At 44.9% G+C, this 72,089-nt stretch overlaps 1 protein-coding gene across 1 annotated transcript; it reads right to left on the reverse strand.

Annotated features, from left to right (window-relative positions):
- Positions 1-3,363: 3,363 nt before the first annotated feature.
- LKAAEAR1 (LKAAEAR motif containing 1) lies at positions 3,364-30,908 on the reverse strand. The gene is made up of 4 exons (XM_075278629.1): positions 30,867-30,908; positions 22,690-23,038; positions 8,725-8,847; positions 3,364-3,437 (listed from the first exon to the last, which is right to left on the reverse strand). The coding sequence occupies exons 2-4, from the start codon at positions 22,996-22,998 to the stop codon at positions 3,375-3,377; spliced, it is 495 nt and encodes a 164-aa protein (XP_075134730.1). The 5' UTR covers positions 22,999-23,038; positions 30,867-30,908; the 3' UTR covers positions 3,364-3,374.
- Between the last annotated feature and the right edge of the window lie 41,181 nt (positions 30,909-72,089).

The following is a 72,089-nucleotide window of genomic DNA, read 5'->3' on the forward strand; positions in this document are numbered from 1 at the left end:
GAGACTAGTTTTGCATCCTATGCTCTCAACATGCCACTGCAGCCCTCATACATATGATAATGTCATGAATGAAAGCAGAAAATCAACAGTAAATATAGTTCTGTTAAAGGGGTTGTATAGTAAAGTAGTCCTGTATCCAATCCAGTCATAGACTCCATCTGCTAGGAGTTTGTATGTTTTTCCCTAGTTTGTGTGAGTGTCCTACAGGTACTCTGGTTTCCTCCCATACGCCATAAACATATCTGTAAAGCGTTGTGTAATATGTTGGTGTTATATAAGTAAAGCTATGTTCATATTTGCATTGTAGTCCATTGCAATTGGCAGATGAAAAAGCCATACCTGCACAGCTTTTCCATCTGCCGCTTTCAGTTTAAAAACAACGGACAACCAATGGACCCCATTATAGTCAATGGGGGTCCCACAGGATCTGTAAGTAACCACTATTTTAGTGGCCCACCTGTTAATAAACAGTCAATGCTACTGTGAGCCAAGCATAAATAATTGTGCCCAGCTCTATCAAAGTGAAAGGACCTGAACTACAAGTGTGGCGCTGTTCCTAGAAGACAGTGGCCAATTTTTTATTCTATAGACGCCGTTTGACCTCTCCTTTTCATGCACTGTATATACCATGGAGCTGTGGGGTCATTCTCATGATCCATTGGACGTTTACGGTGCTGGGATACCATAGGCTCAGAAACTGGACCCACATGTACATGTACATTACACATATATTATGCTAGTGACAGGATTAGAGATAGGCGCCATGATTCCTCTGCACCCAACTGACTGGCCTGTGATGTACTTGCAAGGTGCTGAAGAGCTGCTGTCACAGTCATAGGCCTGTCAATGGCCCCTAAATCTGCCATCCTAATACTCCTAAGGCCTGGTTCACATCTGTGTTCGGAATTTCGTTCGGGGAGTCTGTTTGGGGACCCCTGAACAGAATACCAAACACATTAAAAAGCGGTGAGCAGTGAAAGCACACGGACCCGATAAATTATAATGGGGTCCGTGTGTTTTCTGTGCGGTGTCCGCACGAATCTTAAGGAGAAGAAAGTAGTTCTTGAAGTACTTTTGTCTCCGTATGACTCGTGTGGACATCACCCAGAAAGCACACAGACCCCAACATAATCTACGGGGTCCGTGTGTTTTCATTGGAGGTCTCCATGTGGACACCCTGAACAGAATACTGAACGCAGATGTAAACCAGGCCTCACAGAATGCTAGAGTATTGTAATGCATTACACCAGCAGTCAAGTTGCCTAGTAGAACGAATTAAAATACTTTATTATGAAAAAGTACACATGCTTGACACTGTCCATATTGACAGGAAATGTATCTACCGTATATACTCGAGTATAAGCCGACCCGAATATAAGCCGACCCCCCTAATTTTACCACAAAAAACTGGGAAAACTTATTGACTCGAGTATAAGCCGAGGGGGGGAAATGCAGCAGCTACTGGAAAATTTTAAAAATTAAAATGGTCGGAGTTTTTGGGTGCAGTAGTTGCTGGGGAAGAGGAAGGGGTGTTTTGGTTGTCTGTCTGCCCCTTCCCTGAGCTTGAGGATTGTTTTTATTTCCCCCACTTGGAATTCAGTCTGGCTGAATATAGGGTTTCTGCAGTGCTCCTATTAACCCCTACCCGACGGAACAGGAGCACTGCAGATGCCCTATATTCAGTAGACCAGGCACTTTCAGACACAGGGATATGGATATGTGCTTCACAGTCATTTTCTACTTTTGTATGTATTCTAGGGAAAGGAGTGATTTAGAACTTTTATTTTTTTAGAAACTTTTTTTTTTTTTTTTTTTGCACTATTTTATGTGAGATTCTATACATTGATATTGTGGCTGGTCATAGATCCCCCTCACCCTCCTTAAAAAAAAAAAAAAAAAAAAAAAAAATTTTTTTTTTTTTTTTGCTGACTCAAGTATAAGCCGAGGAAGGCTTTTTCAGCATAAAAACTGGGCTGAAAAATTCGGCTTATACTCGAGTATATACGGTAAATGTGCAGTTGAGATTAAATGAAAAGCTTTTACGAATTCACTAAGACCCCCCTTTCTAGATGCTTTAAACAGGTGTTTATTGAGGCATAAAATGTGTCTTAAACATATAATACATGTGAATATTGAATATGCCCCTATGTATTGCATTATGGACTTGAGCCTTCACTTTCTATTTACATTCAAACATATTTTGCTTGAAATTAAATAATTTAAAACCATTTCTGCGATTCCTAATTTTATGCCATGCAGATGATGAATATTTCAGTAGAGAGAGTTAAATAAGAACCTGCAAGACACTAAGCACCTCTTATATCTAGGCTAGAAATATATACAATTAGCCAGGTTAAAATCTGCACAACCTCAGGTCATTAATGGTCGTGTGATGTCTTTTATTTTAGTGTACGTGTCATGGCAGCATTAGATTCAATGCTAGTGAAAGGAGCTATTCACGTGAAATGAAATGAAAATATAGGCCATGTCCTGCTATGTCTGTTTTCACGGATCCCTCCATATACTCAATGTATTGGGGATCTGTAAAAATGTGCGCCCCTTGGGTGCAAGCCATATTTATTAGATATGTGTTCCCACTCAATGGAATGGTTGTGTGCATGTGTGAACCAATCAATGTTCCCTTCACCTTTAAAAACTGATGGAGGTCTGTACTGGGCTATCTCCATCACACAGCGAACTCAGGGACCCCTGCTCTAATAAAATATATATATATATATATATATATATATATATATATATATATATATATATACTATATGTATCCAGTGGATTGGAGAGAAACATTTTCATGCGATTTTATTAGCTGGACATACAGAACAGAAATGTAAGATATCCTCATATGTTTGTTCTCAGTTGGTCACAATATTTTATTTAGATGGCTGATCTTTGTCCAGCCGATGACCAGTTTAGATCATATGTCTATGATGAGCCATGTGATACAACTATGCATGATAATATATATTTTCTGTACGTTATTGATAACTGAGTTTGTGGTCTGATATAGGAAAGAGGTACTGCAATTGTCTTTGTGAAAAATGTCTCTACACATAACCCTTTGAAGAAAATGAAGTCCAGGCATTGAAGGAGGGAGCTTACAAATGGGTTGTCATTACATAGTGAAGCAGTAGGTGGCGCTGAAGCCCAAAGTTACACAATGCATATACTTGATAACAGTATATGTGAAAACACCTTGTTCTTACCACTGTTCCTTATCTGGCAGGGCAACAACTATTCACAAATGATCAGCCACACTAGGATCGGCAGTACACGCAGACTTTATAGGGAGCTGCATGAGTCTATGTATACAGTATGTATAGCTAGGTTACAGACTACAGGAGCTCCGGCCGAGTCTCTCAGGAAATTCGGTTAGTCATTAGTCCTCGATCATCCTCCATGAGCTTCTCTACTCGTTCTCTCTGCAAAAGAACAGGACAAAACTCAATGGCTATCCCATATATGTGTAGTATTATCATCTCACCTGACCACCCCTCTACAGGACCTGCACACATTCTAATTGACCACTCACTCCTTACAATATTGTTATGGTCTGGGGATCTCTGACCATGGACTGGCCCCTGACTGATAATGTCTCAGCCAAGTGGAAAAACACAAAAGAAAAACAACAGTAATGAGTAGTTTGGAATATCTAGTGTGTGATACTCCTAATCCCTGCCTTGCACACTAGAAGTAGCCGTGGGCCCGACTAACTAACCTGAGTGGGTGCGAACACAGCCGGAGAAATAACTCACCTACAAGAGAAACCGGAAACCTGACTAGTTTCACATTTATGAAGGAGAGGTAAGATACAGAAAATGCCCCAAAGGGGTTCGACTGGACTGACGGTGAATGTGAGGGAACACAAAGTATAGAAGAGAAAATAAACGTGAAACACAGAAATAGTGACACTCAGGGGCGGATCCAGGGCCGGGCGAGCCGGGCAATGGTCCCGGTCAGCATGTCCCGATTTCAACTCATCGGCGTCCGTAGGACGCCGATGAGCTGAATACATAGGCATTTAAAGCAGGAGCTGTCACTGCTCAGCTCCTGCTTTAATGCTGAGCTCCGGCATTTGTAGCCGCGATGTGATGACGTCACATCGCGCCTACAATATGTGTATGAGGGAGAGAGCTGCGGGGGATCGAGGAAAGGTGAGTGTGTGTGTGTGTGTGTGTGTGTGTATGTGTGAGAATGGCATGACACTGGGGCAGATGGAGGGGAGAGAACAGTATGACACTGGGGCAGATGGAGGGGGGAGAATGGCATGACACTGGGGCAGATGGAGGGGAGGAGAACAGCATGACACTGGGGCAGATGGAGGGGGGGGAGAACAGCATGACACTGGGGCAGATGGAGGGGGAGAACGGCATGACACTGGGGCAGATGGAGAGGGGGAAAACAGCATGACACTGGGGCAGATGAAGGGGGGAGAACGGCATGACACTGGGGCAGATGGAGGGGAGGAGAACAGCATGACACTGGGGCAGATGGAGGGGGGGAGAACAGCATGACACTGGGGCAGATGGAGGGGGAGAACGGCATGACACTGGGGCAGATGGAGAGGGGGAAAACAGCATGACACTGGGGCAGATGAAGGGGGGAGAACGGCATGACACTGGGGCAGATGAAGGGGGAGAGAATGGCATGACACTGGGGCAGATGGAGGGGGGAGAACGGCATGACACTGGGGCAGATGGAGGGGGGAGAACAGCTTGACACTGGGGCAGATGAAGGGGGAGAATGGCATGACACTGGGGCAGACGAAGGGGGGAGAACGGCATGACACTGAGGCAGATGAAGGGGGGAGAATGGCATGACACTGGGGCAGATGAAGGGGGGAGAACGGCATGACACTGGGGCGGATGAAGGGGGGAGAACGGCATGACACTGGGGCAGATGAAGGGGGGAGAACGGCATGACACTGGGGCAGATGGAGGGGGGAGAACGACATGACACTGGGGCAGATGAAGGGGGGGAACGGCATGACACTGGGGCAAATGAAGGGGGGAACGGCATGACACTGAGGCAGATGAAGGGGGGAGAATGGCATGACACTGGGGCAGATGGAGGGGGGAGAACAGCATGACACTGGGGCAGATGAAGGGAGGGAGAACAGCATGACACTGGGGCAAATGAAGGGGGAGAGAACGGCATGACATTGGGGCAAATGAAGGGGGGGAGAACGGCATGACACTGAGGCAGATGAAGGGGGGGATGGCATGACACTGGGGCAGATGAAGGTGGGGAGAATGGCATGACACTGGGGCAGATGAAGGTGGGGAGAATGGCATGACATTGGGGCAGATGAAGGGGGGGAGAATGGCATGACACTGGGGCAGAGACGGGGGGACATGAAACTGTGGGAAGATAAAGGGGGAGAATGGCATGAAACTGGGGGCAGAGATAGAGGGGGGGGCATGAAATTAGGGGTAGATCAAGGGTGTATATGAAAATGGGGGAGAGATGGAGGGGGACATATAATTTACGGGTGACTGTAGGAGGATTATACTGTGTGGAATCACATGAAAAATGAATCAGAATGGGCGGAGTCAACATAAAAGTGGGCGGGGCCTAATTTGCTGCGGCCCTCTTTCTAGTCTTCAACAGTTGGGAAGTACAGGTTAGAAGTGCGAGACCCCCCAGTAAGTAGGGCCCCACCAAAGTCAATTGCCCAGGGCCCCGCAAACCCTGGATCCGCCACTGGTGACACTATGCAAAGGGATAGGAAAAACAGAACTTAGTGTCACACACCAAAAACCCTACAAAATGTCCAAACATCCAAGCAGAAAAAAGGCTAGGGTTCACTGCACCCGGAACAACTATGCTTGGATCAATATGCTCAATACTTAGCAATATCCCAGATAGTATGAATAGGCAGCAAGGAAGGCTGAATGGGTCAGGATTCAGACGCAGATAATTAAGCAGTTTTAGACAGACAGACCATGTCTGGAATGCAGGAAACTGAAGTTTAAGGCCGAGTTCACACAGGGTTTTTTGGTCCAGAACCTGAGGCGGAGGTTGCCTCAGGTTCTGGCCCAAAATACAGGTAGCTGCAACTGGATGCCCGGCATCCAGTCGTGCACTCCGCTCCGGATTAGGCCCAAATGAATGGGCATAGTCGGGAGGAGGGAGTGTCTTCAGGCGGATTCGTGAGGCGACTCTGCCTGAAGAATGAGCATGTCTGTTCTTTTTTCCGGGAGTTGGAACAAATGGCTCCAAGAAAAAAGAACTGACCGACTCCCATTGATTGCGAATATGGCCTCAAAATCCTGACCAAAATACCCCGTGTGAACTCAGCCTAAGACCGGCAACTGACAGCATGCAAAGGGGAGTTTAAATAACCAGAAGCAGGAGTATTCAGAAGGCCAATTGGATATCAGAACTCTGAACCACCGACAACCTGAATAGAGTCCTAGCACAGCAGAAAAACTTAACCCCTTCAGAGGCCAAGATACACTAGTGCAGGGGTGCTCACACTTTTTCAGCATGTGAGCTACTTTATAAACTGACCAAGGGATAAGATCTACTACCCACTTCTTGTGGGCGGGGCCGGGGCGGGCCAGGGCGTGTCTGTGGGTGGGGTAGGTCATGTCTGTGGGCGGGGACGGGCATGTGGGCAGGGTCGGGCGGAGCGTGAGAGCAGGAGACAGCGGCGTTCAGGGATCCCCGATGTCTGCTTGTTCACAGCACAGGCTGAGAGTTATCTCTGGATACTGGCAGGCTGGGGCTGCGGCAGCCCTGCCTGCCAGTGTCTGGAGATGACTCTCAGCCTGCGCTGTGAACAAGCTGCACCCCGGCTCCCTACATCCCTATGAGCGGGGAGCCCGTCATCCCCCGGAGCTGCTGCTGCCAGGCCTGCAAGTGTCCGGAGTGCTTGTTCACAGCGCAGGCTGAGAGTCATCTCCAGACACTTGCAGGCGGGGCCTGCAGACACCGGGGATCCCTGGTTGCATCCCGCGATCGACCCACACGTCCTTCGCGATCGACCGGTAGATCGCGATCGACGTATTGGACACCCCTGCACTAGTGCAATGATCAGCGGCGCATCTCATTGCACGAACCATGCAAGAGTGAAACCACAAAGACTGCATGCCCAGTGTGCACATTCCCCTGCCACGCATCAGACAATTCATGTGCAGAATGCCGTTCAGGCACTCCATTCCTGAACCTAACAGGCTGAGATAACGAAGACCGGGTCATAACAAATATAGTCTTCTCACTTCTTAAAATACAGGAATCTCATCTAACCTTCTTAAAGTGATATTCTGGGACTTACATACTGAAGACGTATCTCTTTGGGATAGGTCATTAAAACGTGATCAGTGGAGGTCTGACACCCAAAACCCCCATTTGAAGAGGAAGCAGTACATATGAGAACCACAGGCTCTGCCCTCTCCTGGTGCCTTCACATTAGTCATTTACATGGTTTGAACTTCATCTACATCCTTAGGGTATACAGCCTTCGACTGATGATGTTTGCGACAGGGAAGCAAAATGAGCGCTGAGCCACATACATCATTACAGTCGAAACCTGCAGGTCTGTGGGAGCAGGGTTAGGTGAGTATTTTTTGTAACATTGGTGGTTGAAGGGTCAGGGGAAATTAAATTATGGGGGGGAGGAAGGCCCACTTTCAAAAAGTTAGCACAGGACCACCTAATGGATTAAAATGGCCGTGAGTACAGCTGCAGTTCAGTCATACTGAAGTGAATGGGACTGAAGTACAATACCAAACACAGCCACTATAACATATACAGCTCTTACCTTCCACCTAACCTTAATGTACAGACCTCTCACATTGTCCTAATATACAGGGCACTTAGAGTCCCATGTTTGTCAGAGTACTCACCTTCTCATATACACAGATAGCAGCAGTTGTATGCAGACCTTACAAAGCTCATTCAATAAGAAATTGTGGAATAATTATATCTAATATAATCTTTAGTTCCTGATGTTATCAGCAGCACAAGCTAGAGAATCACAATGATAGGATCTGCTCATAGTGGAATGGCGCATCATGTGGCATATTTACAATGGCGGATTATATCAGAAATGAATAAAGCTTGGACTCCCTTATAACTATGCTAAGTTGAATTCAAGCTACTAACGCTAACATACAGAGCCATCCACAACCTGTCCCCTCCATATATCTCTGACCTAATCTCCCACTACTGGCCTACACGTAACCTCAGATCCTCCAACGACCTCCTACTCCGCTCTCATCCACTCCTCACACAACCGTCTCCAAGATTTCTCCCGTGCATCCCCCATACTCTGAAACTCCTTACCAAGACACATAAGACTGACCCCCACAATCACAGGATTCAAGAAGGCCCTGAAGACTCACCTATTCGGGAAGGCCTACAACCTCCAATAACACCATCACCGCACTGCCTTCTATACAGTCTCCCCCTCTCCTTCTGTCTCTATCCCCCTTCCCTCATAGATTGTAAGCCCTCGCGGGCAGGGCCCTCTACCCCATTGTGCCACCTGTATATTTTGTGCATTGTATGTAAACCCTCAAATGTAAAGCACCATGGAATTAATGGTGCTATATAAATAAACAATAATAATAAAAATAATAATAATAGTTAGCTTAGCTACATTTTATCAGAACGGGAGAGAGATAAGCGTCCGCTGTTTATCACTAGGATACAGTCACAATTATATATGGCTAGCCTAAAGGAGTTTAAAAGCCAGAGGCCTACCTCTAGTCGCCGTAAGGAGTCACGGGACTTGTCTTCATGTGGCTGGGGCGGCAGCAAAACTTCCAGTCGAATGGCATCACGGGCAGTTGGTTGGCAAGAGATCAGATAGTTTAATTCCTGAGCCTGTAAAAATATGTTACATTGTTAATAAGGGCAAAACAAAGTTGGAATTCATTTTGTGTCGCTGTAACACCCCAAATTGGGCTGTTACTAGAGAGTACTTGATGTGAATGAAGTAGTTTATTGAAGAGGCTCAAATGGTTTTTCTCTCTCAGGACATTCTGGAGCAAGAATTTGTTTTAGTTTCAGCAGAATTAAGCTCTCTACTGTCAGGTGGGCGTTTCTTGACTGTCTGCTCCAGTCTAGGCCCACCCACCTGACAATGGAACCTAGTTAGCATACCGGGTAGAGAAAAAATTCCAACTGCGCTGAAATCAGAAGAAAGGTAACTATTGAAGATAGGACTGGGGTTGGTGGACATGATGAAAAGTCCTACTTAAAGCTTGGAGTGATGTGCTCAAGACCTCTCTCTGTAGCCTCTGTTTCAATAATCCTCTCTATTTTAGCCATTTTTCTATCCCACTGTTTCAATCTTCATGAGCAAACAGCATTTGGTGCCAAGTACACTACTTTTATTTCTTCACTGTTCAATCACTAGATCATCAGATGTCAGGTTCCCAATGGCTCTCCAGTTACAACAGGGTCCGCACAGGAATAAAACCCTGTGAGTAACCAACCCCCTGTAATGTAACACTAAGGACCAGACTTCCCTTTTGTTATCCTGACACAAACTGAATACTATAAGGTAACAAGCAAACCAGCCATGATAAAAGAGCCACCACCAATCTGACCAACAGTTACAATGTACAAAAATGAATGAACAAATACAGAGATACAGTAGAACATTCAGAAAGTGAAGAGGAATTTTCGCCACAGTCTAGCCATGATGGAATGCCGATGCAGTGCACCATCATTCTGTCGCGGCATCCCGCTTCTGATTAGGCCCGGACGATTGGAGGGAGTCTCGAGCTGTGGACCCTGCAGCTGAATCAGCCATGGAATCTGCGGCGAGATCGAGCAGGACGCTTCTTTTTTCTGTGCCCTGCTGCGATCTCTGCCTCCCATTGAAAATAATGGGAGACGGATTTCAGGAGGAATCTGCTCCGGATTTAGGGGCGAAATCCGCCCCCAAATCTGTGGCAAATTCCTCCATGTGAACAGACCCTAAATGTTTTATGTAAATAAAGCATAGGTAGGATAGAAGATAAATCATTTTCATGGCATAACCCCTGGCTTACACACAAATACAGCCTCCTGTATACAATTTTGTGCCTTTAATCAGCTAGACACAAAGGAAATTCAATATACATATGTAATAGGGACTTTGTTACTTGCCCCCAATTCTATCATACTGACCTTATGAGCTGAAAGCATATCATACCTCTATAGCCATTGTTCAGAATCACCACCCTATTACTCTGACCCTTTGGGCAATCTTCCAGATCTATTACTGGGCTACACACAGCTTCTGACACATTCTTGACCCCGTCTCAGTAAGAAGTATTTCTGGTGCATGTGATATGGGATGGATGAGGATAAAACAGGAAGGCTGGCCTTCTTAATTTGGGTATCTAAAAATAACTGCAGCGGGGATCTCGGGAGGAAATTTAGAAGACATTCCAGATGTTTTAGGAGACACGGTTCAAACAATGTCACCCTGTATTACTACAGGATGTTGTAGGCATTAACTATTAGCTGACAGTAAACCTTGTGATGGGAAGGCATAACATTTTTACTTAAGAAACTTTACTCCGGACACGATCTTCTACTTCTTTGAAGAGACTGTTATTATAGGGATGGAGATGAGGGGATGAAATGTTTACTGCTGCTGCAGAACTTCTTAAAAGACCAGTCTATCTGATTCTCAAAAGTAATTTGCCACCCCTTGCCTGTTGACTACATTAGTTTTGTCATAAAGTAGTGTGGTAAAGTGTACGGTAAGGTGGTGGATGGAGTGTATATCTCGCCTGGTTTCCTCAGCCAGGCGAGATAAAGGAAAGCCAGAGCAATCATGTTCTAGCAGAGCATAGTCTGCTAGAGCAGGCATGTCAAACTCAGGGTACCCCGAGGGCCACATGAGTAACAAGAGGTTGTTGCGAGGGCCGCACACAGCAGCTAATGTCACACACGTATTTTAACAGCAGTCATGAAAACAAGATATGAAGTAGTAATATGTAACAGCAACTAATATATTTAACAAAAATACAGCAATTAAAAACTAAACATTTATTTGCTAACATTTTTTTCAATCTTTTTTAGTGTTTTGTCCTGAGGCTTGACACCTCTTTGTGCTAACAATTGTTGGTATATCAGGCTGAAATGACAACGCAGTGCCTACTTTGATCAAAGATGATAAGTGGTGATCAGTCAGCCTTGTTCTCTGAGAAGATTTTGTTAGTTTCATAAAAGAAAATTATCTGTTTACATATACACCCTTCATCTGCCCCCAGTTTCATGTCCCTCCTCCATCTCTGCCCCCAGTTTCATGTCCCCTCCATCTCTGCCCCAGATTCATTTCCCTCCCATCTCTGCCACCCAGATTCATGTCCCCCCTCCATCTCTGCCCCCAGATTCATGTCCCCTCCATGTCTGCCCCAGATTCATGTCCCCCCATCTCTGCCCCCAGATTCATGTCCCTCCATCTCTGCCCCCAGATTCATGTCCCCCCATCTCTGCCCCCAGATTCATGTCCCCTCCATCTCTGCCCCCAGATTCATGTCCCCTCCATCTCTGCCCCCAGATTCATGTCCCTCCATCTCTGCCCCAGATTCATGCCCCTCCATCTTTGCCCCCAGATTCATGTCCCCTCCATCTCTGCCCCCAGATTCATGTTCCTCCATCTCTGCCCCCAGATTCATGTCCCTCCATCTCTGCCCCCAGATTCATGTCCCCTCCATCTCTGCCCCCAGATTCATGTCCCCTCCATCTCTGCCCCCAGATTCATGTCCCCTCCATCTCTGCCCCCAGATTCATGTCCCCTCCATCTCTGCCCCCAGATTCATGTCCTCTCCATCTCTGCCCCATTGTCATGCCGTCCCCTCCTTCATCTGCCCCTAGTTTCACGTTCCACCTCTATGTGTACACACATTAAACTTACCTTCTCTGACGACTCCGAGTCCTCGCTCCCCCGCCGCACTCTCTCTCTCGCGCGCGGTAACAGTTGTAGACGCGATGTGACGTCATCACGTCACATCACGTCAACACAGCGAGTAGCAGCGTGAGTTTTGCACATCTGCGGCCCGCACAAAAGTCTCAAACTTTGTCTCTAAACTTTAGAGACAAAGTTTGAGACTTTTGTGCGTGCTACAGATATGCCTGCAAAGGGCCGCATGCGGCCCGCGGGCCACATGTTTGACATGCCTGTGCTAGAGCTCTTGTTCCATATTATGGGCTGGCTTTTCTGGACTGGAGGGCAGGTTGGTAGTGGGAGCCTTCCAGTCCACACCCTTACTCCACCACGGGTTTTGCCCTGAGTCCGGAGCATTCACAGGTGAGGTTTCCTTGGGGCTATTTACTGGGGAAGGAAGCTCAGTTATGGGCCTGATACAGACACACGGAGTGTGTGAGGAAAACACTCCTGAGACCAACAGGTATAGTGTGGACTTTGACCTGCTAATGTGGGGACTCAACCTGCTCTAGGTCAGAGAGGTAACCTGTTGTATAGGTAGAGCCGGACAAGGCTTAGGTTTTTGCTGTTTTGTTACTTTGCTGGCACAGTGTTTTATGCCGAAATCCCAAATAAAACACTCTGGACTTGTTTATCCTACTACCTGTCTGCATGGTGTCATTGCTGTTCCCAACCGTGTGAGCTGAACCCCCTACAGTAGTTAAAAACAAAAATGATGTTGTTCATATAGGAAGGGTACATATAGCACACAGCTATATACTATTGATCCAGGCATGAAGCTGAGGGGTTTCAAAAAGTATAGAATCACCGTTGTAAAGCTCAGTGGCCTGTATGGTTATATCATGATATTTATTTGGCTTCGTCACATAGCACCATCATATTCCACAGCACTTTCACAGATATATTACTGTCCCAAGTAGGGAATTCAGATTGTGAGCCCTATCAGTATGTTTTTGGAGTGTGGAAGGAAACTGGAGTGTCAGAGGAAACCCATACAAACACGGAGAGCATACAAACTCCTTGCAGATGCTGTGCTTGACTAGATTTGAACCCAGGACTCCAGCGCTGCAAGGCTGCAGTGCTATCCACTGATTCCAGTAAGAAAGAGAAAATTGCAGTAAACAAAACAGTACATTATATGGATACAAGTATTGGGACAGGTACACATTGGAGCTACAGGAGTTTTTAGACATTCAAAATCCATAGGCATTAATATGGAGTTGGTCTTCCCTTTCAAGTAAGACAGATTGTTGAGGAGACTTCCTATGGGATTATGGAGTTTGTCTCTAAGAATTTTTCCCCTTTAACTGGAAGAGTAATGGTGAGGCCAGACACTGATATTGGATGAGAAGGCCTTACTTACAATCTCTGTTCTAGTTCATCCAAAAGGTGTTAAGTGAGGTTGAGGTGAGGGCTCTGTGTGGGTTAACCATGTACTTCCACAACAAACCTACCCAACCATGCCTTTATGGTGCTTGCTTTGTGCATTGGTTCCCACCACATGATGTACTGTTACTTCAAAAGCGGAAACCTATTTCTGCTGTAAGCCGATGGCTGTTCAGGTAATGGAAGGGGTGGACATCTCGCCCAGACTACTCAGGTGGGTGAGATGAGAAAACTCCAGGAATGTTTGTTCTCAGCAGACAACTTTTGTCTGCTGAACATTTTGGTAAATGCTCAGTACTGGGCTGGATTTTTAGGAATGACAGGTAGGATTGGTAGTGGGACCTGTCATTCCCCCCCCCCCCTCCAGTCCACACTTTGGGGATGTTCCGGCAGAGACTCAGCTGCAGAGAGTCTCCTCGTCGAGGAGGCTTAAGAAGCCAGCTCCAGCAGCAACACTTTGGCAGAGCTTGGCTGGAGAGTGAAAGACAGGTCATATTTTTGGAGCTGTGTCCTGAATTGTTCAACTGGTTTTGGATTTCTGTTATTCTAGGTGAGGTAACCTATTCTATGTTTAGTTAGAGCCTAGCTGGGCAGGGATTTATTTTTGTATTGTTTCCTTTTGTTGCTGCACTACCTTTTTTGAGTGAAAATAAAACTCTACTATTGTTTTGGACTAAAGAAACTGGACTTGTGTCTATGCCACCCCACCTAGCAACCTCAGACCCTGACAATTGGTGGAGGACGTGTTGCTAGGGGCAACGACACGTCCACTCGTTGCTGGAGAAATTTTTTTTTTTTTTTTTTTTTTATGTCCCTGGTGAAGGCTGCTGCTCCTTTACAGACCCAGACTATGGAGGAGATACTGAAGCATTTCGTGCAGTCCAATGTGCAGCAACAACAAACAAATCATTTGCTGATGGAGCAAATTGCGCTCCTTAAAGAGATTATTGTCACTAACCTGCAGAGACCTATGGAGCACAGAGATGAGAAGGGGGCTGTGCAAAGAGCTTTGCAAAAGATGACCCCAGATGATGACGTGGAAGCCTTCCTGACTATGTTTGAGAGAGTGGCCGAACGGGAGAAACTGCCAGCTACTGACTGGGCAGACGTCATTGCACCCTATTTGACTGGTGAACCCCAGAAGGCCTATTATGACCTCTGCCAGCAAGATGTCCAGGACTATGATAAGTTAAAGGCGGAAATTCTTGCTCGGCTGGGGGTAACCACTGCTGTCCGTGCCTGGCGGGTACGTACCTGGAGCTACCATATGGACAAGCCTGCCAGATCCCAGATGTACGACCTGATTCACCTGGTGAAAAAGTGGCTGGAACCAGACACCTGTACCCCTGCAAAGATGGTGGAGAAGGTGGTCCTAGACCGGTTCACCAGAGCTCTTCCTCCTGCGTTGCAGCGCAGGGTTGGACATGGAGACCCCATAGATGCCAACCAGCTCGTCAGCCTTCTAGAAAGGTACCTGGCGACTGAGGTGGAACTCTGTGATGACCCTATAGCGCGACGTCCCAGGAACCCCCGGTGGAGGGCACCCCCCGGTAAGACTGTTCCATTATTTGAGAGCAGAGGGAAAAGAGCTTGTGATGGGTTTTCCAGGTAGTCCACCAGCCCAAGCTCTCTGCTGGAGAAACCAGGGCTGGTACAGTGTTGGAGATGCCATGAGCGGGGACATATTGCTGCCCAGTGCCCATTCACCTCTGAGCCAATGGACTGTGATGCTGGTGGGTGTTGATCATTATTTGCCAGACCTGTCTGTGCTGCGGCACCGGGACTAGAGACTGGGCCTCAGGTCTGCCAAGTTGAGGTGAATGGCCATTCTGTCCAGGTGCTGTTGGACTTTGGCAGCCTGGTCACTCTGGTGCATGCCAGCTTAATAGCTGGGGACTTTATCCCAGACAAACGTATGAGTGTTTGTTGCATCCATGGGGATATCAAGGATTACCCCATGTCCAAGGTCACAATAGAGTCTATAGTGCTATAGACTGTTTATTATGAAGTGGGTGTTGTAAAAAACCTTATGCATAATGCGATTTTGGGACTTGATTTCCCTTTGTTCTGGGATTTGTGGGGAAAAGGTACAACCACACAGCCAAAGGTGGAAACCCCGCCTACACCCAAAGTGCATGAAGAGGAGGATGATGCCTCTTCCCCCCTTCCCCCCCTCTTGTACAGTCGATACCATTGGCAGAAGACATCAGCTTTGACACATAGCTGACATCCTCCTCTATCGGCGTGTGCAGTGAAAACACTGTGGCCTTGAAACCCCTCTTGCTGTTTGCTGCCACTTCCGCTAGCAGCAAAGCAGAAGCATTGCCATGTACTATTGTAGCAATTGCGCCATCTAGTGTTCAAGTCTCAGTACTGGACTAAATATACACACATATATATATATATATATATATATATATATATATATATATGTTGTAAATTATAAAATGAAAAACAAAATAGAGCCATTTTCCTGATATTATTTTTAACATAATAATAATACAAAATTTTCCATTTTTATTCTGCACGATAAAAAAAAAAAAAAATACAATAAAATTTCTGGTTTTCAGTTATATTGATTCTAAATATAAAAAATGTTCCTGCAAAAGCCAAGCCTTTAAACAGCTCTGATTATGAAAAAAATAAAAAAAAAAGTTATGCCTCTCAGAATATGGTGTCATGAAAACAAATTATTAAAAAATAAAAAAAATGATTTTATTGTGCAGAAGTAGCACATAAAAACCCAATGTAAAATTCTTATCAACGTAATGCTGACAGGCAGAATAAAGATAACATGGCATATACACTGAGTGGCCAAAAGTCATGGGAAGGTACCGGGTGCACCATTAATAGCGGGGTCGCCCTTCCGTGAGCCCTGATAACTGCAGCAAGATGACGAGGCATGGACTCCACGAGGTGTTGGAAGAGTTCTGGAGCGATATTGATCCACGCAGTCTGCACTGCAGCCCACAATTGGTCCTGTGTAGTTGGTGCTGGGTCCATGGAGCGAACACTGGTATCCACAGCATCCCATAAATGCTCTATGGGGTTGAGGTTGGGAGAGCGGGCAGGCCAATCGAGGGTCGTGAGGTCACTGGTGTGTTCATTAAGCCAGTCCCGTGTCACCAACGAGCGATGACATGTTGCATTGTCCTGTTGGTACACAGAATCCCCATCAGGGAACTCCAACATCAGAAAGGGGTGCAAATGGTCTGCCATAAGTTGCACGTATCGAGCACTGGTTATTGATCCCTGCACCCAGACAATGGGATCCAATTGTGACCATGTGAACACAGCCCAGACCATGATGGCACCACCTCACGCCTGGACACATCAATGTTGACATGCAGGATCCATGGATTCATGGGGCATATGCCACACTATTACACTCCCATTGGCTTTATGCAACTGGAACCGTGATTCATAAGACCATGCCACATGCCGCCACTGTTCCATGGTCCAATGACGATGGTCACAAGCCCATACCAGTCTTTGAGCTCTGTGTTGCGGCATTAGCAAAGGGACATGACTCAGGAGTTGACTGTTGAAGCCTATGCGTTGCAGTTCTCAGTGTACAGTCCTGGTGGAAATGGGGTCCAGGTGCCCCACATTCAAATCGGTGGGGATTTGACCCACAGTAGACACTGTTGACCTCGGAAACCCAAATTCCTGGGTAATCTCCAAAATCCTATGCCCTATGTGTGTTGCACCGATTATCATCCCACGCTCAAAGTCACTTAACTAGCGACGTGCTGCCATGTTCATGAAACACCTGTCTGCATCAGACTGCTCAGGTATCCTGGCGACACTAGTGTCATAGGCCGCATTGCGCCACACTGTTTGAGCGTTATATCCGATACAATTGGCACTGGGACATGCCTTCCTGTGACTTTTGGCCACTGAGTGTATTAGTGATGGGCGAATCTCTCAAGATTTGTTTCATACCCAAAATTTGTTTCGGGTCAAACAAATTTGGTATGACCCGTAGCTTAAATTGCCTTAAGACATATTGTAGAACACTCTTAGGGCTCCTAGGAACCAATCTATCCAATTTCTAGCTCTCTATGGCAAACACAGCCAAAGTTATGTAAAAGTAAAAATGACATGTATGTCTATGGAAAAACGGATGGTAATACAAACTCAGGAGTTCAACCATACACTCACACTCACTTTTACACATTAAACATTTAAAACGCTCCAAAAATTATTTATTTATTAGGGAGAAAGATGCTTGCCTGTGTTTTTTTTTTTTTTTTTTTTTTTTTTTTTTTTTTAATACACATTGAGATTATATTGCAAGAAGCAATGGTTTTATAGATGTGCCTGTTTTGTTGACTTGCATGTGCTACATACAGGCACACACATATAATAAACAGCCATGAAAATCAGACATCAGAGTATCTAAACAGATATCTAATCTAATCTGAGTATCTAATCACTCCAGTTCCATGAGCTGTAACATCAGCTCCCCCATTCCTGGATGGGTAGACTGTAGCCAATGCTACAGGAGAACACGTTTTGCCACAAGAAGAGTTGCTATGACAATCAATGAAAGGGTGCGAGAGAGAGGGTCAATATAGAACAGTAGCGGAATGGGTTCAAGGGGAATCACTATATTCTAAACATCTGCAATATATGTTAGGACTGAGCACCAGAACTGCTGTATCATCTTGCAGCTACAAATGCAGTGTGTTAAATACACTTTCTCCAGCTGACATTTTGAATAAGGGGCACTGGTGTGCAGCGGAATTGTAAAAGCGTAAATGGCTTTGTGAATGAATCGAAAATGGGTTACGCTCCAGCTCTCATTGATTACAACTTTTTTTTAAACTCAAATCATTCCCAATTAACAACCAATTGAAAAACAGATTCTTTTATAGATTCCAAATATACCTGCATGAGGCCCTTGTACAATATAGAAACAGATCCTCTACTTCTCGCCGCTGTAGAAAACTGTCAAAAGCATTGCAGGATATCTCTGACATGATGTAATTTGCTCCTGCAAAATGACTAGAGTTGAACATATCGATAGAAGACCCCTCCCGACAAACCATATTTCCCCTTTATCTGGGGTAATGTTAACTATCTCCTATACTCAACAGACCATAAGTCTCCTAACCTAGTGATACCCTTTTCTTTACACTTGTGGAACATCCCCTTGAGGGAAACCTGGGTATCCCCAATAGCACGTGTATTTTGAGATTTGGAAAGAAAGACTGAGCCGCTTATGAATTTTCTTCTAGGCTGCAATTGTTTTTCTCAGCACCAGGGACCCACGACCTCCTGCAAGTAAAGGGTATGTAATAGAGCATCTAAATTCCACTGGGAGGCCAAGGCCATCTCTAGGGTGTAGTTAGAAAAACTGTTAGAAGCATTTACCCAGTTGTAGACACGGCAAAGCACACACGCCAAATTGTAGCCCCTGACATTACAAAACTGAATGTTGGGAATCTTCACTTGATAACATAAATTTGGCCAGGGGAATCCTGAGACGCCTCCCCCTCTATATGAATGTGGTCCATAGTGTAACTACCGCCATAGCAACTTTTATTTATTATTTTTTATTTTATAGGCCATTACCTGCTGGAGGTAATGGGCCCTATTTACTTACTGGTCCCTGCTTCTGTCATGGCCGCCTCTGCATCCCCTTCTGCCCTCTAGGGGGCCCCTGTGTATCCCATATCATGTCACTGATGCTGAGCAGTGACGTAATATAGGATGCATGGGGCCCCCTGGAGGGCAGAAGGCGAAGTGGAGGTGGCCGTGATCAGGACCAGGGAAGTAAGGCCACGGCAAGACTATTTGTTGGGTGAACCCTGCGAGAATCATTTTGTGAGGTTCACATGGTGGTTCCTTTCGGATAGATGCCCGAACTAAACTGCAACTATACTTGGAGGTCTGTTCTGACCCCCAAATTTAATGATAGGAGGGCCAGGGGAGGTGAGTGAAGATAAAACCCCCCCAGTGTTATTTACCTCTCCTGGGCTCTGGCGGGACACTCTGCTGTCTTAAGTCCACTTTAGTGACGTCAAATAAGTCAGGCTGGAGTTACCCACATCTATAACATCATTGAGGAGGTTCACAGCGAAGCCCAGGAAAGGTGAATAACATTGGTTTTTATGTTTGTCACCTCCTCTGGGCCTCCGATCATTATCCAGACCCCAACGTATAATAATAGTTTGTGAGTGGTGTACCTCCAAAATTTTTGCAGTAACTGTAACACTACAGGGGCCACTATGGAACCTTATACTATGTAGAAGAGCTGTTCTGGAACATTTTACTGTGTGCAGGGACCACTAAGTGACATTATACTGTGTGAAGGGGCCACTATGAGACATTATACTATGTGGAAGGGCCACTGTGGGACATTATACTATGTGGAGTGGCTGCTATGGGCCATTATACTGTGTGTGTGTGTGTGTGTGTGTGTGTGTGTGTGTGTGTGTGTGTGTGTGAGAGTGTGGGGTGCAAGTCAATTCTATGGGGCCTGGTCTTTGCTAGATACGCCCCTGAATGTGGTAAAAGCTGAGTTGAGGTGCTGTGCCTTAATGAAGCAGCATTGTTTGAATGGGACATGGCAAAGCTAATCATCTTGACCAGGTAACACCTGCCCATTGTGGACCGAGATAAGGAAGCCTAGTGCCGCAGCTCTGCACAAATGCTCTCCATCAGAGGTGGGTAGTTTAAGGTATACAATGATTCTGGGGTTTTCATAATCATAATCCCTAGATATGTTATATGGGGACATCAGTTTTTATCCAGATTCCCAAAGTCTGAAAGACCCTAAAAGGAGGTACTCCCCTTCTATAGTATGAATGACCTTGTCTAAAGCCCCATCCTCTACGAACAGGAGGATGTCGTCCGTAAAAAGGGTAACAGTCACTCGGTTGCTGCCAACCTTTTTTCCCCCGATATGTCTCTGCTTTCCAGGACCTGAGCCCGAGATTCAAGTGCCCAGTGCAACAGGATTGAAAAGGGATAGCCCTGCCTTATGCCTTTAGTGAGCACTATCAGTGCTGACAAAAATCCAGTTGATGTTATCAAAGACTTTTTCTGCGTCTTTGGTGACTAGAGATGGCTGTGCTTGACTGTCCGTTCCCCTCTTGACCAGATCGAGGACTGTCAAAACCTTTGTAATGTTCAACATGGCATAACGTGCGCAGATAAAACCCACTCGCTGCCAACCAATCCACCATGATCTTCGATAAGATTTTGATATTCACATTAATTAAGAAAATCAGCTGATACGATCCAGGCTGGAGAAGATCCTCCCTCACATGGCATTAATAACACTTAAATGTTACGTGTCTGGGCTGCTGGGGGAATGTCATGACTGTGCAGGATCTGAGAAATGTATAAAACTCATTTGAAATCTAATTTGGACCCGCAGCCTTACGCTAGGTTCATACTAGCGTTTGGGTCTCCGTTCTCAGCTTTCCGTCTTCTGCCATAGGACTTATCCAGCTGAGTGGTGATAGCTGTGGCGACATGAGGGGCAGTACGGCATGGAATAATATGATAGACCAGGCCATGTCTAGCTAGACATGGCCTGGTCTATCATATTATTCCATGCCGTATTGCCCCTCATGTGACGGTAGCAGTTTAGGAGCAGCAGTCAGCATCAGCAGTACAAGATATATGATAGAGGCAGATCTATTTGGAGGCATCAGTCAGAGGTGTGTGGAAATCCTCATAGATCCATGCCTATAGGGAAAACGCCAGTGTTTCCGCAGGTATAAATGACATGCTGTGATTTAAAAAAATCACCGACATTTTTTGAAAATACAGCTTTTCCGCTGCAGATGTTTTTTCTACAATGTGTGGATTGGACTAGCCAGAATACCATTCACTTTGTTGGTGCTACATTCACTCTCTCCTGCAATTAAATCACAAGTAATACATAATACATCACTCCCACATCTGAGGTTATATGCTGCTGTGATGTTTAAAGGGGCTCTATCATTGGGAAAAGTCATTCTTAACTAAACATATACTTGCATAGTCTTTAGAAAGGCTATTCCACACATACCTTTTGTATGTAAATCACCTCAGTAGTTTTTGAATGAGCCTGCTTTTATTAATATGCTAATTAGCCTCCAGCCAGCACAGGAAGTTCTCAGTGAGCACTGTCTGCTATGTGTACAGCACAGGCTGCTGCTGATGACTCATCTCCCTGCTCTCACACACAGCAGAGACAGTGCTTGCTGAGACTTCTAGTGTTCGCAGCAGGCAAATTAGCATATGAATAAAACTGTCTCATTTAAAAACTACTGAGGCGATTTACATATAAAATGTATGTGTGGAATAGCTTTTCTAAAGGCTATGCAAGTATATGTTTAGTTAAAAATGACTTTTCCCAATGATAGAGCCCCTTTAATTTAGAATTTCACTCCTCCCAACCCTTCCCTTGCGAGCAGAAAACATGGAAACACAGAGAGTGAGAGCAGGCTGATGAATCATGGAAAATGTAGTTTGTCCACAGATTTATGGCAATGTACCAGTGATACAAGGAACAAGTAAAATAAACTCCATAAGGGATCAGTGAGTATTTAGCACTGCTGGGGATGTATTTGTAGATCATTTTTGAAAGCCGGATCACCCCTTTAAAGGCAGTTGACACCTCATGACAATGGTGTGTCTAGTTACAACCTAAACTTGCTGTGCATACAAACATATAGCCCATGTTGTTAATAAAACATGAACTGGTATATCTAGAGTTTTGGCTCAGAGGTTAAAAAAAAATCCATTTCCACTGCCAGTTGAAAACTACATTTATAGATCTGCCTGCTGAAATATAATTGCTGTGCATTTAACTAAAAGCACTGAGACCTTGGATAGGATGAGCGAAAGGGATGAAAGGCTTCTACATTCTCTGCAGCTAGCTTGTTGCTGTGTGTTTATGTAAATAGGGAGAAACAGCCGCCACTTGACCTGTCCTTTCTTGTCTACATCTTGCTGACAATGTCTCATTACTGGGCTATATTTCAGAAACCAGACATTATATGCCCAGAATCACTAATATGGGAACTAAGCAGAAGAATGATCCTCATCCTGGATGCCACTTCCTCTTCCAGTGGGTGCTATGAACCTCTGTAGGACTCCCCCTTTTTTTTTTTTTTTTTTTTCAAAATGGGTGGTCTATTGAGGAAGGAGCTTGGAAGTCGCAACACACATACTTTCCTACTAAGGTAAGAAAGGATGGTTGTTCAGTTATCAAGACGAAGGCCTATCTATGGTGGGTAGTGTGACGGTATGAACCAGTACTTACAGGGGTCCTATTCTGATTTTTAGGTTCCTTTATGTAATGTCATGTTCATCATACACAGTTTTGAGGCAGATAATATAGGAATCCCTGGGACATTTTATGGGTTATTTGTATGAATGAATCATACCCTCATGCACTGAAAGCGAATTCTCATCAGACGTATACGGTTGCGAGCTTCTGCAGCCTTCAGCTGCCCTATAACCTTCATCTGTCTTTCTTGTTCTGGGTCAAGGACCTGCCTTTGAGGTTCTGGGACTGACTTCAGAGCATGCTCCTTCAGTCGGTTCTGAGTCATGAGCAAGGAAGCAGCTATTGATTTGCTAGGTTGTTCATAAGCCAAGTGTCTTGCTCTCTGCATGGGATCCATCTTCTTGATATCTCCATGACCAATAACTTTCTTTCCCTGAAAATTAGGCTTGCTATTTCCTGAAGCCATCGTGACACTTTATGTCTTCAGTACCATTGGTCAGAAATGCCTGAAAATGTACACAATATGATGTCAAAAATTTTTACGCTACAGTACTTTGCTTGCTTTTATCTAGACTACCACTGTAGCAAGAGATATCCTCCCCTAGATGCAACACTTGTACATAATAGAGCATCATATGGTTTATGCCTTCAAGGAGTTGTCAAGTTTCATCAAATAAATGTTACTGTTTGTATAATGAAAGTTGTACAATTTCCCAATATACTTTCTGTATCACTCCCTCACAGTTTTCTAGATCTCTGCTTGCTGTCATATATTCTGCTTAATCCCGGTAGATAAAAATCAGTCCATGGTTATGAGATATACGGTCCATGGTCATGTGACACAAGTGGACTGCTCATTAATTACCAAACAGATGTTTGATTAGTGTGCTGTGAGTATAACGAGCTGTGCACCTGTGTGTACATCACATGACCATGGACTGTACATCACATGACCATGGACTGATTTTCATCTATTGGAAGTAGGCAGAATGAATGACAGCAAGCAGAGATCTAGAATACTGAGAAATTGATGCAGAAAGTATAATGGTAAATTATTTCTCAAATTTGCATTTATTTACTGAAACTGGACAACCACTTTAATTTATTTTCTATGTGAAACCACATAGAATCTGATGGACAGAGGAAGTAGACATAAATAACATATATTTTAGATATATTACATTTCTTATATTATATTTATTTATGACCATTTGTTTTAATATTTGAAGGTGTTCTTTAGATACTGATAATCTATCTTTAGATCATCAATATCAGATTGTTAAGGGTCTAACACCTGGCACCACTACCCACCAGCTATTCAAAGCACTTCAGAGGCCAGTGAGGTTATGTTCATCGGCCATCTGGCCTGTTTGTAGCTCAGTACCTGGGCTCAGCTGCAATACCAAGCACAGCACTGTACAATGAAACAGATTGATGGTGATGCCAGGTGATCTCCACTAATATAATATTAATGACAGAGGACTTATGAGTAACAGTCACCACCTAGAAATAATACTGCTCCCTTATAAATAGTTCCCTCTTATTAATAATAGCCCTCTCATAAATAATAGTTACCCTTATAAATACCAGTTTCCCCTTTATAATAGATTACTTATATATAATAGTTTCCTCCTTTTTACAGGCCTCTATAAATCGTTAATCCCTTATAAATAATAGCCTATCATATAAATAATAGTTCACCTTAATAATAGCCCCTCCATGTATATAACTTCCCTTTATAATAGTCCACTTATATATAATAGTTCCTCCTTACGTTTAAAGGGGTTATCTGGGGTAAAATCATATTTCTAAACCAAGATAAACACCCTCCCCCACCTAACTTCTAACTTACTCACTTTACCAAAAATGTACTGTATATTTACCCACATGTGATCGCTACAGGCATATATTCAGATTTTCCAGTGATGTTCTGTTTTCCCGTTTCCTGAAACAGAATGTCACCTATACTAACCCCCCACCCCATCATATGTACCTGTCTTCCTGTCTGGATCTTCTGGGCAATGAACATAACTTCCTTCTGGGGGGCAGGCTCCTCCTCTTGACTTCTTCTTGACGGCCCCCCAGGAAGAGGCAGAGGAGCCGGCACCACAGAAGCAAGTGATCTCCCAAGCCCAGAAGATCTGGACAGGAACACAGGTAAGTATTATGGGTTAGGGGGATGGGCTGAGTTACTTAGTTAGGAAGGACTACTAGTGGGTGTGCTAGCTAGGGAAATGGAGGAAGTCTGAGGGAAAGGGAGTGAGTGAGAGGGGTAGGTAGTGTGAGTCAGCTCTAAGTGAAGAGCAATGCATCATGGTAGCTGTAGGAAAAAAGAACAGGAAGCTACACCATGTAAGAAAAAATGTAGAAGATGCAGAGAAACCCAGAAATCACTCAAAACACTGCTAAAGGTATTTGGGTGTACTTATTAATCCATTAAAAGCACTAACAGACCTTTTTTTTCAAACCCAGGGGTGAACCTGCCTTTTTCGCCGCCCAAGGCGGACGACAGAAAGCCGCCCCCCCTCCCCCCGGAGAAGGGGGCGGAGTGGAGGGGGCATGGTGGAGCGAAAGGGGCGGGGCTTTGCGGCGTTCGCAGGCAGGGAGAGGACCTGCTCTTTGCCTGAGCAAATAAGTTTCATAGTATAATAGGCTCTCCACATAATAGGCTCTCCAAACTTATTGTTCTGCACTGTGTGGGGCCACTGTGAAGCATATTATATTGAGTGAGGCTCCTTGGGAGAATATACTCTGTGGAGCATTGTATTGATGGGCACTGTAGGGAGCATATTATACTGTATGGTGCCACTGTAGAGAATTATATTGTGGGGAGCCTTTTATAAATTGTGTGGAGCATATTATATTGTGTGTGACCTCTGTGGAACATTATACTGTGTTGGAGCTCTGGGTAGCATATTATACAGTGTGGAGAGTTATATACCATGTGGGGCCACTAGAGGGTGTTTACGGGAGCATTTTATATTGTGTGGGGCCACTGTAGAGCATTATCTATCATGTGGAGCATTATAATGTGGGGGTTGGAGTACTCAAAATTCCTTCTGGCAGCCCTGTGTGCTTTTCCTGCATCACAGCTCCCTCACTATAATCTTCCCAGTATAAAGTTCCATAGTGGCCCCACATAGTAAAAGGCTCCACAGTGGTCCTACACAATATAATATGTTGCCAGAGGCCACCCCAGTATAATTGTCCACAATGTCCCCACCCAATATATGTTCCCCAGAGCCCCCCAGTATAATGTACTCCCTATAGTGGCCCCACACAGTATAATATGCTTCCCCAGAGCTCTACCCCAAGTATAATGCTCCATAGTAGCACCACACAGAGAGCTTCTTCAGGCAAGCCCCTACTTTGTGGGGCTTCTCAGAAGCATATTATATGGTGTGGGGGCCACTGTGGAACATTATACTGTGGTGGAGGGCAGGCTCTGGGGAATATATTATACTATGTAAGGCTAATGTGGAGAGCCTTAGGCTGTATTCACACAGAGTAACGCCAGGCGTTTTTTGTGTGTTTTTTGCACATAGCGCCGCGTTAACGCCGGGCAACGCCACCGCTAAATAGCGCGGCGTTAACGCTGCGTATACGCGGCGTTAACGCGGCGCTAAGCGGCGTAAACGCGGCGCTATGTGCAAAAAACACACAAAAAACGCCTGGCGTTACTCTGTGTGAATACAGCCGTACATAGTAAGGGATTATATTATGCTGAGTGGAGCATTATTTACCATGAGGGGCCACTATGGGGAACATTTTATACTGTGTGGGGACACTGTGGAGCACTATATACCATGAGGGGCCACTGTGGGGGGCTCAGGTGAGCATTGTATACTCTGGAGGGCACTATGGAGCATTATATACCATGCGGGGGGATGAGTCTCAAAATTCCCACTGTCAGCCCTGTGTGCTATGACTGCATTACAGCTCCCTCACTATAATCTTGCATGTATGTGTAGTTCTCCACGGCTGTGTCATTCCCAATAGAGTACTGTGCATGAACTTACCTGGAGTTATTGGAGCATACACAGCACTGTAGGCGATGACCATCCTGGGAACATACTCAGTAATGCCAGATAGTCAACACAAACTGCATGTAAAATGTAAGTGAAGGAGCCGTGATGTAGGTTATTAGCAGGATGTTGTTAGATGGGCTTTAGGCCCCTCAGTCTGATGCTGCTTGAACGGCTCTCTGTATGTATTGGCTGGTGTCTCTTCACTGGACAGAGTGGGATATTTTTTTTAATCAGTGCAGAGGTCTGTGACAACAGACCAGCAGGGAAAAGACATTAAATTAGCTCTCTTCTAACTCAGCATGGGGTTAAGAGGAGAGAGGTGTGAAAAGCTTGTGTAGGATGACATGCATTATTTAGCATATACAGTACATATATAAGATTTGTCCAGATAGTGCCATAAATAGAATACAAATCTATAATACATAGACAATTACTTGAGGCTTTACGCACACTCCTGAGCCTCATGGGAAGATGCTCAGTGAACTGCTAGAGGCCCCCACTATGTACTTGCCCCCTTGCTCTGAGTGAACTGTAAATCAAGGTGCAAGCAAAATGAAAAAAAAATAATAAATGAACACTTTTGTAGAGTCAGACAGACTGATGTTCCCAAGAAAAATCAGCATGATTTGTAAGTTTTATGAAAAACTCATGTACCCTTTAAACAACAATAACATTGATCTAGCTGAGAAGTAAAATATAGTGCACTGAGAAACAGAGATTGTAATCCAAGATTGTAATGCTGGGATTATTTCTTATACTGGAATAACTATGTTTTGCCTGGTTCAGCTGACCATTAAATTTCTATGTGTTTGATATTTGTGTCTACAGAGTAGCAGCATTTTAGTAATAAATGTGTAAGAGCCGGGGTTGCCTGATGCCTGCAGCACAAGCTAAACACATGCACAGTCAAGTGATCATCAGCAAGGAATGTAATGGAGTTGGGTCATGGGTCGGTAGTGGATAAATGGCATGTCCACTGTAAATATATCTTAAATAGGTTTTCATCTGCCCCCTTTTCCTGACATCAGGCTACAGATGCTATATAATACATTTACTATGCATGTGTTTTGTCACTGGTGCTCACATCTTATCTATATTCTCAGTGTTTCACACTGTCTGTATTTTCCAGATTAATCTCTTTCTCCAGTATTTTATCTCAGTTCACAAGTTTAATTTCATTTTAGATCAGGATCTTTTGCGTTTCAAAACCTGAAGACAAAATTTGTCCATTTTCCAATTTCCAGGATGATACCAAACAAAATCATTTCCATTTGTAATGTACAAGATGAGAGTTCTGCAATTTCTAAATCCTGGTGCAGGATTCCCCACAGTTCTAATCTCCAGTACAGGATCTCTCCTATTTCTAAATCATGTAATAAACAAACAGCACCAACCAGAAGGAGGTCTTTTCAAAAGGTGCAAGGCAGAAACCCTCCAAACCTGGATATACATTCAGCAAGAAAAGTCTTCAGATGATGGAGCAATTTATTAGAACCTAGACCATACAGTACACTACGTACCTGCACACACATTGAAATTTTTCAAGGGCAAATCAGAACTTTCACTCCAATATCTAAGAAAGCCTATGGGTCAACCATATTTACCATTACAACAACCAAAGTTCAGGTGGCCCCCTATAGTCTTAGCAATATCTGGTTCGGTAGTGGTTGACAAGGGCAGGTAAATGGGGCTCTACATGTGGTTTCTACCATGATCAAGCACTTTCTTTAGAAGCAAGACCCAAATGTCCTTTTTGCAGTGTTTTCTTTAAAGTTGTGTCATCTAAGGCTTGATGGATTCAGTATAATAGTTGGTTCATACAGGGTTTAAATCTATTTATTTTGCTTACTTGTATATCACCAGTAATTGATACTTTTTTAATGGCTAACAAAAATGATGACAGATTAAAAGCTTTTGAGACTATTAGGTCTCTTCATCAGGCATGGTATGACGCAATATCTGAAGGCATGCATATTTATACACAAAAAGAGGCAAAATAACCAAGTGTTTGGTGCGACTGGTGATGGAAAGCAGTATACACACAAATAAATGGATTAAGTTAAAAGTTAAAAAGTTAGGCTGGGTTCACACTGGCATCGGTGTCGAACAGCTAGTGTCCGCAGCTAATGTCCGCAAAATCCTGCATGTAGGATTTTGCTGTCCACTTGAAAAATCGGACATCTTTGTAAACGGACACTTAAGGACACTACATAATATCCCATCTAAATTAATAGGAATTGTAAACGGACACAGCTAGTGTCCGATGCTAAAATCCTTCACAGACACTAGCTGTCGGACACCGACGATAGTGTGAACCCAGCTTTAGAAGTTAAAAACAAATTATCAGTTCAAAGGATGCCCTCTGATTCCTGTGCCTTTTTTTGTGTATAAATATGCATGCCTTCAGATATTGCGTCATACCTTGCCTGATGAAGAGACCTAGTAGTCTAGAAATCTGTCATCATTTTTATTAGCCATTAAGAAGGCATCAACTATTGAAGACTCTCAATCTTTATATTTCATATGCACTGGCTAATACGGTATAAAGATACATTTTTCCTTGTATACCAACATCATATTCCGCAGCGCTTTTGCAGATGTTGCAATCATTGTCCCATATAGGGTTTACAATCTATATTTCCTATCAGTATGTCTTTGGAGTGTGGGAGGAAACTCACGCAAACATGGGGGGAACATACAAACTCCATGCACATGTTGTCTTTTGTTGTATTTGAACCCAGGACTCCAGCGCTGCAGTTGCTTGATGATAATTTCTTAATTTATAATATTCAATAATTGTTTAACCCCTTCCCGACATGCGCCGTAATAGTACGGCGCGTGTCGGGTCTGTAACTATGGCGACCGCCCGGGAGCTGGGTGGCCGCCATAGCCGCCGGGTGTCTACCGCTTTAAGCAGTAGACAACCGGCTCTAATGCCTCCGATGGGTCCCCGGACCGATCGGAGGCATTAACCCCTCCGGTGCTGCTGTCAAAGGCGCCGGAGGCGCCATTTTCCCGGCGGCGCATGGGCGCCGCCATTTTGGCAGGGATCGCCGGCTCCTGGAGCATGCTCCAGGGCCGACCCCCCGTTGCCATGACAGCCGGGAGCCTTGTTAAAGGCTCCCAGCCGGTCTGCAAATTCTCTCTTTTGCAGGCTGGTGTATACAGCCTGCAAAAGAGATGATGATTTTTTGCAATGCATTGCAATGCATTAGCATTGTAATGCATTGCATTAGTGATCAGACCCCCTGGGGTTCAACACCCCTAGGGGGTCTAATAAATGCAAAAAAAAAATTAAAAAAAAAGTAAAAAAAAATATAAAAAAATATAAAAAGTATTAAAAGTTCAAATCACCCCCCTTTCCCTAGAACAAATATAAAAGTAGTTAAAAACTGTGAAACATATACATGTTAGGTATCCCCGCGTCCGAAATCGCCCGCTCTACAAATCTATAAAAATATTTTTCCTGTTCGGTAAACGCCGTAGCAGGAAAAATAGTCAAAAGTGCCAAACCGCCGTTTTTTCACTGTTTTAATTCTGATAAAAATTTGAATAAAAAGTGATCAAAGCAATAACATTTCCCGAAAATGGTAGAACTAAAAAGTACACCCGGCCCCGCAAAAAAAGACGCCCTATGCATCCCCGTACACCTATGTATAAAAAAGTTACGGCCGTCGGAATATGGCGACTTTTAGAAAAAAAAATTTTTAACACCGTTTTGGAATTTTTTTAGGGGTCAAAATGTAAATAAAACCATATAAATTTAGTATCCCTGGAACCGTACCGAAGCACAGAATATAGGGGACATGTCATTTTGGCTGCACAGTGAACGCCGTAAAACCAAAGCCCGTAAGAAAGTCGCAGAAATGCATTTTTTCTTCAAATCCACCCCATTCTGAATTTTTTTCCTGCTTCCCAGTACATTATATAGAATAATTAATGGTGGCATCATGAAGAAAAAATTGTCCCGCAAAAATTAAGACCTCATATGGCTCTGGGAGCGGAGAAATAAAAAAGTTATGGGGTTTAGAAGGAGGGGAGTCAAAAACGAAAATCAAAAAATGCCATCGGCGGGAAGGGGTTAAAACATTGTGGCCTTGCTTATCTAAATTGATTTTGTCTGTTTCTTTATGGGCTTAGTATTTAGGCTTGTGCTACCTTGTACAATAACTATACAACATACCATCATAACCATAAACATATTCAAACAACAAAGAAAATATACAGATAACATAGACAGCCACATTACAATGCAGTATGTATCAAAAAATATACACTATAGTAGAAAACAAAACCCACAAATCACCTTAAAACAAGAGGGATCGATTCTGCTGTCAGTGATCTAGTCAGCGTCTCTGGAATGTAACTGCGCCTGCTCACCAAGAGGAAAGCGTCCCGTCACTATGGCAACCCTGTGTACAGGAAGATCCAGCGAGCAGGGAAACTAATCGATCAGCTAAAGTTTGCTTTGTGCCTAGATCATAGGAAAACTGATCACTCAGTGGGAATCTGCTATGTGTCCTGCTGCTATAGCAACCAGGACGCTGCCAAGAGCTAAGAAGGGGCTAAGAGTCAGTATCAGTGCAAGACATTTACACAGAGTGCAGGAACTTAACTCTTTATACACAGAAAAAGATGTAGTGGAGTGTGGTGCTTTCAGAGAGCCTAGGATCAAATCAATAGGAATAGATACCAGGGTAATAAAATTGATCATAATACATTGCTACCAAGGGAATGCATAGCTCAATACCCAATTAAGGCCATGGCCCCATGTAGCGAGCCACAGCCAAAAAGCACTGGGGAAAAGAAGGTAGTGAAAACGCATCATGTTTTTTCCTGCAGCGTGTTGCCGCTCTAATACCTATACGGAAAATACCAACGTCTTTGTAGGTGTAATTGCCATGCTGCAATTTTTGAAAACGTTTGTGTTTTTGAAATCGTAACGTTTCCGCTGTAGATTTTTCTTCTGCAATGTGTGGATAGGATTTGCCAGACTCTTATCCACTTTGCAGGTAATGTAAAATGCAGGTTTTTTTTTTTTTTGCCGCGTCCCAACGTAACGAAACCCAGCCAAAAAAACCCCAGCCTAAAGCTATAGCGCCAAGTTGAAAAAACGCAGAATGTTAGTTATACCTGCGGAAATGCTGGCGGTTTGCCTATAGGTTTTATAAGGGAAGATAACCTAAAGTGAAAAACTCAGCAAAAACGCAATAAAAAATGCTGCTGAAAAAATGCATTTTTAGCTGCGATCCACACCATGGGGCCTTAGCCTAAAATTCAAACAGGGATTTTGTGCTAAATCCGGTAATGGTATCTCTCAGATTTCTAATTCCCCAGAAGGGATCTCTTCAACTTCTAATCACCCAGTCTAAATGGAATCTCTCCCTAATGGTCCATTCACACGGAGGAAAATGGCGCTTTATTTGGCGCAGAATTTTCCACGCTGAAAATAAAGCCTCTCGTTAATTTCAATGGGTTCCGCTATCTTTTTTTTTCCAGTAATGGAATTTTACGCTATATTCTGGGTTTTAGAACCCAGAGTATAATAATTGGAGACTTAGGGGAAGATACAAACAACATAAGATACAAAAAACACTGTTACTTACCTCTCCATGGCTCTGATGCAGTCCCTGCTGATGTCGGCCATCTTCAATGACGTACGGGACGTCACGTGACCTGGGCCTGTGTCGCGATGCATAAGGACGCAGGCTCTAGCCAAGTGAAGTTTGGGACGTCACTCAAGTAGGCCTGAAGCCTGCCTGGAGCCTGGGGAGTTAAGTAACTGTGTTTTTTATGTTCTCTTACCTCCCCTGGGCCTCCGATCATTATACTCAGGGGTCTGAAAAGAACCAGAATCGGTATGTAAATAGGGCCCGGTAATGACTTATTTTTTTAAAAAAACTGCAGCGGCTGTCGCCGAGCCTTCTAATGTCCCGGGCCCTGTGGCAGCCGCTACCGCTGCTACCCCGGTTACGACCCTGGTCCTTTCAAAGTTGAGATGTATGTAGCTATGTACATTGTATAGCAGCTAGTTTTAACTAACCAGATCATAGAGAACTACAAACTCAGATACAGAGGATCAAAGTACTAAGAGCTGCTGAATATAGGTCATGGAATGACCAGAAATACTGTTGCTCCTCATGTACACACAAAAAATCAAATCAAATGACAGGTACAATTTAATTATGCCACCATGCTTGCTGTGTCTGCTTAAGCAGCTATAATAGTAGAAATAATATTTTAGTTTTAAACTAAGATACAGTGCTTGAGAATAAGGATCCCTTCCACATGTGAAGTGCTGGTGACACTACAATGCACATGAAAAATAGGTTTACATAGTGCTTGTTTCACAAAAATGCATGTTAAAAAAAGCTATTTTCTGTACCATTAATGATAAAACATTAATACTAACATTTACCCAATCCAGAAATTCAAAAAAAAATAAAAATACGCTTTTGACATTAGCAGGGAACATATAGATCTGAACATCTAACTTTTTATCAATATGTTTGGTGACTGGCAAAGTTTAATGTGATCCAAATACACTCTTGGACTTCACACAAGCATTTTTTTCAGAGTTTTGAAATGCTTAAAGAGGACCTTTCATCAGATCAGGCACATGCAGTTTTATATACTGCTGGAAAGCTGACAGTGCGCTGAATTCAGCGCACTGTCGGCTTTCCCGATCTGTGCCCGGTGTAAAGCGCTATCGGTCCCGGGACCGTAGCGCTTTGGTGTCAGAAGGGCGTTTCTGACTGTTAGCCAGGAACGTCCTTCTGCCTCGTGGCGCCTATCGCGCTGTACTGTGGAGCGGGGAGGAACTCGTCTATGGACGAGATGTGTGAGCAGAGGGAGGGGGCCCGATTTGATGAAAGGTCCTCTTTAAAAAATACCCAGCTTTTTAGGCTTGCGTTTATTTTGTAATTTTTAACTCATCTTTTCTATCTGATGTTTCTCACAGATTTTTTTAGTGTAATCAATTTTTATTACGTTTGTAAAAGTTAACACATTTAAGAATGTAACAGAGTCAACAAACACTTAAAGACAGGCCATCAACCTGCACAATAAGGTATAAGCTAAAAGAACAAGGTGCTCTTGGGGGTAATTCCGCACAGTATGTCTCAGATGGAAAGACCAGTAGGACAGGAAGGATGGACAACAAACAATGCGTGTGACACTTGAAAAGGGATCTGTATGCTATCTGTTTTACCCTTGGCTCACATCTGCGTTGGTAATCCATTCGAGGGAATTCGCATGGGGACCCCCCCCAACGGAATACTGAACGCATTTGCAAGCAGTGTGCAGTGAAAGCACACGGACCCCATAGACTTAATGGGGTCTGTGTGCTAGTCGCGAAAACTCTGCACAAGTCATGCGGACAGGAAAGTAGATTGTGAAGTACTTTCCTGTCCACATGTTTCCTGTGGAGATCTGGTGGCAAGCACATGGACCCCATTATAGTCTATGGGGATCTGTGTGCTTTCACTGAACACCTGTTAGGGAATTGCTTAGATGACAGTAGCCCCCAGTAGCTGCTGGAGGAAGGGGCACAAGAGACAGTGAGCCCTAAGGTGATGCCCCCCACATTTGCCAGGCCCTATCCTATGTAATAGGTGGCAACTTGGAGATGATCCCTACCTATATATGTGACAAACAAAACGCAGACAAGACAAACAACAACAAAGGGAGGTCAGCTAGCCAGGGTTCGGTCACAGTCGAGCAATGCAGTGTCAAATTGAAGTCCAAAAGAATAGTCAATAGGAAAAGCCAGGTCAGGATTAAGAATACAAGTAAATTAACAGCAAGAGAAAGCCAGCAAGCACGAGGCAATAACAGGCCCCAGTGTGAATGTGAGCCAAGACGAAATAGGGGCGGAAGAACCTGCCCTGGACCTGACAGGAAGGCAGGCTGTCAATCACAGGGCAAGACCAAATTTAACTACTTCGTGGACTGAGGCAGACAAGGGCAGAAGAGGGGTGTGGTGCAAATTCAATTACAGAACTAGAGCCGTGTTCACACAGTGCAACTAAAAACTCCAAGCAAAGACCTAAACTGCACACACCTCCTGCACCGCCGCATGCGAGCAGAGGGTGGCGCAGTGACCTGAACAGGCAGAAATTTTACAACACTGCTTACAAATCCATTCAGGGGGTCCCCATGCAGACTCCCATGAACAGATTACTGATGCAGATATGAATGAGGCCTTATACAAATGTGAAAAACAAATTAACAACAAACAGCACATGACCAAAAAATTAGAAAGATTGTGTGCTGTCCATGATTAACTAAAAGCAGATGTGTAAATAAGTCCTAAGGATACATGCATACAAACATATGAATGCACGGGTCTATGATAAAATGGCAGGGACCGCACACGGACAATATCCATTGCCGTCCATGCCATCTGCCATTCATTTCATTAAAGAGCTCAGGCCGCAATACACACAGGAATAGTACCTGATAATAGCTGACATATGTAAGGGGCAATAAGATAATAATGACACAATAAAAACACAGCCAGCACACTGAGAACGAACATGTTCATGTGCATGGAGCCTATATGGTAAACACAGTAAATATACGTTATTGCATGGCATGTAAATTATATAGGAAAAATTATTTAGAATCTATGGTGAGATTCCGTAAGCTCTTTAACCATATATGGAAGGAAGAGAAGGGTGATGCCAATGTACTGAGATTTTCAGGCCTTGAGTTTGTTTCCCCTTTGAAAAATGGAGGTGGTTGGCATAGGATTTTGTATAAGCAAAGTGGTTCCTCAGATCTAATGTTCTAGGTTCCCTGAGTTCAATGATAAAGTAGATATGAGCAGTTGCCTGGGACATTTTTTCCCAGATTTTTTTTTGTTAGGTTGGGGTTTTATGTACTATTGTACAGTAAGTACTACCTTTTCCAAAACAAGCAATAATTTGACATTTAATGAACCTACATTTTATTGTATTGAATTATCTATTTAAAGGGGTATTCACATGTACAGAACCATTTTTAAATTTGCAGAAAACTAAAAGTTAAACATTTTTGCAAATATAAGTAATTAAGCATTTTGCAGAGTTTTAAAGATTTTCTATATAGATTTCTATAGATTTTTAAATATCTTGATCGGTTGCCAGTGGATACAACCATGAATGCAGGATCTTGCTAAGGTCATAAAATCAGCAATGATTTCCATATTGTGGTCAGGATATCTTCTCATATGTGTAGTGTCCCTGCGTGATTTCCCAGCTACAATAAGAAAATCATGGCTGAGTTTTTGACAAGTCCCAGACCATAGAAAGTTTCTACATTGGTGGTCGTATCCATTGGCAACCGATCAAGACAACAGACTGTTACTACTAAGATGGCCAGAGAAAATCTTTAAAACGCTGCAGAATTTTTAGCTACTTATATTTGCAAAAATGTTTAACTTTTAATTATCTGCAAATATACAGTAGATATGATTATGTACATGGGAATACCCCTTTAAGATTGGATGCACATATTAGTGGTAGTGCCTTGAGCATAGATGTTTGGTCTGTGGGGAGCTTTACTGCTGTCTTCTGCTGTTTTGTCTGGTTTAAATAAAGTCTGAAGACACATCTTTCTCTCGCTCCCCCTTGGTGGACATTTTAAGATATAAAATAAAATATGAAGTTAGAAGGAGTGTTGAATGCTACCTTTCCTTTTTGTCTCTTTGAAAGCTTTATAAGAATATTCTTGTTGTCTTGAGCACCACTTAATCTTCTCTGACACTTTTGATGGGAGATTGTGAAATGTAGACAGTGCCACCTTATTTTAATGTTGGTTATTTCAGTGTTAAAGGGTTTATCAAGTTCCTGATGGATGGCGTATCCATAAACTAGGTCATCAATATTAGATCTGCAGGGACCCAGACACCCGCACATTGGCTGGCCTGGGACTGGGCAGCTCCCTTGTTGCTCACTTGTTGTATGATATGTACTGGTCGGTTTTGATATTGTAGCGCTGACCCATAGACTGTCAGACCTTTGCAGATCATCTATTAATGACCTATTTTAAGGGTAAGCCATCGGTATTAGAAGTTGGATAACCTCTGTATTGTAATACAATGGCCTATTCAGTTTACACAGACGGATAGACTTTCAGGGTGCTTTCACTGATTAAATGGTATTCAGTCCAAAACAAGGAAATGGTTAAAAATAATATAATTTTAATAATCTATTGAGGATGGGTCAGGATTCCTTCCAATAATGAAACACAGGAGCAGAGTCAATCCTTATAAAAAAGGAAAACCACTATAATATCAGTCTAACTTTAATTAAAAAGATTTCAGATATTCAGTCCATATTTGTTTGGCTATTGTTAAAATAAATTAATTACTCCACTGCTCATACATAATTTAATAAATGTGAATTAGCATCTATTCATATACAGTTTTAGATGATGCCATTTGCCAGCCATCCAATTACAAGCTTGGCTCTTCTATTACATCCAGCTGAATAGCAGGAGATATGGGACAATATGCCTGATATGAGGATATTGTTCCTGTGACGGGTGCCAGGCTTTTTAATAGAGCTGTTCAGCTCAGCAGAGGACACTGTGGTGTAGCCCTCTCCTGGAAACTAATAATGTGCTTTGCTGAGGTGAGATATTATCTGTTAATGAATGAGAGAAGGTTCCATGCGGCTTTGATGGCACAGGCCTTTCTGTTAAGTCATTCCGCAAGATAGGATCTCATCCTTCATAATCAGTCACTGACAAATCCTTGTAAAGAAGGGAAGAGGAGGGGGTAGAAGGGATTTAGTTGAACATCAGCCCTGAACCATCTTGAATATCACATAGCGCAGAGCTATATTTAAGAAAAGTGTACAATTTTATTGTTTAACACATTTGATTCTTTTTTTTTTTTTAGGGCGGTTAGTAAGTGGGAGTTAGAGTGCATGGGCATGTGAAGTAGTTGCCATGGTTACCAATCAGGATACCCCCACAATTTTTGGGATGCCTGTGACAAAGTGGTTGATAGTTATGGCTACTCTGTGTTTTTTTTTTTTTTTTAAAAACCCTCTCCCAGTTTGTGTTAAGCTCTGCTCACATCGAGTTTCCCCTTTATGATATCTGAATGCACGTTCCACATCTAAAGTCCTGTGGCCAAAAGGTCCGAATGTAAAAATAAAAATGTGTGCCAGGCTGTTTCATAAACGGGCCCACCCTTCACCACCACTTTCACATACTTCCCATCCTTCAGAGGACAGTAAGACAGATTAGTGTGGCAATATGCATAGTGTGCCACAGAAATATTTTTTTAGTTTTAAGCTGTGCCTCTAACCCCACCCATGTTCCCTCTGACCCTGCACATTCCTATTATGCCCCACTGTGTCCTAAAACATTAATAATGCCCTTCAATTTATAGCATACAGTGATAATGTCTCCATCACAGGACATAATGTCTCTTATGTGACCCCTCCAAGGAATTATGGCCGCTCAGTGGCCCCCATACACTATAATGACCAATCACACACTCAGATTTCCCAACAGTGGCCCCATATCATATATTATCCACTCAGTGGCCATAACACATTAAAACATCCCATCAATGGCCCATTGCACATTAGGATGACGTCTTAGTGTTCCTTCACACATCAAGACATTACCATACTGGCACATTAAGATGCGCCACCAGTGACCATTATACATTTAGATGTCCCCTGTAATAAATGGCCTGACTGGCTCTAGGTATGCCTGAACTATCAAGAGGCTTAGGTCTCTTAATGGAGAATCTATGACAGTCATGAACTGTATAACTAAGCCAAGAAAATTGGTGTTAGTTATGATAAATATGTTGTCCTGAGGCGTCACCGCCTCACTCTGTCTGGTTCTTTGCTCTATTCCACCTACATTCATGGAGAGTGGCAAACTTGGTGCTGTATGGAGGATGTGGCACATCTTCGAGTCAATAAAGAGTTTTGTACTAAAGATGTACCACGTTGTCACCCATCCAAACCAGAAAGCTGACATAAATGGGTTGGTAAATTTCCATGGCGTCTTAAAGGGGTTGTCCCATCACAAGGATCCTATCTATACTGCTTGTTAATGTGGATGTAAGACGTTTCCTAAATACATTGCTTCAGCAAAACTGCTTTGTTTGTCCACTATCTTACTTTATTCAATTCATTGTTGACACAGCCCTGACTTATCTGCTCAAAAGTCAAGTGATGTATCTGCCTGCTCTCAGGGGGGAGGGAGGAGGGGCTAAGTGCACGGGAGCGAGCCTGTGTTTCTAGCTATTCCTGTGTCTACACCACGTGACCTAGCTCCCTGCTCTCAGATAGGGGAGAGGAGCTGCTTTCATTTCTGTACTCCTCTTCTGTTCTCCCAGTTATCAGGCTAGCTATCTCAATTGTGTTTATTATGGCAGAGACAGGCAGTCTCTGTATGTAACACAGAATAGAGTTGCTGCCGCCTGTACTTCATCGTTCAATATGGGTGGACGGAGCTACACACTAATTTGGGGGCGGAGCTAAACGACAGGTTGCATGTGAAACCTCGCCCACCAAATGATGCAAGAAACCAGGAAGAAAGAAGATTTTACAGCAGTGAAGACTGGTGAGTATGCGACGTGGGAATACCCCTTTAAGTATGGACAGGAAGTTACAGTGATTTACAATGAGACTCTAATAGAAAAGGATACAGAAATAGACTTCTTGCCAACACATAAGAAACTGCCAGTTGAAGAGTTTTACTGGTCACATGACATAACTGAGGACAAAAAGTAGACGCTGAGCCATCATGTACTCGTAATGTACTTGTCTAACAGGCCAGAGAACTAATAATTTACTGTGTGGAGTAGAGATGAGCGAACACTAAAATGTTCGAGGTTCGAAATTCGATTCGAACAGCCGCTCAATGTTCGTGTGTTCGAACGGGTTTCGAACCCCATTATAGTCTATGGGGAACAGATACTCGTTAAGGGGGAAACCCAAATCCGTGTCTGGAGGGTCACCAAGTCCACTAAGACAACCCAGGAAATGATGCCAACACCTCTGGAATGACACTGGGACAGCAGGGGAAGCATGTCTGGGGGCATCTAACACACCAAAGACCCTCTATTACCCCAACATCACAGCCTAACAACTACACACTTTACACACTCAATACCACCTCTCTGACAGTAGGAAAACACCTTGAAACATGTGTATTTGGCACTTGCAGTGAGGAGAGCTTGTCACCAGCAGTGAATTTGGCCCTTGTAGTAAGTTGAGGTTGGCACCAACATTTGTTTTGAAAATCAGGGTGGATTGAGCCTCTAACCAGCAGAGTTTGGGCAAATTCATGGTGGAGGGAGCCTCTAAAAACCCCAGTTTGGACCAATTCATGGTGGAGGGAGCCTCTAAAAACCCCAGTTTGGACCAATTCATGGTGGAGGGAGCCTCTAAAAAACCCAGTTTGGACCAATTCATGGTGGAGGGAGCCTCTAAAAACCCCAGTTTGGACCAATTCATGGTGGAGGGAGCCTCTAAAAACCCCAGTTTGGACCAATTCATGGTGGAGGGAGCCTCTAAACAGCCCAGTTTGGACCAATTCATGGTGGAGGGAGCCTCTAAAAACCCCAGTTTGGACCAATTCATGGTGGAGGGAGCCTCTAAAAACCCCAGTTTGGACCAATTCATGATGGAGGGAGCCTCTAAACAGCCCAGTTTGGGCAAATTCATGGTGGAGGGAGCCTCTAAAAACCCCCAGTTTGGACCAATTCATGGTGGAGGGAGCCTCTAAAAACCCCAGTTTGGACCAATTCATGGTGGAGGGAGCCTCTAAAAACCCCAGTTTGGACCAATTCATGGTGGAGGGAGCCTCTAAACAGCCCAGTTTGGGCAAATTCATGGTGGAGGGAGCCTCTAAAAACCCCAGTTTGGACCAATTCATGGTGGAGGGAGCCTCTAAACAGCCCAGTTTGGACCAATTCATGGTGGAGGGAGCCTCTAAAAACCCCAGTTTGGACCAATTCATGGTGGAGGGAGCCTCTAAACAGCCCAGTTTGGACCAATTCATGGTGGAGGGAGCCTCTAAAAACCCCAGTTTGGACCAATTCATGGTGGAGGGAGCCTCTAAAAACCCCAGTTTGGACCAATTCATGGTGGAGGGAGCCTCTAAACAGCTCAGTTTGGGCAAATTCATGGTGGAGGGAGCCTCTAAAAACCCCAGTTTGGACCAATTCATGGTGGAGGGAGCCTCTAAAAACCCCAGTTTGGACCAATTCATGGTGGAGGGAGCCTCTAAACAGCCCAGTTTGGGCAAATTCATGGTGGAGGGAGCCTCTAAAAACCCCAGTTTGGACCAATTCATGGTGGAGGGAGCCTCTAAACAGCCCAGTTTGGGCAAATTCATGGTGGAGGGAGCCTCTAAACAGGCCAGTTTGGGCAAATTCATGGTGGAGGGAGCCTCTAACCAGCCCAGTTTGGACCAATTCATGGTGGAGGGAGCCTCTAAAAACCCCAGTTTGGACCAATTCATGGTGGAGGGAGCCTCTAAACAGCCCAGTTTGGGCAAATTCATGGTGGAGGGAGCCTCTAAAAACCCCCAGTTTGGACCAATTCATGGTGGAGGGAGCCTCTAAAAACCCCAGTTTGGACCAATTCATGGTGGAGGGAGCCTCTAAACAGCTCAGTTTGGGCAAATTCATGGTGGAGGGAGCCTCTAAAAACCCCAGTTTGGACCAATTCATGGTGGAGGGAGCCTCTAAAAACCCCAGTTTGGACCAATTCATGGTGGAGGGAGCCTCTAAAAACCCCAGTTTGGACCAATTCATGGTGGAGGGAGCCTCTAAACAGCCCAGTTTGGGCAAATTCATGGTGGAGGGAGCCTCTAAAAACCCCCAGTTTGGACCAATTCATGGTGGAGGGAGCCTCTAAAAACCCCAGTTTGGACCAATTCATGGTGGAGGGAGCCTCTAAACAGCCCAGTTTGGGCAAATTCATGGTGGAGGGAGCCTCTAAACAGCCCAGTTTGGGCAAATTCATGGTGGAGGGAGCCTCTAAAAACCCCAGTTTGGACCAATTCATGGTGGAGGGAGCCTCTAAAAACCCCAGTTTGGACCAATTCATGGTGGAGGGAGCCTCTAAAAACCCCAGTTTGGACCAATTCATGATGGAGGGAGCCTCTAAACAGCCCAGTTTGGACCAATTCATGGTGGAGAGAGTCTCTAAAAACCCCAGTTTGGACCAATTCATGGTGGAGGGAGCCTCTAAACAGGCCAGTTTGGGCAAATTCATGGTGGAGGGAGCCTCTAAACAGGCCAGTTTGGGCAAATTCATGGTGGAGGGAGCCTCTAACCAGCCCAGTTTGGACCAATTCATGGTGGAGGGAGCCTCTAAAAACCCCAGTTTGGACCAATTCATGGTGGAGGGAGCCTCTAAACAGCCCAGTTTGGACCAATTCATGGTGGAGGGAGCCTCTAAAAACCCCAGTTTGGACCAATTCATGGTGGAGGGAGCCGCTAAACAGCCCAGTTTGGACCAATTCATGGTGGAGGGAGCCTCTAACCAGCAGAGTTGGTGGAAATCAGGGTGGAGGGAGCCTCTAACCAGCAGAGTTGTGGGAAAGCAGGGTGGAGGGAGCCTCTAACCAGCAGAGTTGGGGGAAATCAGGGTGGAGGGAGCCTAGTATTAGCAGAATTGTGCAACGCTTATGGTGGATGAGTATGAGGATGCGGAGGAATTGGAGAGGTTGAGTACAGACATGGAGTTTCATGTTGGGGTGCTTTACACAGGTGGGCCCAAAAATGAAGGCTCTATCCAGTGGTGGTTCATTTTTATCAAAGTGAGCCGGTCGGCACTCTCAGCTGACAGACGGGTGCGCTTGTCAGTGATGATGCCACCGGCTGCACTGAACACCCTCTCAGATAGGACGCTGGCGGCAGGACAGGACAGCACCTCCAAGGCATATAGGGCAAGTTCAAGCCACAGGTCCAACTTAGACACCCAATACGTGTAGGGCGCAGAGGGGTCGGAGAGGACAGGGCTGTGGTCGGAAAGGTATTCCCGCAACATGCGCCTATACTTCTCACGCCTGGTGACACTAGGACCCTCCGTGGCGGCACTTTGGCGAGGGGGTGCCATCAAGGTGTCCCAGACCTTAGACAGTGTGCCCCTCGTTTGTGTGGACCGGTGAGAACTTGGTTGCCTACTGGAGGAACTGCCCTCCCTGCCGCCAACGTCACATGCTGGAAACATCTCCATCATATTCTGCACCAATTGCCTGTGGCAAGCATTGATGCGATTGGCCCTCCCCTCTACCGGAATAAAAGACGAGATGTTGTTTTTATACCGGGGGTCAAGGATAGCAAAGATCCAGTACTGGTTGTCCTCCATGATTTTGACAATACGCTTGTCGGTTGTAAAGCACCCCAACATGAACTCAGCCATGTCTGCCACAGTGTTAGTTGGCATGACTCCTCTGGCCCCACCGGAAAGTTCAATCTCCATTTCCTCCTCATCCTCCATGTCTACCCATCCGCGCTGCAACAATGGGACGATTCGAAGTTGCCCGGAAGCCTCCTGTATCACCATCACATCATCGGACAACTCTTCTTCCTCCTCCTCCTCCTCCTCCTCCATTAAACGCAGTGAAGCGGACAGATGTGTGGACCTACTCTCCAGCTGTGACGGATCGGATGCTATCCCTAACTCCTCTGTGTGATCTGAGTTATCCCTGATGTCAATCAGGGATTCTCTCAGAACACACAAGAGCGGGATTGTAAGGCTCACCATCGCATCCTCAGAGCTCACCTTGTGGACTGCTCAAACACCCGTAGGATGTCACAAAGGTCTCTCATCCATGGCCACTCATGGATGAGAAACTGAGGCAGCTGACTTTGTGGCACCCTAGGGTTTTGTAGCTGGTATTCCATCAAAGGTCTCTGCTGCTCAACCACTCTATTCAACATCTGAAACGTTGAGTTCCAGCGTGTGGGGACGTCGCACAAAAGCCGGTGTTGTGGCACATGCAGGCGTTGCTGGAGAGATTTTAAGCTAGCAGCGGCTACTGTCGACTTGCGAAAGTGGGCGCACATGCGCCGCACTTTCACCAGTAGCTCTGGAACATTGGGGTAGCTCTTTAGGAAACGTTGCACCACTAGGTTGAAGACGTGGGCCAGGCATGGAACATGTTGGAGTCCGGCAAGCTCCAGAGCTGCTACCAGGTTCCGGCCGTTATCACAAACGACCATGCCTGGGCCCAGGTGCAGCGGCTCAAACCATATTGCCGTCTCATCGAGGAGGGCATCCCTCACCTCGGAGGCAGTGTGCTGTCTGTCCCCCAAGCTGATCAGCTTCAGCACAGCCTGCTGACGTCTACCAACGCCAGTGCTGCAACGTTTCCAACTCGTAGCTGGGGTCAATCTAACAGCGGAGGAGGAGGCGGTGGCGGAGGAGGAGGCGGTGGCGGAGGAGGAGGCGGTAGAGGAGGAGGAGGAGGGGGGTGTTCTTCTCGTGTCCCTGCCAGGAATGTTAGGCGGGGAGACGAGGTACACCGGGCCAGTTTGGGAGGCAGTCCCAGCCTCAACTACATTCACCCAGTGTGCCGTCAGTGAAATGTAGCGTCCCTGTCCGCATGCACTTGTCCACGCGTCGGTGGTCAAGTGGACCTTTGTGCAAAGCGCGGAACTAAGGGCCCGCCTGATGTTGAGTGACACGTGCTGGTGCAAGGCGGGGACGGCACACCAGGAGAAGTAGTGACGGCTAGGGACGGCATAGCGAGGTGCCGCAGTTGCCATCAGGTCCAGGAAGGCGGGAGTTTCAACAAGCCGGAACGCCAACATCTCCTGGGCCAGCAGTTTAGCGATGTTGGCGTTCAAGGCTTGCGCGTGTGGGTGGTTAGCAGTGTATTTCTGCCGCCGCTCCAATGTCTGAGAGATGGTGGGTTGTTGTAAAGAAGCGCCTGATGGTGCCTTTGATGGTGCAGGAGAAGGAGATAAGACAGGAACAGGGGAGGATGAGGGAGAAGTCAACAAAGTGGCGGAGGCAGATGAAGTGGTGTCCTGGCTCGTCCTCTGGAGTGCATCGCCAGCACAGTCAGCAGTGGCAGTGGCAGAGGCAGTGGCAGAGGCAGTGGCAGTGGCGTGAACGGCAGGCGGCCTTTGTCCTGCCGTTGCTGCCTGCCACTGATTCCAGTGCTTGGATTCCAAATGACGGCGCATTGAAGTGGTGGACAGGTTGCTCTTCTCAGAGCCCCTAATCAATTTCGAGAGGCAAATTGTGCAGACAACACTATATCTGTCCTCGGCGCATTCCTTGAAAAAACTCCACACCTTCGAGAAACGTGCCCTCGAGGTGGGAGTTTTTCGGGGCTGGGTACGAACTGGAACATCTTGGGAGATTCCGGGTGTGGCCTGGCTTCGCCTAAGCTGCTGACCTCTGCCTCTGCCTCTAGCTACCCTTTTTGGTGCTGCACTTGCCTCAACATCCACACTACTTTCCCCGCTTGACATCCCCCCTGTCCAGGTCGGGTCAGTGTCCTCATCATCCACCACTTCCTCTTCCAACTCCTGTCTCATCTCCTCCTCCCGCACAATGCGCCGGTCAACTGGATGCCCTGACGGCAACTGCGTCACATCATCGTCGATGAGGGTGGGTTGCTGGTCATCCACCACCAAATCGAACGGAGATGGAGGAGACTCTAGTGTTTGAGCATCTGGACACAGATGCTCCTCTGTTAGGTTCGTGGAATCGTGACGTGGAGAGGCAGGTTGAGGGACAATGAAAGGAGCGGAGAACAGCTCTGGGGAGCAGGGACAGTTGGGGTTATTGTTCTGTGAAGCTTGGGAATTTTGGGAGGAAGGAGGACAAGACTGTTGGGTAATAGGAGGAGAGGAGGCAGAGTCTGACTGGCTGCTGGACAATGTGCTGTAAGCGTTCTCTGACAGCCATTGCAAGACCTGTTCCTGGTTCTCGGGCCTACTAAGGTTTGTACCCTGCAGTTTAGTTAATGTGGCAAGCAACCCTGGCACTGTGGAGTGGCGCAATGCTTGCTGCCCCACAGGAGTAGGCACGGGACGCCCTGTGGCTTCACTGCTACCTTGCTCCCCAGAACCATTCCCCCGACCTCGCCCACGGCCTCGTCCACGTCCCTTTCCGGGAGCCTTGCGCATTTTGAATTCCCAGTTAGAAATTGGCACTATATACCAGTAGCAAAAATTGTGGGTGCACGTAACCCCAATATATTCTTTGAATTCCCAGTCAGACAATGGCACTATATACCAGTAGTAAAAATTGTGGGTGCACGTAACCCCAATATATTCTTTGAATTCCCAGTCAGACAATGGCACTGTATACCAGTAGTAAAAATTGTGGGTGCACGTAACCCCAATATATTCTTTGAATTCCCAGTCAGACAATGGCACTATATACCAGTAGCAAGAAATGAGGGTATTTATAACCCCAATATATTCTTTGAATTCCCAGTCAGACAATGGCACTGTATACCAGTAGTAAAAATTGTGGGTGCACGTAACCCCAATATATTCTTTGAATTACCAGTCAGAAACTGGCACTATATGGCAGTAGCAAGAAATGAGGGTATTTATAACCCCAATATATTCTTTGAATTCCCAGTCAGACAATGGCACTGTATACCAGTAGTAAAAATTGTGGGTGCACGTAACCCCAATATATTCTTTGAATTACCAGTCAGAAACTGGCACTATATGGCAGTAGCAAGAAATGAAGGTATTTGTAACCCCAATATATTCTTTGAATTCCCAGTCAGAAACTGGCACTGTATACCAGTAGTAAAAATTGTGGGTGCACGTAACCCCAATATATTCTTTGAATTCCCAGTCAGACAATGGCACTATATACCAGTAGTAAAAATTGTGGGTGCACGTAACCCCAATATATTCTTTGAATTCCCAGTCAGACAATGGCACTGTATACCAGTAGTAAAAATTGTGGGTGCACGTAACCCCAATATATTCTTTGAATTCCCAGTCAGACAATGGCACTGTATACCAGTAGTAAAAATTGTGGGTGCACGTAACCCCAATATATTCTTTGAATTCCCAGTCAGACAATGGCACTATATACCAGTAGCAAGAAATGAGGGTATTTATAACCCCAATATATTCTTTGAATTCCCAGTCAGACAATGGCACTGTATACCAGTAGTAAAAATTGTGGGTGCACGTAACCCCAATATATTCTTTGAATTACCAGTCAGAAACTGGCACTATATGGCAGTAGCAAGAAATGAGGGTATTTATAACCCCAATATATTCTTTGAATTCCCAGTCAGACAATGGCACTGTATACCAGTAGTAAAAATTGTGGGTGCACGTAACCCCAATATATTCTTTGAATTACCAGTCAGAAACTGGCACTATATGGCAGTAGCAAGAAATGAGGGTATTTGTAACCCCAATATATTCTTTGAATTCCCAGTCAGATACTGGCACTGTATACCAGTAGTAAAAATTGTGGGTGCACGTAACCCCAATATATTCTTTGAATTCCCAGTCAGACAATGGCACTGTATACCAGTAGTAAAAATTGTGGGTGCACGTAACCCCAATATATTCTTTGAATTACCAGTCAGAAACTGGCACTATATGGCAGTAGCAAGAAATGAGGGTATTTGTAACCCCAATATATTCTTTGAATTCCCAGTCAGAAACTGGCACTGTATACCAGTAGTAAAAATTGTGGGTGCACGTAACCCCAATATATTCTTTGAATTCCCAGTCAGACAATGGCACTATATACCAGTAGTAAAAATTGTGGGTGCACGTAACCCCAATATATTCTTTGAATTCCCAGTCAGACAATGGCACTATATACCAGTAGCAAGAAATGAGGGTATTTATAACCCCAATATATTCTTTGAATTCCCAGTCAGACAATGGCACTGTATACCAGTAGTAAAAATTGTGGGTGCACGTAACCCCAATATATTCTTTGAATTCCCAGTCAGAAACTGGCACTATATGGCAGTAGCAAGAAATGAGGGTATTTATAACCCCAATATATTCTTTGAATTCCCAGTCAGACAATGGCACTGTATACCAGTAGTAAAAATTGTGGGTGCACGTAACCCCAATATATTCTTTGAATTCCCAGTCAGACAATGGCACTATATACCAGTAGCAAGAAATGAGGGTATTTATAACCCCAATATATTCTTTGAATTCCCAGTCAGACAATGGCACTGTATACCAGTAGTAAAAATTGTGGGTGCACGTAACCCCAATATATTCTTTGAATTACCAGTCAGAAACTGGCACTATATGGCAGTAGCAAGAAATGAGGGTATTTATAACCCCAATATATTCTTTGAATTCCCAGTCAGACAATGGCACTGTATACCAGTAGTAAAAATTGTGGGTGCACGTAACCCCAATATATTCTTTGAATTACCAGTCAGAAACTGGCACTATATGGCAGTAGCAAGAAATGAGGGTATTTGTAACCCCAATATATTCTTTGAATTCCCAGTCAGATACTGGCACTGTATACCAGTAGTAAAAATTGTGGGTGCACGTAACCCCAATATATTCTTTGAATTCCCAGTCAGACAATGGCACTGTATACCAGTAGTAAAAATTGTGGGTGCACGTAACCCCAATATATTCTTTGAATTACCAGTCAGAAACTGGCACTATATGGCAGTAGCAAGAAATGAGGGTATTTGTAACCCCAATATATTCTTTGAATTCCCAGTCAGAAACTGGCACTGTATACCAGTAGTAAAAATTGTGGGTGCACGTAACCCCAATATATTCTTTGAATTCCCAGTCAGACAATGGCACTGTATACCAGTAGTAAAAATTGTGGGTGCACGTAACCCCAATATATTCTTTGAATTCCCAGTCAGACAATGGCACTGTATACCAGTAGTAAAAATTGTGGGTGCACGTAACCCCAATATATTCTTTGAATTCCCAGTCAGAAACTGGCACTATATGGCAGTAGCAAGAAATGAGGGTATTTATAACCCCAATATATTCTTTGAATTCCCAGTCAGACAATGGCACTGTATACCAGTAGTAAAAATTGTGGGTGCACGTAACCCCAATATATTCTTTGAATTACCAGTCAGAAACTGGCACTATATGGCAGTAGCAAGAAATGAGGGTATTTGTAACCCCAATATATTCTTTGAATTCCCAGTCAGAAACTGGCACTGTATACCAGTAGTAAAAATTGTGGGTGCACGTAACCCCAATATATTCTTTGAATTCCCAGTCAGACAATGGCACTATATACCAGTAGCAAGAAATGAGGGTATTTATAACCCCAATATATTCTTTGAATTCCCAGTCAGACAATGGCACTGTATACCAGTAGTAAAAATTGTGGGTGCACGTAACCCCAATATATTCTTTGAATTACCAGTCAGAAACTGGCACTATATGGCAGTAGCAAGAAATGAGGGTATTTGTAACCCCAATATATTCTTTGAATTCCCAGTCAGAAACTGGCACTGTATACCAGTAGTAAAAATTGTGGGTGCACGTAACCCCAATATATTCTTTGAATTCCCAGTCAGACAATGGCACTATATACCAGTAGTAAAAATTGTGGGTGCACGTAACCCCAATATATTCTTTGAATTCCCAGTCAGACAATGGCACTGTATACCAGTAGTAAAAATTGTGGGTGCACGTAACCCCAATATATTCTTTGAATTCCCAGTCAGACAATGGCACTGTATACCAGTAGTAAAAATTGTGGGTGCACGTAACCCCAATATATTCTTTGAATTACCAGTCAGAAACTGGCACTATATGGCAGTAGCAAGAAATGAGGGTATTTGTAACCCCAATATATTTTTTGAATTCCCAGTCAGAAACTGGCACTGTATACCAGTAGTAAAAATTGTGGGTGCACGTAACCCCAATATATTCTTTGAATTCCCAGTCAGACAATGGCACTATATACCAGTAGTAAAAATTGTGGGTGCACGTAACCCCAATATATTCTTTGAATTCCCAGTCAGACAATGGCACTGTATACCAGTAGTAAAAATTGTGGGTGCACGTAACCCCAATATATTCTTTGAATTCCCAGTCAGACAATGGCACTATATACCAGTAGCAAGAAATGAGGGTATTTATAACCCCAATATATTCTTTGAATTCCCAGTCAGACAATGGCACTGTATACCAGTAGTAAAAATTGTGGGTGCACGTAACCCCAATATATTCTTTGAATTACCAGTCAGAAACTGGCACTATATGGCAGTAGCAAGAAATGAGGGTATTTGTAACCCCAATATATTCTTTGAATTCCCAGTCAGAAACTGGCACTGTATACCAGTAGTAAAAATTGTGGGTGCACGTAACCCCAATATATTCTTTGAATTCCCAGTCAGACAATGGCACTATATACCAGTAGCAAAAATTGTGGGTGTATATAGCCCCAATTCTATTGCTAGGGGACTTGCAGGGTATTTCTGAGGTGAAGGTGGGGGGGCACACCGTTGGAACGGTGATTTGGGGTGTATATATGGGGTATACGGGAATACACTGTCAGTGTGTTCCATTCAGGATCCTGGGAAAGCTGGGTTGCGGCGATTGAGCCCGTCAGTGCCACGTTACACTGACAAGCTTCTCCCTGGAATTGAAGTTATATGTAAGCCCAATATATTCTTTGAATTCCCAGTGAGACAATGGCACTATATGGCAGTAGCAAAAATAGTGGGTGTATATAGCCCCAATTCTATTGCTAGGGGACTTGCAGGGTATTTCTGGGGTGAAGGTGGGGGGGCACACCGTTGGAACGGGTATCGGGGGTATATATCGGGTATACAGGAATACACTGACAGTGTATTCCATTCAGGATCCTGGGAAAGCTGGGTTGCGGCGATTGAGCCCGTCAGTGCCACGTTACACTGACAAGCTTCTCCCTGGAATTTAGCTCTTACAAGAGCTGTTGTGGTTGTCTTCTCCTTCCTATCCTAGCCTGTCCCTGCCTACCCAGAATCTAAGCCCTAGCTAGCTGGACGGAAACCTCCGTCCTCGGTGAATTGCAAGCTCAGAATGACGCGAACCTGGGCGGCGCTGTTCTTTTAAATTAGAGGTCACATGTTTTCGGCAGCCAATGGGTTTTGCCTACTTTTCTCAACGTCACCGGTGTCGTAGTTCCTGTCCCACCTACCCTGCGCTGTTATTGGAGCAAAAAAGGCGCCAGGGAAGGTGGGAGGGGAATCGAGTAATGGCGCACTTTACCACGCGGTGTTCGATTCGATTCGAACATGCCGAACAGCCTAATATCCGATCGAACATGAGTTCGATAGAACACTGTTCGCTCATCTCTAGTGAGCACATTACTGCTTGTGCAAAACCAGTTCTACATACAGATTTCCTTGTTGGGAGAGTTTCTATTTCAATAATACTTATATCATGCAATGTCCTACACAAGAATGTCACCCATAATAATATGTATGATTTTCTCTATGACCATTATTCAACTTGTGGAGGTCACAAATGGTAGCAATTGTTTTTCATGTCTTTGAAAGCAGCACTCCACACTAGAGATGAGCGAACAGTGTTCTATCGAACTCATGTTCGATCGGATATTAGGCTGTTCGGCATGTTCGAATCGAATCGAACACCGCGTGGTAAAGTGCGCCATTACTCGATTCCCCTCCCACCTTCCCTGGCGCCTTTTTTGCTCCAATAACAGCGCAGGGTAGGTGGGACAGGAACTACGACACCGGTGACGTTGAGAAAAGTAGGCAAAACCCATTGGCTGCCGAAAACATGTGACCTCTAATTTAAAAGAACAGCGCCGCCCAGGTTCGCGTCATTCTGAGCTTGCAATTCACCGAGGACGGAGGTTTCCGTCCAGCTAGCTAGGGCTTAGATTCTGGGTAGGCAGGGACAGGCTAGGATAGGAAGGAGAAGACAACCACAACAGCTCTTGTAAGAGCTAAATTCCAGGGAGAAGCTTGTCAGTGTAACGTGGCACTGACGGGCTCAATCGCCGCAACCCAGCTTTCCCAGGATCCTGAATGGAATACACTGTCAGTGTATTCCTGTATACCCGATATATACCCCCGATACCCGTTCCAACGGTGTGCCCCCCCACCTTCACCCCAGAAATACCCTGCAAGTCCCCTAGCAATAGAATTGGGGCTATATACACCCACTATTTTTGCTACTGCCATATAGTGCCATTGTCTCACTGGGAATTCAAAGAATATATTGGACTTACATATAACTTCAATTCCAGGGAGAAGCTTGTCAGTGTAACGTGGCACTGACGGGCTCAATCGCCGCAACCCAGCTTTCCCAGGATCCTGAATGGAACACACTGACAGTGTATTCCCGTATACCCCATATATACACCCCAAATCACCGTTCCAACGGTGTGCCCCCCCACCTTCACCTCAGAAATACCCTGCAAGTCCCCTAGCAATAGAATTGGGGCTATATACACCCACAATTTTTGCTACTGGTATATAGTGCCATTGTCTGACTGGGAATTCAAAGAATATATTGGGGTTACGTGCACCCACAATTTTTACTACTGGTATACAGTGCCATTGTCTGACTGGGAATTCAAAGAATATATTGGGGTTACGTGCACCCACAATTTTTACTACTGGTATATAGTGCCATTGTCTGACTGGGAATTCAAAGAATATATTGGGGTTACGTGCACCCACAATTTTTACTACTGGTATACAGTGCCAGTTTCTGACTGGGAATTCAAAGAATATATTGGGGTTACAAATACCCTCATTTCTTGCTACTGCCATATAGTGCCAGTTTCTGACTGGTAATTCAAAGAATATATTGGGGTTACGTGCACCCACAATTTTTACTACTGGTATACAGTGCCATTGTCTGACTGGGAATTCAAAGAATATATTGGGGTTATAAATACCCTCATTTCTTGCTACTGCCATATAGTGCCAGTTTCTGACTGGTAATTCAAAGAATATATTGGGGTTACGTGCACCCACAATTTTTACTACTGGTATACAGTGCCATTGTCTGACTGGGAATTCAAAGAATATATTGGGGTTACGTGCACCCACAATTTTTACTACTGGTATACAGTGCCATTGTCTGACTGGGAATTCAAAGAATATATTGGGGTTACGTGCACCCACAATTTTTACTACTGGTATATAGTGCCATTGTCTGACTGGGAATTCAAAGAATATATTGGGGTTACGTGCACCCACAATTTTTACTACTGGTATACAGTGCCAGTTTCTGACTGGGAATTCAAAGAATATATTGGGGTTACAAATACCCTCATTTCTTGCTACTGCCATATAGTGCCAGTTTCTGACTGGTAATTCAAAGAATATATTGGGGTTACGTGCACCCACAATTTTTACTACTGGTATACAGTGCCATTGTCTGACTGGGAATTCAAAGAATATATTGGGGTTATAAATACCCTCATTTCTTGCTACTGCCATATAGTGCCAGTTTCTGACTGGTAATTCAAAGAATATATTGGGGTTACGTGCACCCACAATTTTTACTACTGGTATACAGTGCCATTGTCTGACTGGGAATTCAAAGAATATATTGGGGTTATAAATACCCTCATTTCTTGCTACTGGTATATAGTGCCATTGTCTGACTGGGAATTCAAAGAATATATTGGGGTTACGTGCACCCACAATTTTTACTACTGGTATACAGTGCCATTGTCTGACTGGGAATTCAAAGAATATATTGGGGTTACGTGCACCCACAATTTTTACTACTGGTATATAGTGCCATTGTCTGACTGGGAATTCAAAGAATATATTGGGGTTACGTGCACCCACAATTTTTGCTACTGGTATATAGTGCCAATTTCTAACTGGGAATTCAAAATGCGCAAGGCTCCCGGAAAGGGACGTGGACGAGGCCGTGGGCGAGGTCGGGGGAATGGTTCTGGGAGCAAGGTAGCAGTGAAGCCACAGGGCGTCCCGTGCCTACTCCTGTGGGGCAGCAAGCATTGCGCCACTCCACAGTGCCAGGGTTGCTTGCCACATTAACTAAACTGCAGGGTACAAACCTTAGTAGGCCCGAGAACCAGGAACAGGTCTTGCAATGGCTGTCAGAGAACGCTTACAGCACATTGTCCAGCAGCCAGTCAGACTCTGCCTCCTCTCCTCCTATTACCCAACAGTCTTGTCCTCCTTCCTCCCAAAATTCCCAAGCTTCACAGAACAATAACCCCAACTGTCCCTGCTCCCCAGAGCTGTTCTCCGCTCCTTTCATTGTCCCTCAACCTGCCTCTCCACGTCACGATTCCACGAACCTAACAGAGGAGCATCTGTGTCCAGATGCTCAAACACTAGAGTCTCCTCCATCTCCGTTCGATTTGGTGGTGGATGACCAGCAACCCACCCTCATCGACGATGATGTGACGCAGTTGCCGTCAGGGCATCCAGTTGACCGGCGCATTGTGCGGGAGGAGGAGATGAGACAGGAGTTGGAAGAGGAAGTGGTGGATGATGAGGACACTGACCCGACCTGGACAGGGGGGATGTCAAGCGGGGAAAGTAGTGTGGATGTTGAGGCAAGTGCAGCACCAAAAAGGGTAGCTAGAGGCAGAGGCAGAGGTCAGCAGCTTAGGCGAAGCCAGGCCACACCCGGAATCTCCAAGATGTTCCAGTTCGTACCCAGCCCCGAAAAACTCCCACCTCGAGGGCACGTTTCTCGAAGGTGTGGAGTTTTTTCAAGGAATGCGCCGAGGACAGATATAGTGTTGTCTGCACAATTTGCCTCTCGAAATTGATTAGGGGCTCTGAGAAGAGCAACCTGTCCACCACTTCAATGCGCCATCATTTGGAATCCAAGCACTGGAATCAGTGGCAGGCAGCAACGGCAGGACAAAGGCCGCCTGCCGTTCACGCCACTGCCACTGCCTCTGCCACTGCCACTGCTGACTGTGCTGGCGATGCACTCCAGAGGACGAGCCAGGACACCACTTCATCTGCCTCCGCCACTTTGTTGACTTCTCCCTCATCCTCCCCTGTTCCTGTCTTATCGCCTTCTCCTGCACCATCAAAGGCACCATCAGGCGCTTCTTTACAACAACCCACCATCTCTCAGACATTGGAGCGGCGGCAGAAATACACTGCTAACCACCCACACGCGCAAGCCTTGAACGCCAACATCGCTAAACTGCTGGCCCAGGAGATGTTGGCGTTCCGGCTTGTTGAAACTCCCGCCTTCCTGGACCTGATGGCAACTGCGGCACCTCGCTATGCCGTCCCTAGCCGTCACTACTTCTCCTGGTGTGCCGTCCCCGCCTTGCACCAGCACGTGTCACTCAACATCAGGCGGGCCCTTAGTTCCGCGCTTTGCACAAAGGTCCACTTGACCACCGACGCGTGGACAAGTGCATGCGGACAGGGACGCTACATTTCACTGACGGCACACTGGGTGAATGTAGTTGAGGCTGGGACTGCTTCCCAAACTGGCCCGGTGTACCTCGTCTCCCCGCCTAACATTCCTGGCAGGGACACGAGAAGAACACCCCCCCTCCTCCTCCTCCTCTACCGCCTCCTCCTCCGCCACCCGCCTCCTCCTCCGCCACCGCCTCCTCCTCCGCTGTTAGATTGACCCCAGCTACGAGTTGGAAACGTTGCAGCACTGGCGTTGGTAGACGTCAGCAGGCTGTGCTGAAGCTGATCAGCTTGGGGGACAGACAGCACACTGCCTCCGAGGTGAGGGATGCCCTCCTCGATGAGACGGCAATATGGTTTGAGCCGCTGCACCTGGGCCCAGGCATGGTCGTTTGTGATAACGGCCGGAACCTGGTAGCAGCTCTGGAGCTTGCCGGACTCCAACATGTTCCATGCCTGGCCCACGTCTTCAACCTAGTGGTGCAACGTTTCCTAAAGAGCTACCCCAATGTTCCAGAGCTACTGGTGAAAGTGCGGCGCATGTGCGCCCACTTTCGCAAGTCGACAGTAGCCGCTGCTAGCTTAAAATCTCTCCAGCAACGCCTGCATGTGCCACAACACCGGCTTTTGTGCGACGTCCCCACACGCTGGAACTCAACGTTTCAGATGTTGAATAGAGTGGTTGAGCAGCAGAGACCTTTGATGGAATACCAGCTACAAAACCCTAGGGTGCCACAAAGTCAGCTGCCTCAGTTTCACATCCATGAGTGGCCATGGATGAGAGACCTTTGTGACATCCTACGGGTCTTTGAGGAGTCCACAAGGAGGGTGAGCTCTGAGGATGCGATGGTGAGCCTTACAATCCCGCTCTTGTGTGTTCTGAGAGAATCCCTGATTGACATCAGGGATAACTCAGATCACACAGAGGAGTTAGGGATAGCATCCGATCCGTCACAGCTGGAGAGTAGGTCCACACATCTGTCCACTTCACTGCGTTTAATGGAGGAGGAGGAGGAGGAGGAAGAAGAGTTGTCCGATGATGTGATGGTGATACAGGAGGCTTCCGGGCAACTTCGAATCGTCCCATTGTTGCAGCGCGGATGGGTAGACATGGAGGATGAGGAGGAAATGGAGATTGAACTTTCCGGTGGGGCCAGAGGAGTCATGCCAACTAACACTGTGGCAGACATGGCTGAGTTCATGTTGGGGTGCTTTACAACCGACAAGCGTATTGTCAAAATCATGGAGGACAACCAGTACTGGATCTTTGCTATCCTTGACCCCCGGTATAAAAACAACATCTCGTCTTTTATTCCGGTAGAGGGAGGGCCAATCGCATCAATGCTTGCCACAGGCAATTGGTGCAGAATATAATGGAGATGTTTCCAGCATGTGACGTTGGCGGCAGGGAGGGCAGTTCCTCCAGTAGGCAACCAAGTTCTCACCGGTCCACACAAACGAGGGGCACACTGTCTAAGGTCTGGGACACCTTGATGGCACCCCCTCGCCAAAGTGCCGCCACGGAGGGTCCTAGTGTCACCAGGCGTGAGAAGTATAGGCGCATGTTGCGGGAATACCTTTCCGACCACAGCCCTGTCCTCTCCGACCCCTCTGCGCCCTACACGTATTGGGTGTCGAAGTTGGACCTGTGGCTTGAACTTGCCCTATATGCCTTGGAGGTGCTGTCCTGTCCTGCCGCCAGCGTCCTATCTGAGAGGGTGTTCAGTGCAGCCGGTGGCATCATCACTGACAAGCGCACCCGTCTGTCAGCTGAGAGTGCCAACCGGCTCACTTTGATAAAAATGAACCACACTGGATAGAGCCTTCATTTTTGGGCCCACCTGTGTAAAGCACCCCAACATGAAACTCCATGTCTGTACTCAACCTCTCAATTCCTCCGCATCCTCATACTCATCCACCATAAGCGTTGCACAATTCTGCTAATACTAGGCTCCCTCCACCCTGATTTCCCCCAACTCTGCTGGTTAGAGGCTCCCTCCACCATGCTTTCCCACAACTCTGCTGGTTAGAGGCTCCCTCCACCCTGATTTCCACCAACTCTGCTGGTTAGAGGCTCCCTCCACCATGAATTGGTCCAAACTGGGCTGTTTAGCGGCTCCCTCCACCCTGATTTCCACCAACTCTGCTGGTTAGAGGCTCCCCTCCACCATGAATTGGTCCAAACTGGGCTGTTTAGCGGCTCCCTCCACCATGAATTGGTCCAAACTGGGGTTTTTAGAGGCTCCCTCCACCATGAATTGGTCCAAACTGGGCTGTTTAGAGGCTCCCTCCACCATGAATTGGTCCAAACTGGGGTTTTTAGAGGCTCCCTCCACCATGAATTGGTCCAAACTGGGCTGGTTAGAGGCTCCCTCCACCATGAATTTGCCCCAAACTGGCCTGTTTAGAGGCTCCCTCCACCATGAATTTGCCCAAACTGGCCTGTTTAGAGGCTCCCTCCACCATGAATTGGTCCAAACTGGGGTTTTTAGAGGCTCTCTCCACCATGAATTGGTCCAAACTGGGCTGTTTAGAGGCTCCCTCCATCATGAATTGGTCCAAACTGGGGTTTTTAGAGGCTCCCTCCACCATGAATTGGTCCAAACTGGGGATTTTAGAGGCTCCCTCCACCATGAATTGGTCCAAACTGGGGTTTTTAGAGGCTCCCTCCACCATGAATTTGCCCAAACTGGGCTGTTTAGAGGCTCCCTCCACCATGAATTTGCCCAAACTGGGCTGTTTAGAGGCTCCCTCCACCATGAATTGGTCCAAACTGGGGTTTTTAGAGGCTCCCTCCACCATGAATTGGTCCAAACTGGGGGTTTTTAGAGGCTCCCTCCACCATGAATTTGCCCAAACTGGGCTGTTTAGAGGCTCCCTCCACCATGAATTGGTCCAAACTGGGGTTTTAGAGGCTCCCTCCACCATGAATTGGTCCAAACTGGGGTTTTTAGAGGCTCCCTCCACCATGAATTTGCCCAAACTGAGCTGTTTAGAGGCTCCCTCCACCATGAATTGGTCCAAACTGGGGTTTTTAGAGGCTCCCTCCACCATGAATTGGTCCCAAACTGGGGGTTTTTAGAGGCTCCCTCCACCATGAATTGGTCCAAACTGGGGTTTTTAGAGGCTCCCTCCACCATGAATTGGTCCAAACTGGGCTGGTTAGAGGCTCCCTCCACCATGAATTTGCCCAAACTGGCCTGTTTAGAGGCTCCCTCCACCATGAATTTGCCCAAACTGGGCTGTTTAGAGGCTCCCTCCACCATGAATTGGTCCAAACTGGGGTTTTTAGAGGCTCCCTCCACCATGAATTGGTCCAAACTGGGGGTTTTTAGAGGCTCCCTCCACCATGAATTTGCCCAAACTGGACTGTTTAGAGGCTCCCTCCACCATGAATTTGCCCAAACTGGGCTGTTTAGAGGCTCCCTCCACCATGAATTGGTCCAAACTGGGTTTTTAGAGGCTCCCTCCACCATGAATTGGTCCAAACTGGGGTTTTTAGAGGCTCCCTCCACCATGAATTGGTCCAAACTGGGGTTTTTTAGAGGCTCCCTCCACCATGAATTGGTCCAAACTGGGCTGGTTAGAGGCTCCCTCCACCATGAATTTGCCCAAACTGGCCTGTTTAGAGGCTCCCATCCACCATGAATTTGCCCAAACTGGCCTGTTTAGAGGCTCCTTCACCATGAATTGGTCCAAACTGGGGTTTTTAGAGGCTCTCTCCACCATGAATTGGTCCAAACTGGGCTGTTTAGAGGCTCCCTCCATCATGAATTGGTCCAAACTGGGGTTTTTAGAGGCTCCCTCCACCATGAATTGGTCCAAACTGGGCTGTTTAGAGGCTCCCTCCATCATGAATTGGTCCAAACTGGGCTGTTTAGAGGCTCCCTCCACCATGAATTTGCCCAAACTGGGCTGTTTAGAGGCTCCCTCCACCATGAATTGGTCCAACTGGGGTTTTTAGAGGCTCCCTCCACCATGAATTGGTCCAAACTGGGTTTTTAGAGGCTCCCTCCACCATGAATTGGTCCAAACTGGGGTTTTTAGAGGTTCCCTCCACCATGAATTTGCCCAAACTGGGCTGTTTAGAGGCTCCCTCCACCATGAATTGGTCCAAACTGGGGTTTTTTAGAGGCTCCCTCCACCATGAATTGGTCCAAACTGGGCTGGTTAGAGGCTCCCTCCACCATGAATTTGCCCAAACTGGCCTGTTTAGAGGCTCCCTCCACCATGAATTTGCCCAAACCTGGCCTGTTTAGAGGCTCCCTCCACCATGAATTGGTCCAAACTGGGGTTTTTAGAGGCTCCCTCCACCATGAATTGGTCCAAACTGGGCTGTTTAGAGGCTCCCTCCACCATGAATTGGTCCAAACTGGGGTTTTTAGAGGCTCCCTCCACCATGAATTGGTCCAAACTGGGCTGTTTAGAGCTCCCTCCACCATGAATTGGTCCAAACTGGGGTTTTTAGAGGCTCCCTCCACCATGAATTGGTCCAAACTGGGGTTTTTAGAGGCTCCCTCCACCATGAATTTGCCCAAACTGGGCTGTTTAGAGGCTCCCTCCACCATGAATTTGCCCAAACTGGGCTGTTTAGAGGCTCTCTCCACCATGAATTGGTCCAAACTGGGTTTTTAGAGGCTCCCTCCACATGAATTGGTCCAAACTGGGGGTTTTTAGAGGCTCCCTCCACCATGAATTTGCCCAAACTGGGCTGTTTAGAGGCTCCCTCCACCATGAATTTGCCCAAACTGGGTTTTTAGAGGCTCCCTCTACCATGAATTGGTCCAAACTGGGGGTTTTAGAGGCTCCCTCCACCATGAATTTGCCCAAACTGGGCTGTTTAGAGGCTCCCTCCATCATGAATTGGTCCAAACTGGGGTTTTTAGAGGCTCCCTCCACCATGAATTGGTCCAAACTGGGGTTTTTAGAGGCTCCCTCCACCATGGAATTGGTCCAAACTGGGCTGTTTTAGAGGCTCCCTCCACCATGAATTGGTCCAAACTGGGTTTTTAGAGGCTCCCTCCACCATGAATTGGTCCAAACTGGGCTGTTTAGAGGCTCCCTCCACCATGAATTGGTCCAAACTGGGCTGTTTAGAGGCTCCCTCCACCATGAATTGGTCCAAACTGGGCTGTTTAGCGGCTCCCTCCACCATGAATTGGTCCAAACTGGGGTTTTTAGAGGCTCCCTCCACCATGAATTGGTCCAAACTGGGCTGTTTAGAGGCTCCCTCCACCATGAATTGGTCCAAACTGGGGTTTTTAGAGGCTCCCTCCACCATGAATTGGTCCAAACTGGCTGGTTAGAGGCTCCCTCCACCATGAATTTGCCCAAACTGGCCTGTTTAGAGGCTCCCTCCACCATGAATTTGCCCAAACTGGCCTGTTTAGAGGCTCCCTCCACCATGAATTGGTCCAAACTGGGGTTTTTAGAGGCTCTCTCCACCATGAATTGGTCCAAACTGGGCTGTTTAGAGGCTCCCTCCATCATGAATTGGTCCAAACTGGGGTTTTTAGAGGCTCCCTCCACCATGAATTGGTCCAAACTGGGGATTTTAGAGGCTCCCTCCACCATGAATTGGTCCAAACTGGGCTGTTTAGAGGCTCCCTCCACCATGAATTTGCCCAAACTGGGCTGTTTAGAGGCTCCCTCCACCATGAATTGGTCCAAACTGGGGTTTTTAGAGGCTCCCTCCACCATGAATTGGTCCAAACTGGGGGTTTTTAGAGGCTCCCTCCACCATGAATTTGCCCAAACTGGGCTGTTTAGAGGCTCCCTCCACCATGAATTGGTCCAAACTGGGGTTTTTAGAGGCTCCCTCCACCATGAATTGGTCCAAACTGGGGTTTTTAGAGGCTCCCTCCACCATGAATTTGCCCAAACTGAGCTGTTTAGAGGCTCCCTCCACCATGAATTGGTCCAAACTGGGGTTTTTAGAGGCATTTAGAGGCTCCCTCCACCATGAATTGGTCCAAACTGGGGGTTTTTAGAGGCTCCCTCCACCATGAATTTGCCCAAACTGGGCTGTTTAGAGGCTCCCTCCACCATGAATTGGTCCAAACTGGGGTTTTTAGAGGCTCCCTCCACCATGAATTGGTCCAAACTGGGCTGGTTAGAGGCTCCCTCCACCATGAATTTGCCCAAACTGGCCTGTTTAGAGGCTCCCTCCACCATGAATTTGCCCAAACTGGGCTGTTTAGAGGCTCCCTCCACATGAATTGGTCCAAACTGGGGTTTTTAGAGGCTCCCTCCACCATGAATTGGTCCAAACTGGGGTTTTTAGAGGCTCCCTCCACCATGAATTTGCCCAAACTGGGCTGTTTAGAGGCTCCCTCCACCATGAATTTGCCCAAACTGGGCTGTTTAGAGGCTCCCTCCACCATGAATTGGTCCAAACTGTGGGTTTTTAGAGGCTCCCTCCACCATGAATTGGTCCAAACTGGGGTTTTTAGAGGCTCCCTCCACCATGAATTGGTCCAAACTGGGGTTTTTAGAGGCTCCCTCCACCATGAATTGGTCCAAACTGGGCTGGTTAGAGGCTCCCTCCACCATGAATTTGCCCAAACTGGCCTGTTTAGAGGCTCCCTCCACCATAAATTTGCCCAAACTGGCCTGTTTAGAGGCTCCTTCCACCATGAATTGGTCCAAACTGGGGTTTTTAGAGGCTCTCTCCACCATGAATTGGTCCAAACTGGGCTGTTTAGAGGCTCCCTCCATCATGAATTGGTCCAAACTGGGGTTTTTAGAGGCTCCCTCCACCATGAATTGGTCCAAACTGGGCTGTTTAGAGGCTCCCTCCATCATGAATTGGTCCAAACTGGGCTGTTTAGAGGCTCCCTCCACCATGAATTTGCCCAAACTGGGCTGTTTAGAGGCTCCCTCCACCATGAATTGGTCCAAACTGGGGTTTTTAGAGGCTCCCTCCACCATGAATTTGCCCAAACTGGGCTGTTTAGAGGCTCTCTCCACCATGAATTGGTCCAAACTGGGGTTTTTAGAGGCTCCCTCCACCATGAATTGGTCCAAACTGGGGGTTTTTAGAGGCTCCCTCCACCATGAATTTGCCCAAACTGGGCTGTTTAGAGGCTCCCTCCACCATGAATTTGCCCAAACTGGGGTTTTTAGAGGCTCCCTCCACCATGAATTGGTCCAAACTGGGGGTTTTTAGAGGCTCCCTCCACCATGAATTTGCCCAAACTGGGCTGTTTAGAGGCTCCCTCCATCATGAATTGGTCCAAACTGGGGTTTTTAGAGGCTCCCTCCACCATGAATTGGTCCAAACTGGGGTTTTTAGAGGCTCCCTCCACCATGAATTGGTCCAAACTGGGCTGTTTAGAGGCTCCCTCCACCATGAATTGGTCCAAACTGGGGTTTTTAGAGGCTCCCTCCACCATGAATTGGTCCAAACTGGGCTGTTTAGAGGCTCCCTCCACCATGAATTGGTCCAAACTGGGGTTTTTAGAGGCTCCCTCCACCATGAATTGGTCCAAACTGGGGTTTTTAGAGGCTCCCTCCACCATGAATTGGTCCAAACTGGGCTGTTTAGAGGCTCCCTCCACCATGAATTGGTCCAAACTGGGGTTTTTAGAGGCTCCCTCCACCATGAATTGGTCCAAACTGGGGGTTTTTAGAGGCTCCCTCCACCATGAATTTGCCCAAACTGGGCTGTTTAGAGGCTCCCTCCATCATGAATTGGTCCAAACTGGGGTTTTTAGAGGCTCCCTCCACCATGAATTGGTCCAAACTGGGGTTTTTAGAGGCTCCCTCCACCATGAATTGGTCCAAACTGGGCTGTTTAGAGGCTCCCTCCACCATGAATTGGTCCAAACTGGGGTTTTTAGAGGCTCCCTCCACCATGAATTGGTCCAAACTGGGCTGTTTAGAGGCTCCCTCCACCATGAATTGGTCCAAACTGGGGTTTTTAGAGGCTCCCTCCACCATGAATTGGTCCAAACTGGGGTTTTTAGAGGCTCCCTCCACCATGAATTGGTCCAAACTGGGGTTTTTAGAGGCTCCCTCCACCATGAATTTGCCCAAACTGGGCTGTTTAGAGGCTCCCTCCACCATGAATTGGTCCAAACTGGGGTTTTTAGAGGCTCCCTCCACCATGAATTGGTCCAAACTGGGGGTTTTTAGAGGCTCCCTCCACCATGAATTTGCCCAAACTGGGCTGTTTAGAGGCTCCCTCCATCATGAATTGGTCCAAACTGGGGTTTTTAGAGGCTCCCTCCACCATGAATTGGTCCAAACTGGGGTTTTTAGAGGCTCCCTCCACCATGAATTGGTCCAAACTGGGCTGTTTAGAGGCTCCCTCCACCATGAATTGGTCCAAACTGGGGTTTTTAGAGGCTCCCTCCACCATGAATTGGTCCAAACTGGGGTTTTTAGAGGCTCCCTCCACCATGAATTGGTCCAAACTGGGGGTTTTTAGAGGCTCCCTCCACCATGAATTTGCCCAAACTGGGCTGTTTAGAGGCTCCCTCCACCATGAATTGGTCCAAACTGGGGTTTTTAGAGGCTCCCTCCACCATGAATTGGTCCAAACTGGGGTTTTTAGAGGCTCCCTCCACCATGAATTGGTCCAAACTGGGGTTTTTAGAGGCTCCCTCCACCATGAATTTGCCCAAACTGGGCTGTTTAGAGGCTCCCTCCACCATGAATTGGTCCAAACTGGGGTTTTTAGAGGCTCCCTCCACCATGAATTGGTCCAAACTGGGGGTTTTTAGAGGCTCCCTCCACCATGAATTTGCCCAAACTGGGCTGTTTAGAGGCTCCCTCCATCATGAATTGGTCCAAACTGGGGTTTTTAGAGGCTCCCTCCACCATGAATTGGTCCAAACTGGGGTTTTTAGAGGCTCCCTCCACCATGAATTGGTCCAAACTGGGCTGTTTAGAGGCTCCCTCCACCATGAATTGGTCCAAACTGGGGTTTTTAGAGGCTCCCTCCACCATGAATTGGTCCAAACTGGGCTGTTTAGAGGCTCCCTCCACCATGAATTGGTCCAAACTGGGTTTTTTAGAGGCTCCCTCCACCATGAATTGGTCCAAACTGGGGTTTTTAGAGGCTCCCTCCACCATGAATTGGTCCAAACTGGGGTTTTTAGAGGCTCCCTCCACCATGAATTTGCCCAAACTCTGCTGGTTAGAGGCTCAATCCACCCTGATTTTCAAAACAAATGTTGGTGCCAACCTCAACTTACTACAAGGGCCAAATTCACTGCTGGTGACAAGCTCTCCTCACTGCAAGTGCCAAATACACGTTTCAAGGTGTTTTCCTACTGTCAGAGAGGTGGTATTGAGTGTGTAAAGTGTGTAGTTGTTAGGCTGTGATGTTGGGGTAATAGAGGGTCTTTGGTGTGTTAGATGCCCCCAGACATGCTTCCCCTGCTGTCCCAGTGTCATTCCAGAGGTGTTGGCATCATTTCCTGGGTTGTCTTAGTGGACTTGGTGACCCTCCAGACACGGATTTGGGTTTCCCCCTTAACGAGTATCTGTTCCCCATAGACTATAATGGGGTTCGAAACCCGTTCGAACACACGAACATTGAGCGGCTGTTCGAATCGAATTTCGAACCTCGAACATTTTAGTGTTCGCTCATCTCTAGTGCTCACATTTTTGCAGTCATACCAACAGTTTCTTAAGAAAATATACCAGAGTTCTATTTCAATTTGCACCACATCAAAAGATATACATGATGTAACCAAATTTTACTCCCGTCATAAACATAAATCACAGCAATAGATCCCAACCCTTAAAATGGAACCTTTATTATAATAAATATGAAACACCTCCAAAAAAAATTATAACAATAAAATGTATCCATAAATCAAATGAGATGTTTTTTGTTTTTTTTTGTTTCTTCTTTCTGAGCATGAACAGAAAAAAAGGGACAGTAAAAAAACTGACACTAATGGACACTTGTCCATTAATCATAGATTTTAATGTTAAAAAAACAATGGATGCTTGACATTGGTCATGAAAACGTTTTTCTTAACGGACACAAAAGTCCTGCATGTGATGGATTGGGTGTAAACGGATATTAACGGGCACAAGACAACGTGTGGACCATAAGATGACCCCAAAGAGTTAACAACGGCAGGAACTGTGCTCACCCGGACATGATGATAAAATCCAATGATCCTGTGAGGGGGAGGACGGTATCTCTGTTGGGACACGCAGGTATCCCTTACAGCACCCTCGTGGTCTGTATCATAACATAAAGACCCAATACTCAGAATATAGTCAGTAGTGACTATCAGTGTAGACAATAATCATGTATACATCCAAGATGAGCAGTATAAAATGTATAAAATTAAAGGTAATATATGTATTCAGACTGTTAACAAGATATACATATTGCATTATGAAAACCTATCTGCTGTAGCTAGGAGATCCATTGCAGCAGGTTGAACAACTGTGGAGGTGCGGCTAGGTAAATGATCTTTAACCCATAAGCATCTCCACCAGTTCTCAGCCTATTGTGATGGCTCTCTTGATGACATGAGACTAGCATCCTTTGAGTTTAACCTTTTCCTTTATGGTGCTGTCATGCCACAGTAATGAAGTTGTGCCTGTGGCATATCTTGTAGGTCGCGGCTTTATTACACAACTAGCTGCTGGAGTTGAAAAATGCGCCAGTTCCAGTGGCTTAACCCCTCAGATGTTGTGATCAATCCAGATCGTGGCAGTTAGGGGGCAAGATCAACCCCCATCCAGCCCCTTTGATTACTTTGATGTGTTTGCAGGGTCCAAGGAGTTGCCATGGCTAATGAATGGCCTCCTGGCTGCCATTTGCTATTGCATATAGGAATTCTTTGTGCAATTTACTGCAATATAGAAGTTCTGATCACTTCAGAAGGCATCTCATGCTTCACACATTTATTTGATCACAACAGCGATTAGAGGCGGCTGCAACAGTGAACAGTCAACGGTAGTATGAGATAACAATATTCCAGCTTTTACATTCAGTATTGTTATCTCATACTACCATTGACTGGTCATTTTATGGAATATTTTACACATAACCCTGCATGTCTTTTGTACATGTCCACAGAGGGACAAATGACACTATCTGCCCAAAAAAATAAACACATAAAATTTCACTTTTATTGATATCCTTTAAAACCAATCCAAAAAGTAAAACAAAATGATTGTGTTCCACCTGTTCAGTCCATACAAAAGTGAAGAAATAACTAGGGAGGGGCAATTGTATATACACCTATATATGCCCTATAGGACACCTTAGTTCTCCCCCTTTTCATCCTCTTGCTGCATGTTACTAATGACTGCAGCATTTAGGTTGTTATATCTGGTTATTGGTTACATTTACCTTCGCTCATGTATTTTTGGTATATATATAAAAGGGGCACTCTATTTAGGGGGATAATTGTTGCCGGATACGTCCCAATAACACTCAAAAAGAGGATAGAAGAAAAGGAAAGGGAGAAAAAAAGAAAAAGAAAAAAAAATTTTAATTTTTTTTTTTAGTTTTTTTTAATATGTATGTGGATCTATTGATCCAGGCTTGGTAGCGCTTTAGAATATGGGGGCCGTTCACATGCATAGACGCAGGTACAGTATATTGGTAGCGTGCTGACTGTGAAAAGGTTTGGCACGATGTAGAATGTAATGCGCATGTGTGAAGAAACAGAACGGTATAATCCTCTGCGCTTGGACTCAAGTTCAGCCTAGTGGGTGATACATTGTAATGCATGAGGGAGATGTGCCCCACGTGGGCTAGGGGAGTGACATGAAAGAGGTGTGTTTTCAGCATGATGGAGATTGGATCACAACAGCCTGGAGGGCGGAGTAGGAGGTTTAAAAGATCTGTGTGGAGCAGGGCAACTCACCGCTGAATCTTTGAGCGGCGGTCCTGCCAGCGGTCAGCACACCACACCGCTATCATGTGTTACAGTGTTAAGTTGTTTATTTTGTGAAGTGAGAAAAAGACCCCTGATGACTCTTTTTAATAGAAGAAACGCTGCGTAGGGTCATAAATTCCCAGTTAGTCAGTGGACTTATCATCCAGTTCAGCATTTGTACGGTGACCTGACTGTCAGTGCCTCTCTCCTCTCTGTTGGCGTGGCAATAGGCCAGTAACCTCAGAGGGGGGGAGTGATTTGCTGGCAGTTCACGCTTTGGGTCCTGTTTACAAGTTGCTGTTTGGAAAAAAGCCACTGTGGTTTATTAGGGAGTGAGGGTTTCAATATCCTATAGGGCATATATAGGTGTATATACAATTGCCCCTCCCTAGTTATTTCTTCACTTTTGTATGGACTGAACAGGTGGAACACAATCATTTTGTTTTACTTTTTGGATTGGTTTTAAAGGATATCAATAAAAGTGAAATTTTATGTGTTTATTTTTTTGGGTAGATAGTGTCATTTGTCCCTCTGTGAACTTTCTAATATACACACATTTGTTTGAAATCAGTGAATTTTTTCTTTTGTACATGTCCCGTTGGCTATATTTTTTTGTATTTGGGCACGTTTCTCCTAATTGTGGCTTATTTTATTGTGGTATCTTTTAGCTAACTCTTATGACCTTCGGATGTTTTATCACTTGCTTTTCCCTTATTGGTCTTACATTGCATATATTGGTTTATACCTTTTGTAAACCCCCTTTTACCAACCTTTATTTTCACGTTTATTCGTATTTGTGCATTTCTTATGACCACACCTGAGAATTTTTAATACATGGAGGTATTACTTTGATATGGCTGTTAGCCTTTTAATTTTGTGTTAAATTTAAATTTTATTCATTCATTATTTAATATGTGTAGTGGCCTGACAAAGACGCCAGCCCAGCGTTGAAATGCATTGCCTCATTTTATGTCCATCGGAACCATAAATTTCTCTGCTTGTATGTTATTGACTCTTTAGTGCTCTTTAATTTTCCCACTTTTTTTCCTTTGTTTCTGTTTACTAAAAAGCAAAATAAAATAAACCTAAAGGAAAAATCCTGCTCATCTGGGCTTCTAACTAAACAGGGTTCCAGTCTTAGCTATACGTGTGCCTTCTTCAATCACACAAACAAGAAACAAAATATGTCACAGAGCTCACCAGACTCTACACTCCAAGACAGTCCCAGGCATCTCCTCTTACTCCCAGGATCTGCCATGAAATGAAGGCTCTGCAGTTTTTATGGCCCAGTAATGAGCTCAATCCTTGACAGGTCAGCTGAGGTATTCCCCAAACCAGTCCCGAACCACGCATATGTGAGGAATCTTGAGGAAATGTGCTGACCCTCCACCACCCTTCCTGTTACCTTCTCGCAATATATATATATATATATATATATATATATATATATATATATATATACACACACACACATATCTCTTTATATAGTCAAACCTCATGAGATCTGTTTCAATGAGTATTTGTTAGTTTTGCATGTCCAGATCTTTTCTGGCCAAATGGGGTCTCTTTATAATAATGGAGGTCCATGGATGGTGAGATACATAATAAACAGTTATACTCATCTTGACTTTGCTCTCCTGTGCTCCCTTGGGGTGTCCGACAATCCATTAGCATCCTCTTCAGGCCTCTTCTGCCCCCTGGCTGACGTCACATGCTCCATATTCACTGCTGAGGCTGCATGCTTCTAAATGTCATGAAGTACCCTACATTGTTTTTATATTTAAAGCTAATTTGTATCTGCCATTACTACCTTCTGAGTTAGGACACTCCATTGTTTGATAACTTTGATTCCATTTGAAACCGCTTTTCTCTTCGCATTTTTTCACCCTTTTCGGGAGGAAACTGAGCGGAAACCAGGCAGACCCCATTATAGTCTATGGGGTCCATGGATTTGTGCAAGTAACTGCTTTTTTAAGTGGATTAGATTTCCTTTCGGGGGTCTCCAATGGACCAAACGCAGATGTGAACCAAGCCTTACTTGAATTGAACTTAATGAAAACAACATGCACAAGCAACTGTAACAACTTGTTTCCAAAATATTTGCATGTAAACATATCCAATACAAATACATAAGTCAGTGTTTGGGATGGATCAAGGGGAGCAGTATGTTGGGGTACAAGCTATGTGAAAATTATGCAATGGAGGGATATACGTTATATATATATGAAAGTATTGAGAAACCTACACACTAATCCTACAGGAACTTTTTTGACATACCATTCTAACTCTATAAACAGTTATGTGTGCTTTGGTGCCCCCTTTGTAGCTAAAATGGTTTACACTCTTCTAGGAAGACTTTTTTTCAAGATTTTGGAGTCTGTTTGTGGGAATTTTTGCCTATTCTTCCAGATTAAGATGTGCAAGATAGTGAATCAACTTGATGTTTGTTGGGAATGGTGTAACTCGGTCCTAATATAGTTCTAACATAAAATTATTTGTTTTATTTTTAGATTTTATAGTTGGATCTCTTACTGCGTCGCTACCAGCACATAGGAATTCATCTGAACATTAATATACAAATACGCACAAGAGCTATGATTAAGAGACCAGGTTGGTCTCGAAACGCGTCAGCCATTATTATGCGTTACTGACAGCGGTTTTTATATTGTCTTGTCCGACTATCTTTCGTATGTGTTTTTTCTATCTACATGGAGTGTTTTTTGTGAATTTTTAAAGAAGAAAATATGAATAAAATCATTGGATTTTAAAATTTACTGAACAAGTGTCGCAGATCCTTCTATGTTTCACCACGATTTGGAATATAAATCTTTTGGATCCTCAGTCCCGGAGGCGTTTCGGATGGTGCACCTTGTTCATCAGGAAAGGGTGAGCGATATTGGACTTTTCTTTTTTTGATATTGAAAATTAATATAGAGACCTAAGATATAGATAAAATTACAACAGAAAATTTAAATATTGATTTTTTTGACCGAGGAGGTGACAATAGAGAATGTATCAAGAGATGAACAATCTATTTTTATTTTCAGATTTTTTTTTCTTTTATTCGTACATAATTATAGGGGTTGCCATTTTGTCTGATTTTTTTTTTCATCTGCTTTGTTGGCAGCAATTTAGTGGCCATAGGCAGCAATAAAATGAATCCAATGGGATAGTTTAGGCATGCTCTGTGGAGGGAGAGATAATAATTAATCTGTTACATCAACTGTTACATACAATAAGGAGTGTTATATGGTGTCATCTATAGAGGTGTTATCTTCTATTGTATTGCCTTGTCTGTGAGGTTAATGGAGTGATTGCTGGAAAATAAACTCCTGCACAATTGACATGATTTGAAAATGGCAGGAGATGCTACAGTACATTATAAAAAAGCAATAATAATAAAAATAGGACATGTTGTAATTTTGCCTGTTTTCATGGATAACAACCAGATTTATGAGAGTTTCATTAAAACCTGTGCCTCATGGATGCAAAATGTGCTTAAAAAATGGCAATGTTACATCATGGTTGTCCGAATAAAGCTTTACCAACAATAGAGCACCTGGAAGATGTCTTAATGCTACATTATATGAGTATTCCTACTGCTATAACCATTAGTGGGGGCGATAAAAGCTATTTTTTACATTGGGTAAATACTAAAATATTCAACTTGAATGACTTTATACTCTCTTTAGATATGACATCTTTGTTGGCATATATTTGTGCTTGTACACAAGTCTGACTTTGACATTTCACTGTTTAATGATGCTGGTAACAGTTTTTGCTCATTAGACAGAGTTGGGTACTTCGGGGTCACGGCTTGTTATAAATCTCTTTCCCAGACCCCACTGGCCATATGTTGCAATTAAATGATTGGTGGCAAGAACAACGGAGCTTGTGGTGCTATTTATGGATGTCCAGAAGTTACATAGGAGATGGAGTGCCCACACAATTGATTGAGGTTTTTCCACATAATTAGACACCTTATTATTATGCCTATTATTTTCTTACGTCAAAGTGAATCAATTTTATACTGAATTGTTGACCTGTCTGACCATTCTAGCTTATGTGTCTCCTGTCTGGTTCATTCACAAGGACAATCTCAGGCCAGTATATGCCACTACTCTAAAACCAGTGTCTGCATGATTAATGACTCACAGAAAGCTTTAAAAATTATATTTTATTGTCAATGTTAAGACGCTCCTTTGTTAACTCCTTTGTTTTATGGTTGTGAAAGGTGGACAAGAAGCAGGGATGAAAAAGGATAGGTTATATGGCTTATTCCCTGTAAATTGCTTCACTATAAAGATGTCACCTTTTTATGGACTGAAACACAAAGCACAGGTGCAAACATGCCAACATATATACAGTCATCCTTGAAATAGCAGATACACTATATGTTATAAGATGAACATGACAATGGTATGGTCAATCAAAGTGCAAGTGTACCGCTGTCTCAGTCCCAGCATACCATATTGCATAAGTTCAATTGCAGATACATATACTACAATGTGTTACAATTATACTGAAACAGTGGGGGCAGTCTCAATTCCCAACTGGCTTCACCATTTTAATAATCCTGGTGCATATCGTGATATCCTGTGCACCAGAACTGAAATCCATACCTGGTGTAGATTTCTGGTTTAATAAGTCACACCAATTTTCGGCATGAATTATAGTAAATCCGATGGGCTGAAGTGTCCCAGCCCTGCATAGATAATGGCAAGTCAGGCATACAATAGCTGATGTATATTAGGTATACAGGTCTGACCATTCTCTAACTTAGCAGCATTAGTAAATTCCTCCCATTCTATTCAATTGATCACAAAATCGCTCAACTGTACCCAAACAGTGCAAAACATAATTGGCACCATGCCATTTATGTTAATAGAGAAAATTGTATGTAACATGTCATCACTAAACTTTGGTCACAATAATTATAAACATACACATCAGAAGAATAAGTAATAAATACACTATTAATTCAGTCCAAGGTTGAAAGGTCAATGCCACATTCTATGGAAAGGTCTGGGGCAGATATAGCATGATTTACCCTATGAAATCTAGGCGTCCATAATCGAGAAGAGTCCACTATTTATTCCATTCTCATTTGGTCTTTTGGGGCTGTGATTTTTCTTTATCCTACAAACATCAGCAACACTCAAAATGTTTAATAAACTACATTGTTTGAAAACCTCAAATAAAATCCTCTTAAAAAGAACCTTTCATCACTTCCACCATCTCTAGTTTTTTACATCTTTGGGGTTTTTGGAGTTAAAGAGGACCTTTCATCAGATCGGGCACATGCAGTTTTATATACTGTTGGAAAGCTGACAGTGCGCTGA

The sequence above is a fragment of the Leptodactylus fuscus genome, chromosome 6, assembly GCF_031893055.1.
Source record: "Leptodactylus fuscus isolate aLepFus1 chromosome 6, aLepFus1.hap2, whole genome shotgun sequence".
NCBI lineage: Eukaryota > Metazoa > Chordata > Amphibia > Anura > Leptodactylidae > Leptodactylus > Leptodactylus fuscus.

What these genes read in the sequence shown, in the direction of transcription:
- LKAAEAR1 (XM_075278629.1), bottom strand. Translation starts at nt 22,998, where the DNA reads ATGGCTTCAGGAAATAGCAAGCCTAATTTTCAGGGAAAGAAAGTTATT. An exon ending in TTCGCTTTCAGTGCATGAGG is followed by an intron (nt 8,848 to 22,689) that starts GTATGATTCATT and finishes ATATTTTTACAG; the next exon opens with GCTCAGGAATTAAACTATCT. An exon ending in ACTCCTTACGGCGACTAGAG is followed by an intron (nt 3,438 to 8,724) that starts GTAGGCCTCTGG and finishes GTTCTTTTGCAG; the next exon opens with AGAGAACGAGTAGAGAAGCT.